Genomic DNA, 72,089 nt, shown 5'->3' with positions numbered 1-72,089 from the left:
AGTAAAGAAGGATTAGTGGATCGGAAGTGTGATTGTCGTATCGCAAAATAGCAGCCAGTCGTTTCCATAGAAACGATACTCGATTTAGAAGGAGAAGTCATAGAACCCACAGTATTTCATAGCGACGCAATTTCCGTGTGAATTCGTCAATGTGTGGGAGTAAGGGATGCAGTAAAGAAGGATTAGTGGATCGGAAATGTGATTGTCGTATCCCAAAAGAAAAACCTGTCGTTTCCATAGAAACGTTACTCGATTTTGAAGGAAATGTCTTAGAACACATAGTATTTCATAGCGACGCAATTTACGTGTGAATTCGTCAATGAGGGGAGTTAGGGATGCAGTAAAGAAGGATTCGTGGATCGGAAATGAGATTGTCGTATCCCAAAAGAAAATCCTGTCGTTTCAATAGAAACGTTACTCGATTTAGAAGGATAAGTCATAGAACCCATAGTATTTCATAGCGACGCAATTTCCGTGTGAATTCGTTACTGAGTGGGAGTGAGCGATGCAGTAAAGAAGGTTTAGTGGACCGGAAATGAGATTGTCGTATCCCAAAAGAAAATTATGTCGTTTCCATAGAAACGTTACTCGATTTAGAAGGAGAAGTCATAGAACCCATAGTATTTCATAGCGACGCAATTTCCGTGTGATTTCGTCAATGAGTGGGAGTGAGGGATGCAGTAAAAAAGGATTAGTGGATCGGAAATGAGATTGTCGTATCCCAAAAGAATATCTCGTCGTTTCCATAGAAACGTTACTCGATTTAGATGGAAATGTCTTAGAACACATAGTATTTCATAGCGACGCAATTTCCAAGTGAATTCGTCAATGTGTGGGAGTGAGGGATGCAGTAAAGAAGGATTAGTGGCTCGGAAATGTGATTGTCGTATCCCAAAAGAAAATCCCGTCGATTCCACAGAAACGTTACTCGATTTAGAAGGAAATGTCTTAGAACACATAGTATTTCATAGGGACGCAATTTCCGTGTGAATTCGACAATGAGTGGGAGTGAGGGATGCATTAAAGAAGGATTAGTGGATCGGAGATGAGATTGTCGTATCCCAAAAGAAAATCCTGTCGTTTCCATAGAAACGTTACTCGATTTAGAAGGAAATGTCTTAGAACACATAGTATTTCATAGCGACGTAATTTCTGTGTGAATTCGTTAATGTGTGGGGGTGAGGGATGCAGTAAAGAAGGATTAGTGGATCGGAAATGTGATTGTCGTATCCCAAAAGAAAATCTCGTCGTTTCCATAGAAACGTTACTCGATTTAGAAGGAAATGTCTTAGAACACATAGTATTTCATAGCGAGGCAATTTCCGTGTGAATTCGTCAACGAGTGGGAGTGAGGAATGCAGTAAAGAAGGATTAGTGGATCGGAAATGAGATTGTCGTATGCCAAAAGAAAATCCTGTCGTTAACATAGAAACGTTACTCGATTTAGAAGGAGAAGTCATAGAACCCATAGTATTTCATAGCGACGCAATTTCCGTGTGAATTCGTCAATGAGTGGGAGTGAGGGATGCAGTAAAGAAGGATTAGTGGATCCTAAATGTGATTGTCGTATCCCAAAAGAAAATCCTGTCGTTTCCATCGAAACGGTACTCGATTTAGAAGGAAATGTCTCAGAACACCTTGTATTTCATAGCGATGCAATTTCCGTGAGAATTCGTTAATGTGTGGGAGTGAGGGATGCAGTAAAGAAGGATTAGTGGATCATAAATGTGATTGTCGTATACCAAAAGAAAATCCTGTCGTTTCCATAGAAACGTTACTCGATTCAGAAGGAAATGTCTTAGAACACATAGTATTTAATAGCGACGCAATCTCCGTATGAATTCGTCAATGAGTGGGAGTGAGGAACGCAGTAAAGAAGGATTTGTGGATCGGAAATGAGTTTGTCGTATCCCAAAAGAAAATCCAGTCGTTTCCATAGAAACGTTACTCGATTTAGATGGAGAAGTCATAGAACCCATAGTATTTCATAGCGACGCAATTTCCGTGTGAATTCGTCAATGTGTGGGAGTGAGGGATGCAGTAAAGAAGGATTAGTGGATCGGAAATGTGATTGTCGTATCCCAAAAGAAAATCCTGTCGTTTCCATAGAAACGTATCTCGATTTAGAAGGAAATGTCTTAGAACACATAGTATTTCATAGCGACGCAATTTCCGTGTGAATTCGTCAATGAGTGGGAGTGAGGGATGCAGTAAAGAAGGATTAGTGGATCGGAAATGAGATTGTCGTATCCCAAAAGAAAATCCGGTCGTTTCCATAGAAACGTTACTCGATTTGGAAGGAAACGTCTTAGAACACATAGTATTTCATAGCGTCGCAATTTCCGTGTGAAATCGTCAATGAGTGGGAATGAGGGATGCAGTAAAGAAGGATTAGGCGATCGGAAATGAGATTGTCGTATCCCAAAGATAATCCTGTCGTTTCCATAGAAACGTTACTCGATTTAGAAGGAGAAGCCATAGAACCCACAGTATTTCATTGCGACGCAATTTCCGTGTGAATCGTCAATGAGTGGGAGTGAGGAATGCAGTAAAGAAGGATTAGTGGAACAGAAATGAGATTGTCGCATCGCAAAAGAAAAGCCAGTCGTTTCCATAGAAATGATACTCGATTTAGAAGGAGATGTCTTAGAACCCACAGTACTTCATAGCGACGCAATATTCCGTGTGAATTCGTCAATGTGTGGGAGTGAGGGATGCAGTAATGAAGGACTAGTGGATCGGAAATGAGATTGTCGTATCCCAAAAGAAAATGCTGTCGTTTCCATAGAAACGGTACTCGATTTAGAAGGAGAAGTCATAGAACCCATAGTGTTTCATTGCGACGCAGTTTCCGTGTGAATTCGTCAATGAGTGGGAGTGAGGGATGCAGTAAAGAAGGATTAGTGGATCGGAAGCGTGATTGTCGTATCGCAAAATAGCAGCCAGTCGTTTCCATAGAAACGATACTCGATTTAGAAGGAGAAGTCATAGAACCCACAGTATTTCATAGCGACGCAATTTCCGTGTGAATTCGTCAATGTGTGGGAGTGAGGGATGCAGTAAAGAAGGATTAGTGGATCGGAAATGTGATTGTCGTATCCCAAAAGAAAATCCTGTCGATTCCATAGAAACGTTACTCGATTTAGAAGGAAATGTCTTAGAACACATAGTATTTCATAGGGACGCAATTTGCGTGTGAATTCGACAATGAGTGGGAGTGAGGAATGCAGTAAAGAAGGATTAGTGGATCGGAAATGAGATTGTCGTATCCCAAAAGAAAATCCTGTCGTTTCCATAGAAACGTTACTCGATTTAGGAGGAGAAGTCATAGAACCCATAGTATTTCATAGCGACGCAATTTCCGTGTGAATTCGTCAATGAGTGGGAGTGAGGGATGCAGTAAAGAAGGATTAGTGGATCCTAAATGTGATTGTCGTATCCCAAAAGAAAATCCTGTCGTTTCCATCGAAACGGTACTCGATTTAGAATGAAATGTCTCCGAACACCTTGTATTTCATAGCGACGCAATTTCCGTGAGAATTCGTTAATGTGTGGGAGTGAGGGATGCAGTAAAGAAGGATTAGTGGATCATAAATGTGATTGTCGTATCCCAAAAGAAAATCCTGTGGTTTCCATAGAAACGTTACTCGATTTAGAAGGAAATGTCTTAGAACACATAGTATTTCATAGCGACGCAATCTCCGTGTGAATTCGTCAATGAGTGGGAGTGAGGAACGCAGTAAAGAAGGATTAGTGGATCGGAAATGAGTTTGTCGTATCCCAAAAGAAAATCCAGTCGTTTCCATAGAAACGTTACTCGATTTAGATGGAGAAGTCATAGAACCCATAATATTTCATAGCGACGCAATTTCCGTGTGAATTCGTCAATGAGTGGGAGTGAGGGATGCAGTAAAGAAGGATTAGTGGATCGGAAATGAGATTGTCGTATCCCAAAATAAAATCCTGTCGTTTCCATAGAAACGTTACACGATTTAGAAGGAGAAGTCATAGACCCAATAGTATTTCATTGCGACGCAATTTCCGTGTGAATTCGTCAATGAGTGGGAGTGAGGAATGCAGTAAAGAATGATTAGTGGATCGGAAATGAGATTGTCGTATCGCAAAAGAAAAGCCAGTCGTTTCCATAGAAACGATACTCGATTTAGAAGGAGAAGTCATAGAACCCATAGTATTTCGCAGAGACGCAATTTCCGTGTGAATTCGTCAATGAGTGGGAGTGAGGGATGCAGTAAAGAAGGATTAGTGGATCGGAAATGTGATTGTCGTATCCCAAAAGAAAATATTGTCGTTTCCATAGAAACGTTAGTCGATTTAGGAGGAAATGTCTTAGAACACATAGTATTTCATAGCGACGCAATTTCCGTGTGAATTCGTCAATGTGTGGGAGTGAGGGATGCAGTAAAGAAGGATTAGTGGATCGGAAATATGATTGCCGTATCGCAAAAGAAAATCCTGTCGTTTCCATAGAAACGTTACTCGATTTAGAAGGAAATGTCTTAGAACACATAGTATTTCATAGCGACGCAATTTCCGTGTGAATTCGTCAATGAGTGAGAGTGAGGGATGCAGTAAAGAAGGATTAGTGGATCGGAAATGAGATTGTCGTATCCCAAAAGAAAATCCTGTCGTTTCCATAGAAACGTTACTCGATTTAGAAGGAGAAGTCATAGAACACATAGTATTTCATAGCGACGCAATTTCCGTGTGAATTCGTCAATGAGTGGGAGTGAGGGACGCAGTAAAGAAGGATTAGTGGATCAGAAATGTGATTGTCGTATCCCAAAAGAAAATCCTGTCATTTCCATAGAAACGTTACTCGATTTAGAAGGAGAAGTCATAGAACACATAGTATTTCATAGTGACGCAATTTCCGTGTGAATTCGTCAATGAGTGGGAGTGAGGGATGCAGTAAAGAAGGATTAGGGGATCGGAAATGAGATTGTCGTATCCCAAAAGAAAATCCTGTCGTTTCCATAGAAACGTTTTTCGATTTAGAAGGAGAAGTCATACAACCCATAGTATTACATAGCGACGCAATTTCCGTGTGAATTCGTCAATGAGTGAGAGTGAGGGATGCAGTAAAGAAGGATTAGTGGATCGGAAATGAGATTGTCGTATCCCAAAAGAAAATCCTGTCGTTTCCATAGAAACGTTACTCGATTTAGAAGGAGAAGTCATACAACCCATAGTATTACATAGCGACGCAATTTCCGTGTGAATTCGTCAATGAGTGGGAGTGAGGGAAGCAGTAAAGAAGGATTAGTGGATCGGAAATGTGATTGTCGTATCGCAAAAGAGCAGCCAGTCGTATCCATAGAAACGACACTCGATTTAGAAGGAGAAGTCATAGAATGCATAGTATTTCATAGCGACGCAATTTCCGTGTGAATTCGTCAATGTGTGGGAGTGAGGGATGCAGTAAAGAAGGATTAGTGGATCGGAAATGTGATTGTCGTATCCCAAAAGAAAATCCTGTCGTTTCCATAGAAACGTATCTCGATTTAGAAGGAAATGTCTTAGAACACATAGTATTTCATAGCGACGCAATTTCCGTGTGAATTCGTCAATGAGTGGGAGTGAGGGATGCAGTAAAGAAGGATTAGTGGATCGGAAATGAGATTGTCGTATCCCAAAAGAAAATCCGGTCGTTTCCATAGAAACGTTACTCGATTTGGAAGGAAACGTCTTAGAACACATAGTATTTCATAGCGTCGCAATTTCCGTGTGAAATCGTCAATGAGTGGGAATGAGGGATGCAGTAAAGAAGGATTAGGCGATCGGAAATGAGATTGTCGTATCCCAAAAGAAAATCCTGTCGTTTCAGTAGAAACGTTACTCGATTTAGAAGGAGAAGTCATACAACCCATAGTATTACATAGCGACGCAATTTCCGTGTGAATTCGTCAATGTGTGGGAGTGAGGGATGCAGTAAAGAAGGATTAGTGGATCGGAAATGAGATTGTCGTATCCCAAATGAAAATCCTGTCGTTTCCATAGAAACGTTACTCGATTTAGAAGGAGAAGCCATAGAACCCATAGTATTTCATTGCGACGCAATTTCCGTGTGAATTCGTCAATGAGTGGGAGTGAGGAATGCAGTAAAGAAGGATTAGTGGAACAGAAATGAGATTGTCGCATCGCAAAAGAAAAGCCAGTCGTTTCCATAGAAATGATACTCGATTTAGAAGGAGATGTCATAGAACCCACAGTATTTCATAGCGACGCAATATTCCGTGTGAATTCGTCAATGTGTGTGAGTGAGGGATGCAGTAATGAAGGACTAGTGGATCGGAAATGAGATTGTCGTATCCCAAAAGAAAATCCTGTCGTTTCCATAGAAACGGTACTCCATTTAGAAGGAGAAGTCATAGAACCCATAGTATTTCATTGCGACGCAGTTTCCGTGTGAATTCGTCAATCAGTGGGAGTGAGGGATGCAGTAAGGAAGGATTAGTGGATCGGAAGTGTGATTGTCGTATCGCAAAATAGCAGCCAGTCGTTTCCATAGAAACGATACTCGATTTAGAAGGAGAAGTCATAGAACCCACAGTATTTCATAGCGACGCAATTTCCGTGTGAATTCGTCAATGTGTGGGAGTAAGGGATGCAGTAAAGAAGGATTAGTGGATCGGAAATGTGATTGTCGTATCCCAAAAGAAAAACCTGTCGTTTCCATAGAAACGTTACTCGATTTTGAAGGAAGTGTCTTAGAACACATAGTATTTCATAGCGACGCAATTTACGTGTGAATTCGTCAATGAGGGGAGTTAGGGATGCAGTAAAGAAGGATTAGTGGATCGGAAATGAGATTGTCGTATCCCAAAAGAAAATCCTGTCGTTTCAATAGAAACGTTACTCGATTTAGAAGGATAAGTCATAGAACCCATAGTATTTCATAGCGACGCAATTTCCGTGTGAATTCGTCACTGAGTGGGAGTGAGCGATGCAGTAAAGAAGGTTTAGTGGACCGGAAATGAGATTGTCGTATCCCAAAAGAAAATCCTGTCGTTTCCTTAGAAACGTTACTCGATTTAGAAGGAGAAGTCATAGAACCCATAGTATTTCATAGCGACGCAATTTCCGTGTGATTTCGTCAATGAGTGGGAGTGAGGGATGCAGTAAAAAAGGATTAGTGGATCGGAAATGAGATTGTCGTATCCCAAAAGAATATCTCGTCGTTTCCATAGAAACGTTACTCGATTTAGATGGAAATGTCTTAGAACACATAGTATTTCATAGCGACGCAATTTCCAAGTGAATTCGTCAATGTGTGGGAGTGAAGGATGCAGTAAAGAAGGATTAGTGGATCGGAAATGTGATTGTCGTATCCCAAAAGAAAATCCTGTCGATTCCATAGAAACGTTACTCGATTTAGAAGGAAATGTCTTAGAACGCATAGTATTTCATAGGGACGCAATTTCCGTGTGAATTCGACAATGAGTGGGAGTGAGGGATGCATTAAAGAAGGATTAGTGGATCGGAGATGAGATTGTCGTATCCCAAAAGAAAATCCTGTCGTTTCCATAGAAACGTTACTCGATTTAGAAGGAAATGTCTTAGAACACATAGTATTTCATAGCGACGTAATTTCTGTGTGAATTCGTTAATGTGTGGGGGTGAGGGATGCAGTAAAGAAGGATTAGTGGATCGGAAATGTGATTGTCGTATCCCAAAAGAAAATCTCGTCGTTTCCATAGAAACGTTACTCGATTTAGAAGGAAATGTCTTAGAACACATAGTATTTCATAGCGAGGAAATTTCCGTGTGAATTCGTCAACGAGTGGGAGTGAGGAATGCAGTAAAGAAGGATTAGTGGATCGGAAATGAGATTGTCGTATGCCAAAAGAAAATCCTGTCGTTTCCATAGAAACGTTACTCGATTTAGAAGGAGAAGTCATAGAACCCATAGTATTTCATAGCGACACAATTTCCGTGTGAATTCGTCAATGAGTGGGAGTGAGGGATGCAGTAAAGAAGGATTAGTGGATCCTAAATGTGAAACTCGTATCCCAAAAGAAAATCCTGTCGTTTCCATCGAAACGGAACTCGATTTAGAAGGAAATGTCTCAGAACACCTTGTATTTCATAGCGACGCAATTTCCGTGAGAATTCGTTAATGTGTGGGAGTGAGGGATGCAGTAAAGAAGGATTAGTGGATCATAAATGTGAATGTCGCATCCCAAAAGAAAATCCTGTCGTTTCCATAGAATCGTATCTCGATTTAGAAGGAAATGTCTTAGAACACATAGTATTTCATAGCGACGCAATCTCCGTATGAATTCGTCAATGAGTGGGAGTGAGGAACGCAGTAAAGAAGGATTAGTGGATCGGAAATGAGTTTGTCGTATCCCAAAAGAAAATCCAGTCGTTTCCATAGAAACGTTACTCGATTTAGATGGAGAAGTCATAGAACCCATAGTATTTCATAGCGACGCAATTTCCGTGTGAATTCGTCAATGAGTGGGAGTGAGGGATGCAGTAAAGAAGGATTAGTGGATCGGAAATGAGATTGTCGTATCCCAAAATAAAATCCTGTCGTTTCCATAGAAACGTTTTTCGATTTAGAAGGAGAAGTCATACAACCCATAGTATTACATAGCGACGCAATTTCCGTGTGAATTCGTCAATGTGTGGGAGTGAGGGATGCAGTAAAGAAGGATTAGTGGATCGGAAATGTGATTGTCGTATCCCAAAAGAAAATCCTGTCATTTCCATAGAAACGTAAGTCGATTTACAAGGAAATGTCTTAGAACACATCGTATTTCATAGCGACGTAATTTCCATGTGAATTCGTCAATGAGTGGGAGTGAGGGAAGCAGTAAAGAAGGATTAGTGGATCGGAAATGTGATTGTCGTATCGCAAAAGAGGAGCCAGTCGTATCCATAGAAACGACACTCGATTTAGAAGGAGAAGTCATAGAATGCATAGTATTTCATAGCGACGCAATTTCCGTGTGAATTCGTCAATGTGTGGGAGTGAGGGATGCAGTAAAGAAGGATTAGTGGATCGGAAATGTGATTGTCGTATCCCAAAAGAAAATCCTGTCGTTTCCATAGAATCGTATCTCGATTTAGAAGGAAATGTCTTAGAACACATAGTATTTCATAGCGACGCAATTTCCGTGTGAATTCGTCAATGAGTGGGAGTGAGGGATGCAGTAAAGAAGGATTAGTGGATCGGAAATGAGATTGTCGTATCCCAAAAGAAAATCCGGTCGTTTCCATAGAAACGTTACTCGATTTGGAAGGAAACGTCTTAGAACACATAGTATTTCATAGCGTCGCAATTTCCGTGTGAAATCGTCAATGAGTGGGAATGAGGGATGCAGTAAAGAAGGATTAGGCGATCGGAAATGAGATTGTCGTATCCCAAAAGAAAATCCTGTCGTTTCAGTAGAAACGTTACTCGATTTAGAAGGAGAAGTCATACAACCCATAGTATTACATAGCGACGCAATTTCCGTGTGAATTCGTCAATGTGTGGGAGTGAGGGATGCAGTAAAGAAGGATTAGTGGATCGGAAATGAGATTGTCCTATCCCAAAAGAAAATCCTGTCGTTTCCATAGAAACGTTACGCGATTTAGAAGGAGAAGCCATAGAACCAATAGTATTTCATTGCGACGCAATTTCCGTGTGAATTCGTCAATGAGTGGGAGTGAGGAATGCAGTAAAGAAGGATTAGTGGAACAGAAATGAGATTGTCGCATCGCAAAAGAAAAGCCAGTCGTTTCCATAGAAATGATACTCGATTTAGAAGGAGATGTCTTAGAACCCACAGTACTTCATAGCGACGCAATATTCCGTGTGAATTCGTCAATGTGTGGGAGTGAGGGATGCAGTAATGAAGGACTAGTGGATCGGAAATGAGATTGTCGTATCCCAAAAGAAAATGCTGTCGTTTCCATAGAAACGGTACTCGATTTAGAAGGAGAAGTCATAGAACCCATAGTGTTTCATTGCGACGCAGTTTCCGTGTGAATTCGTCAATGAGTGGGAGTGAGGGATGCAGTAAAGAAGGATTAGTGGATCGGAAGCGTGATTGTCGTATCGCAAAATAGCAGCCAGTCGTTTCCATAGAAACGATACTCGATTTAGAAGGAGAAGTCATAGAACCCACAGTATTTCATAGCGACGCAATTTCCGTGTGAATTCGTCAATGTGTGGGAGTGAGGGATGCAGTAAAGAAGGATTAGTGGATCGGAAATGTGATTGTCGTATCCGAAAAGAAAATCCTGTCGATTCCATAGAAACGTTACTCGATTTAGAAGGAAATGTCTTAGAACACATAGTATTTCATAGGGACGCAATTTCCGTGTGAATTCGACAATGAGTGGGAGTGAGGAATGCAGTAAAGAAGGATTAGTGGATCGGAAATGAGATTGTCGTATCCCAAAAGAAAATCCTGTCGTTTCCATAGAAACGTTACTCGATTTAGAAGGAGAAGTCATAGAACCCATAGTATTTCATAGCGACGCAATTTCCGTGTGAATTCGTCAATGAGTGGGAGTGAGGGATGCAGTAAAGAAGGATTAGTGGATCCTAAATGTGATTGTCGTATCCCAAAAGAAAATCCTGTCGTTTCCATCGAAACGGTACTCGATTTAGAATGAAATGTCTCAGAACACCTTGTATTTCATAGCGACGCAATTTCCGCGAGAATTCGTTAATGTGTGGGAGTGAGGGATGCAGTAAAGAAGGATTAGTGGATCATAAATGTGATTGTCGTATCCCAAAAGAAAATCCTGTGGTTTCCATAGAAACGTTACTCGATTTAGAAGGAAATGTCTCAGAACACATAGTATTTCATAGCGACGCAATCTCCGTGTGAATTCGTCAATGAGTGGGAGTGAGGAACGCAGTAAAGAAGGATTAGTGGATCGGAAATGAGTTTGTCGTATCCCAAAAGAAAATCCAGTCGTTTCCATAGAAACGTTACTCGATTTAGATGGAGAAGTCATAGAACCCATAATATTTCATAGCGACGCAATTTCCGTGTGAATTCGTCAATGAGTGGGAGTGAGGGATGTGGGAGTGAGGGATGCAGTAAAGAAGGATTAGTGGATCGGAAATGAGATTGTCGTATCCCAAAATAAAATCCTGTCGTTTCCATAGAAACGTTACACGATTTAGAAGGAGAAGTCATAGACCCAATAGTATTTCATTGCGACGCAATTTCCGTGTGAATTCGTCAATGAGTGGGAGTGAGGAATGCAGTAAAGAATGATTAGTGGATCGGAAATGAGATTGTCGTATCGCAAAAGAAAAGCCAGTCGTTTCCATAGAAACGATACTCGATTTAGAAGGAGAAGTCATAGAACCCATAGCATTTCGCAGAGACGCAATTTCCGTGTGAATTCGTCAATGAGTGGGAGTGAGGGATGCAGTAAAGAAGGATTAGTGGATCGGAAATGTGATTGTCGTATCCCAAAAGAAAATATTGTCGTTTCCATAGAAACGTTAGTCGATTTAGGAGGAAATGTCTTAGAACACATAGTATTTCATAGCGACGCAATTTCCGTGTGAATTCGTCAATGTGTGGGAGTGAGGGATGCAGTAAAGAAGGATTAGTGGATCGGAAATATGATTGCCGTATCGCAAAAGAAAATCCTGTCGTTTCCATAGAAACGTTACTCGATTTAGAAGGAAATGTCTTAGAACACATAGTATTTCATAGCGACGCAATTTCCGTGTGAATTCGTCAATGAGTGAGAGTGAGGGATGCAGTAAAGAAGGATTAGTGGATCGGAAATGAGATTGTCGTATCCCAAAAGAAAATCCTGTCGTTTCCATAGAAACGTTACTCGATTTAGAAGGAGAAGTCATAGAACACATAGTATTTCATAGCGACGCAATTTCCGTGTGAATTCGTCAATGAGTGGGAGTGAGGGACGCAGTAAAGAAGGATTAGTGGATCAGAAATGTGATTGTCGTATCCCAAAAGAAAATCCTGTCATTTCCATAGAAACGTTACTCGATTTAGAAGGAGAAGTCATAGAACACATAGTATTTCATAGCGTCGCAATTTCCGTGTGAATTCGTCAATGAGTGGGAGTGAGGGACGCAGTAAAGAAGGACTAGTGGATCAGAAATGTGATTGTCGTATCCCAAAAGAAAATCTGTCATTTCCATAGAAACGTTACTTGATTTAGAAGGAGAAGTCATAGAACACATAGTATTTCATAGTGACGCAATTTCCGTGTGAATTCGTCAATGAGTGGGAGTGAGGGATGCAGTAAAGAAGGATTAGGGGATCGGAAATGAGATTGTCGTATCCCAAAAGAAAATCCTGTCGTTTCCATAGAACGTTTTTCGATTTAGAAGGAGAAGTCATACAACCCATAGTATTACATAGCGACGCAATTTCCGTGTGAATTCGTCAATGAGTGAGAGTGAGGGATGCAGTAAAGAAGGATTAGTGGATCGGAAGTGTGATTGTAGTATCGCAAAATAGCAGCCAGTCGTTTCCATAGAAACGATACTCGATTTAGAAGGAGAAGTCATAGAACCCACAGTATTTCATAGCGACGCAATTTCCGTGTGATTCCGTCAATGTGTGGGAGTAAGGGATGCAGTAAAGAAGGATTAGTGGATCGGAAATGTGATTGTCGTATCCCAAAAGAAAACCTGTCGTTTCCATAGAAACGTTACTCGATTTTGAAGGAAATGTCTTAGAACACATAGTATTTCATAGCGACGCAATTTACGTGTGAATTCGTCAATGAGGGGAGTTAGGGATGCAGTAAAGAAGGATTAGTGGATCGGAAATGAGATTGTCGTATCCCAAAAGAAAATCCTGTCGTTTCAATAGAAACGTTACTCGATTTAGAAAGATAAGTCATAGAACCCATAGTATTTCATAGCGACGCAATTTCCGTGTGAATTCGTCACTGAGTGGGAGTGAGCGATGCAGTAAAGAAGGTTTAGTGGATCGGAAATGAGATTGTCGTATCCCAAAAGAAAATCCTGTCGTTTTCGTAGAAACGTTACTCGATGTAGAAGGAAATGTCTTAGAACACATAGTATTTCATAGCGACGCAATTTCCGTGTGATTTCGTCAATGTGTGGGAGTGAGGGATGCAGTAAAGAAGGATTAGTGGATCGGAAATGAGATTGTCGTATCCCAAAAGAAAATCCTGTCGTTTCCATAGAAACGGTACTCGATTTAGAAGGAGAAATCACAGAACACATAGTATTTCATAGCGACGCCATTTCCGTGTGAATTCGTCAATGAGTGGGAGTGAGGGATGCAGTAAAGAAGGATTAGTGGATCGGAAATGAGATTGTCGTATCCCAAAAGAAGATTACCTCGTTTCCATAGAAACGTTACGCGATTTAGAAGGATAAGTCATAGAACCCATAGTATTTCATAGCGACGCAATTTCCGTGTGAATTCGTCACTGAGTGGGAGTGAGCGATGCAGTAAAGAAGGATTAGTGGATCGGAAATGAGATTGTCGTATCCCAAAAGAAAATCCTGTCGTTTCCATAGAAACGTTACTCGATTTAGAAGGAAATGTCTTAGAACACATAGTATTTCATAGCGACGCAATTTCCGTGTGATTTCGTCAATGTGTGGGAGTGAGGGATGCAGTAAAGAAGGATTAGTGGATCGGAAATGTGATTGTCGTAACCCAAAAGATTATCCTGTCGTTTCTATAGAAACGATACTCGATTTAGAAGGAAATGTCTTAGAACACATAGTATTTCATAGCGACGCAATTTCCGTGTGAATTCGTCAATGAGTTAGAGTGAGGGATGCAGTAAAGAAGGGCTAGTGGATCGGAAATGAGATTGTCGTATCCCAAAAGAAAATCCTGTCGTTTCCATAGAAACGTTACTCGATTTAGAAGGAAATGTCTTAGAACACATAGTATTTCATAGCGACGCAATTTCCGTCTGAATTCGTCAATGTGTGGGAGTGAGGGATGCATTAAAGAAGGTTTAGGGGATCGGAAATGAGATTGTTGTATCCCAAAAGAAAATCCTGTCGTTTCCGTAGAAACGTTACTCGATTTAGAAGGAGAAGTCATACAACCCAGAGTATTACATAGCGACGCAATTTCCGTGTGAATTCGTCAATGTGTGGGAGTGAGGGATGCAGTAAAGAAGGATTAGTGGATCGGAAATGTGATTGTCGTATCCCAAAAGAAAATCCTGTCTTTTCCATAGAAACGTAAGTCGATTTAGAAGGAAATGTCTTAGAACACATAGTATTTCATAGCGACGCAATTTCCGTGTGAATTCATCAATGAGTGGGAGTGAGAGATGCAGTAAAGAAGGATTAGTGGATCGGAAATGAGATTGTCGTATCCCAAAAGAAAACCCTGTCGTTTCCATAGAAACGTTACTCGATTTAGAAGGAGAAGTCATAGAACCGATACATTTCATAGCGACGCAATATCCGTGTGAATTCGTCAATGAGTGGGAGTGAAGGATGCAGTAAAGAAGGATTAGTGGATCGGAAATGAGATTGTCGTATCCCAATAGAAAATCCTGTCGTTTCCATAGAAACGTTACTCGATTTAGAAGGAAATGTCTTAGAACACATAGTATTTCATAGCGACGCAATTTCCGTGTGAATTCGTCAATGAGTGGGAGTGAGGGATGCAGTAAAGAAGGATTAGTGGATCGGAAATGAGATTGTCGTATCCCAAAAGAAAACCCTGTCGTTTCCATAGAAACGTTACTCGATTTAGAAGGAGAAGTCATAGAACCGATACATTTCATAGCGACGCAATATCCGTGTGAATTCGTCAATGAGTGGGAGTGAAGGATGCAGTAAAGAAGGATTAGTGGATCGGAAATGAGATTGTCGTATCCCAATAGAAAATCCTATCGTTTCCATAGAAACGTTACTCGATTTAGAAGGAAATGTCGAGGAACACATAGTATTTCATAGCGACGCAATTTCCGTGTGAATTCGTCTTTGAGTGATAGTGAGGGATGCAGTAAAGAAGGATTAGTGGATGGGAAATGTGATTGTCGTATCCCAAAAGAAAATCCTGTCATTTCCATAGAAACGTTACTCGATTTAGAAGGAAATGTCTTAGAGCACATAGTATTTCATAGCGACGCAATATCCGTGTGAATTCGTCAATGTGTGGGAGTGAGGGATGCAGTAAAGAAGGATTAGTGGATCGGAAATGTGATTCTCGTATCCCAAAAGAAAACCCTGTCGTTTCCATAGAAACGTTACTCGATTTAGAAGGAGAAGTCATAGAACCCATAGTATATCATAGCGATGCAATTTCCGTGTGAATTCGTCAATGTGCTGGAGTGAGGGATGCAGTAAACAACGATTAGTGGATCGGAAATGAGATTGTCGTATCCCAAAAGAAAATCCTGTCGTATCCATAGAAACGTTACTCGATTTAGAAGGAAATGTCTTAGAACACATAGTATTTCATAGCGACGCAATTTCCGTCTGAATTCGTCAATGTGTGGGTGTGAGGGATGCAGTAAAGAAGGATTAGGGGATCGGAAATGAGATTGTCGTATCCCAAAAGAAAATCCTGTCGTTTCCGTAGAAACGTTACTCGATTTAGAAGGAGAAGTCATACAACCCATAGTATTACATAGCGACGCAATTTCCGTGTGAATTCGTCAATGTGTGGGAGTGAGGGATGCAGTAAAGAAGGATTAGTGGATCGGAAATGTGATTGTCGTATCCCAAAAGAAAATCCTGACTTTTCCATAGAAATAAAAGTCGATTTAGAAGGAAATGTCTTAGAACACATAGTATTTCATAGCGACGCAATTTCCGTGTGAATTCGTCAATGAGTGGGAGTGAGGGATGCAGTAAAGAAGGAGTAGTGGATCGGAAATGAGATTGTCGTATCCCAAAAGAAAATCCTGTCGTTTCCATAGAAACGTTACTCGATTTAGAAGGAAATGTCTTGGAAAACATAGTAATTCATAGCGACGCAATTTCCGTGTGAATTCGTCAATATGTGGGAGTGAGGGATGCAGTAAAGAAAAATTAGTGGAACGGAAATGTGATTGTCGTATCCCAAAAGAAAATCCTATCGTTTCCATAGAAACGTTACTCGATTTAGAAGGAAATGTCGAGGAACACATAGTATTTCATAGCGACGCAATTTCCGTGTGAATTCGTCTTTGAGTGATAGTGAGGGATGCAGTAAAGAAGGATTAGTGGATCGGATATGTGATTGTCGTATCCCAAAAGAAAATCCTGTCGTTTCAATAGAAACGTTACTCGATTTAGAAGGAAATGTCTTAGAGCACATAGTATTTCATAGCGACGCAATATCCGTGTGAATTCGTCAATGTGTGGGAGTGAGGGATGCAGTAAAAAAGGATTAGTGGATCGGAAATGTGATTCTCGTATCCAAAAGAAAACCCTGTCGTTTCCATAGAAACGTTACTCGATTTAGAAGGAGAAGTCATAGAACCCATAGTATATCATAGCGATGCAATTTCCGTGTGAATTCGTCAATGTGCTGGAGTGAGGGATGCAGTAAACAACGATTAGTGGATCGGAAATGAGATTGTCGTATCCCAAAAGAAAATCCTGTCGTTTCCATAGAAACGTTACTCGATTTAGAAGGAAATGTCTTAGAACACATAGGATTTCATAGCGACGCAATTTCCGTGTGAATTCGTCAATGTGTGGGAGTGAGGGATGCAGTAAAGAAGGATTAGTGGATCGGAACGAAGATTGTCGTATCCCAAAAGAACATCCTGTCGTTTCCATAGAAACGTTACTTGATTTAGAAGGAATGTCATAGAACCCATAGTATTTCATTGCGACGCAATTGCTGTGTTAATTCGTCAATATGTGGGAGTGAGTTATGCAGTAAAGAATGATTAGTGGATCGGAAATGTGATTGTCGTATCCCAAAAGAAAATCCTGTCGTTTCCATTGAAACGTTACTCGATTTAGAAGGAGAATTCATAGAACCCATAGTTTTTCATAGCGACGCAATTTCCGTGTGAATTCGTCAATGAGTGGGAGTTAGGGTTGCAGTAAAGAAGGATTAGTGCATCGAAAAGGAGATACTCGTATCGCAAAAGAAAAGCCAGTCGTTTCCATAGAAACGATACTCGATTTAGAAGGAGAATTCATAGAACCCATAGTATTTCATAGCGACGCAATTTCCGTGTGAATTCGTCAATGTGTGAGAGTGAGGGATGCAGTAAAGAAGGATTAGTGGATCGGAAATGTGATTGTCGTATCCCAAAAGAAAATCCTGTCGTTTCCATAGATACGTTACTCGATTTAGAAGGAAATGTCTTAGAACACATAGTATTTCATAGCGACGCAATTTCCGTGTGAATTCGTCAATGAGTGGGAGTGAGGGATGCAGTAAAGAAGGATTAGTGGATCGGAAAAGAGATTGTCGTATCCCAAAAGAAAATCCTGTCGTTTCCATAGAAACGTTACTCGTTTTAGAAGGAGGAGTCATAGAACCGATAGGTTTCATAGCGACGCAATTTCCGTGTGAATTCGTCAATGAGTGGGAGTGAGGGATGCAGTAAAGAAGGATTAGTGGATCGGAAATGAGATTGTCGTATCCCAATAGAAAATCCTGCCGTTTCCATAGAAACGTTACTCGATTTTGAAGGAAATGTCATAGAACACATAGTATTTCATAGCGACGCAATTTCTGTGTGAATTCGTCAATGAGTGGGAGTTAGGGATGCAGTAAAGAAGGATTAGTGGATCGGAAATGTGATTGTCGTATCTTAAAAGAAAATCCTATCGTTTCCATAGGAACGTTACTCGATTTAGAAGGAAATGTCTTAGAACACATAGGATTTCATAGCGACGCAACTTTCCGTGTGAATTCGACGATGTGTGGGAGTGAGGGATGCAGTAAAGAAGGATTAGTGGATCGGAAATGAGATTGTCGTATCCCAAAAGAAAATCCTGTCGTTTCCATAGAAACGTTACTCGATTTAGAAGGCGAAGTCATAGAACCCATAGTATTTCATAGCGACGCAATTTCCGTGTGAATTCGTCAATGAGTGGGAGTGAGGGATGCAGTAAAGAAGGATTAGTGGATCGGAAATGAGATTGTCGTATCCCAAAAGAAAATCCTGTCGTTTCCATAGAAACGTTACTCGATTTAGAAGGAAATGTCTTGGAAAACATAGTAATTCATAGCGACGCAATTTCCGTGTGAATTCGTCAATGTGTGGGAGTGAGGGATGCAGTAAAGAAAAATTAGTGGAACGGAAATGTGATTGTCGTATCCCAAAAGAAAATCCTATCGTTCCCATAGAAACGTTACTCGATTTAGAAGGAAATGTCTTAGAACACATAGTTTTTCATAGCGACGCAATTTCCGTGTGAATTCGTCAAAGAGTGGGAGTGAGGGATGCAGTAAAGAAGGATTAGTGGATCGGAAATGTGATTGTGTTATCCCAAAAGAAAATCCTGTCGTTTCCATAGAAACGTTACTCGATTTAGAAGGAAATGTCTTAGAACACATAGTATTTCATGTCTTAGAACACATAGTTTTTCATAGCGACGCAATTTCCGTGTGAATTCGTCAAAGAGTGGGAGTGAGGGATGCAGTAAAGAAGGATTAGTGGATCGGAAATGTGATTGTGTTATCCCAAAAGAAAATCCTGTCGTTTCCATAGAAACGTTACTCGATTTAGAAGGAAATGTCTTAGAACACATAGTATTTCATAGCGACGCAATTTCCGTGTGAATTCATCAATGAGTGGGAGTGAGGGATGCAGTAAAGAAGGATTAGTGGATCGGAAATGAGATTGTCGTATCCCAAAAGAAAATCCTGTTGTCTCCATAGAAACGTTACTCGATTTTGAAGGAAATCTCTTAGAACACATAGTATTTCATAGCGACGCAATTTCCGTGTGAATTCGTCAATGTGAGGGAGTGAGGGATGCAGTAAAGAAGGATTAGTGGATCGGAAATGAGATTGTCGTATCCCAAAAGAAAATCCTGTCGTTTCCATAGAAACGTTACTCAATTTAGAAGGAGAAGCCGTCGAACCCATAGTATTTCACAGCGTCGCAAATTCAGTGTGAATTCGTCAATGAGTGGGAATGAGGAATGCAGTAAAGAAGGATTAGTGGATCGGAAATGAGATTGTCGTACCCCAAAAGAAAATCCTGTTGTTTCCATAGAAACGTTACTCGATTTAGAAGGAGAAGTCATAGAAGCAATAGTATTTCATAGCGACGCTATTTCCGTGTGAATTCGTCAATGAGTGATAGTGAGGGATGCAGTAAAGAAGGATTAGTGGATCAAAAATGTGATTGTCGTATCCCAAAAGAAAATCCTGTCGTTTCCATAGAAACGTTACTCGATTTAGAAGAAAATGTCTTAGAACACATAGTATTTCATAGCGACGCAATTTCCGTGTGAATTCGTCAATGAGTGGGAGTGAGTTATGCGGTAAAGAAGGATTAGTGGATCGGAAATGTGATTGTCGTAACCCAAAAGAAAATCCTGTCGTTTCCATAGAAACGTTACTCGATTTAGAAGGAGAGGTCGTAGAACCCTTTGTATTTCATAGCGACGCAATTTCCGTGTGAATTCGTCAATGAGTGGGAGTTAGGGATGCAGTAAAGAAGGATTAGTGCATCGAAAAGGAGATACTCGTATCGCAAAAGAAAAGCCAGTCGTTTCCATAGAAAGGATACTCGATTTAGAAGGAGAAGTCATAGCACCCATAGTATTTCATAGCGACGCAATTTCCGTGTGAATTCGTCAATGTGTTGGAGTGAGGTATGCAGTAATGAAGGATTAGTGGATCGGAAATGTGATTGTCGTATCCCAAAAGAAAATCCTGTCATTTCCATAGAAACGTTACTCGATTGAAAAGGAGAAGTCATAGAACCCATAGTATTTCATAGCGACGCAATTTCCGTGTGAATTCGTCAATGTGTGGGAGTGAGGGATGCGGTAAAGAAGGATTAGTGGATCGGAAATGAGATTGTCGTATCCCAAAAGGAAATCCTGTCGTTTCAATAGAAACGTTACTCGATTTAGAAGGAGAAGTCTTAGAACACATAGTATTTCGTAGCGACGCAATTTCCGTGTGAATTCGTCAATGTGTGGGAGTGAGGGATGCAGTAAAGAAGGATTAGTGGATCGGAAATGAGATTGTCGTATCCCAAAAGAAAATCCTGTCGTTTCCATCGAAACGATACTCGATGAAGAAGGAGAAGTCATAGAACACATAGTATTTCATAGCGACGCAATTTCCGTTCGAATTCGTCAATGTGTGGGAGTGAGGGATGCAGTAAAGAAGGATTAGTGGATCGGAAATGTGATTGTCGTATCCCAAAAGAAAATCCTGTCGTTTCCATAGAAACGTTGCTCGATTTAGAAGGAGTAGTTATAGAACACATAGTATTTCATAGCGACGCAATTTCCGTGTGAATTCGTCAATGTGTGAGAGTGAGGGATGCAGTAAAGAAGGATTAGTGGATCGGAAATGTGATTGTCGTATCCCAAAAGAAAATCCTGTCGTTTCCATAGATACGTTACTCGATTTAGAAGGAAATGTCTTAGAACACATAGTATTTCATAGCGACGCAATTTCCGTGTGAATTCGTCAATGAGTGGGAGTGAGGGATGCAGTAAAGAAGGATTAGTGGATCGGAAATGAGATTGTCGTATCCCAAAAGAAAATCCTGTCGTTTCCATAGAAACGTCTCTCGATTTAGAAGGAGAAGTCTTAGAACCCATAGTATTTCATAGCGACGCAATTTCCGTGTGAATTCGTCAACGTGCGGGAGTGAGGGATGCAGTAAAGAAGGATTAGTGGATCGGAAATGAGATTGTCGTATCCCAAATCCTGTCGTTTCCATAGAAACGTCTCTCGATTTAGAAGGAGAAGTCTTAGAACCCATAGTATTTCATAGCGACGCAATTTCCGTGTGAATTCGTCAATGTGTGGGAGTGAGGGATGCAGTAAAGAAGGATTAGTGGATCGGAAATGAGATTGTCGTATCCCAAAAGAAAGTCCTGACGTTTCCATCGAAACGTTACTCGATTTAGAAGGAGAAGTCATAGAACACACAGTATTTCATAGCGACGCAAGTTCCTTGTGAATTCGTCTATGTGTGGGAGCGACGGATGCAGTAAAGAAGGATTAGTGGATCGAAAATGTGATTGTCGTATCACAAAAGAAAATCCAGTCGTTTCCATAGAAACGTTACTCGATTTAGAAGGAAATGTCTTAGAACACATAGTATTTCATAGCGACGCAATTTCCGTGTGAATTCGTCAATGTGTGGGAGTGAGGGATGCAGTAAAGAAGGATTAGTGGATCGGAAATGTGATTGTCGTATCCCAAAAGAAAATCCTGTCGTTACCATAGATTCGTTACTCGATTTAGAGGGAAATGTCTTAGAACACATAGTATTTCATAGCGACGCAATTTCCGTGTGAAGTCGTCAATGAGTGGGAGTGAGGGAAGCAGTAAAGAAGGATTAGTGGATCGGAAATGAGATTGTCGTATCCCAAAAGAAATGCCTGTCGTTTCCATAGAAACGTTACTCGATTTAGAAGGAAATGTCTTAGAACACATAGCATTGCATAGCGACGCAATTTCCGTGTAAATTCGTCAGTGTGTGGGAGTGAGGGATGCAGTAAAGAAAGATTAGTGGATCGGAAATGACATTGTCGTATCCCAAAAGAAAATCCTGTCGTTTCCATAGAAACGTTACTCGATTTAGAAGGAGAAGTCATAGAACCCATAGTATTTCATAGCGACGCAATTTCCGTGTGAATTCGTCGATAAGTGGGAGTGAAGGATGCAGTAAAGAAGGATTAGTACATCGAGAAGGAGATACTCGTATCGCAAAAGAAAAGCCAGTCGTTTCCATAGAAACGATACTCGATTTAGAAGGAGAAGTCATAGAACCCATAGTATTTCATAGCGACGCAATTTCCGTGGGAATTCGTCAATGTGTGGGAGTGAGGGATGCAGTAAAAAAGGATTAGTGGATCGGAAATGTGATTGTCGTATCCCAAAAGAAAATCCTGTCATTTCCATAGAAACGTTACTCGATTTAGAAGGAGAAGTCATAGAACCCATAGTATTTCATAGCGACGCAATTTCCGTGTGAATTCGTCAATGTGTGGGAGTGGGGGATGCAGTAAAGAAGGATTAGTGAATCGGAAATGAGATTGTCGTATCCCAAAAGAAAATCCTGTCGTTTCCATAGAAACGTTACTCGATTTAGAAGGAAATGTCTTAGAACACATAGTATTTCATAGCGACGCAATTTCCGTGTGACTTCGTCAATGAGTGGGAGTGAGGGATGCAGTAAAGAAGGATTAGTGGATCGGAAATGAGATTGTCGTATCCCAAAAGAAAATCCTGTCGTTTCCATAGCAACGTTACTCGATTTAGAAGGAAATGTCTTAGAACACATAGCATTGCATAGCGACGCAATTTCCGTGTGAATTCGTCAGTGTGTGGGAGTGAGGGATGCAGTAAAGAAGGATTAGTGGATCGGAAATAAGATTGTCGTATCCCAAAAGAAAATTATATCGTTTCCATAGAAACGTTACTCGATTTAGAAGGAAATGTCTTAGAACACATAGGATTTCATAGCGACGCAAATTTCCGTGTGAATTCGACGATGTGTGGAAGTGAGGGATGCAGTAAAGAAGGATTAGTGGATCGGAAATGAGATTGTCGTATCCCAAAAGAAAATCCTGTCGTTTCCATAGAAACGTTACTCGATTTAGAAGGCGAAGTCATAGAACCCATAGTATTTCATAGCGACACAATTTCCGTGTGAATTCGTCAATGAGTGGGAGTGAGGGTTGCAGTAAAGAAGGATTAGTGGATCGGAAATGAGATTGTCGTATCCCAAAAGAAAATCCTGTCGTTTCCATAGAAACGTTACTCGATTTAGAAGGAAATGTCTTGGAAAACATAGTAATTCATAGCGACGCAATTTCCGTGTGAATTCGTCAATGTGTGGGAGTGAGGGATGCAGTAAAGAAAAATTAGTGGAACGGAAATGTGATTGTCGTATCCCAAAAGAAAATCCTATCGTTTCCATAGAAACGTTACTCGATTTAGAAGGAAATGTCTTAGAACACATAGTTTTTCATAGCGACGCAATTTCCGTGTGAATTCGTCAAAGAGTGGGAGTGAGGGATGCAGTAAAGAAGGTTTAGTGGATCGGAACTGTGATTGTGTTATCCCAAAAGAAAATCCTGTCGTTTCCTTAGAAACGTTACTCGATTTAGAAGGAAATGTCTTAGAACACATAGTATTTCATAGCGACGCAATATCCGTGTGAATTCGTCAATGTGTGGGAGTGAGGGATGCAGTAAAGAAGGATTAGTGGATCGGAAATGTGATTCTCGTATCCCAAAAGAAAACCCTGTCGTTTCCATAGAAACGTTACTCGATTTAGAAGGAGAAGTCATAGAACCCATAGTATATCATAGCGATGCAATTTCCGTGTGAATTCGTCAATGTGCTGGAGTGAGGGATGCAGTAAACAAAGATTAGTGGATCGGAAATGAGATTGTCGTATCCCAAAAGAAAATCCTGTCGTTTCCATAGAAACGTTACTCGATTTAGAAGGAAATGTCTTAGAACACATAGGATTTCATAGCGACGCAATTTCCGTGTGAATTCGTCAATGTGTGGGAGTGAGGGATGCAGTAAAGAAGGATAAGTGGATCGGAAATGAGATTGTCGTATCCCAAAAGTAAATCCTGTCGTTTCCGTAGAAACGTTACTCGATTTAGAAATAGAAGTCATAGAACCCATAGTATTTCATAGCGACGCAATTTCCGTGTGAATTCGTCAATGAGTGGGAGTGAGGGATGCAGTAAAGAAGGATTAGTGGATCGGAAATGAGATTGTCGTATCCCAAAAGAAAATCCTGTCGTTTCAATAGAAACGTTACTCGAATTAGAAGGAAATGTCCTAGAACACATAGTATTTCATAGCAACGCAATTTCCGTGTGAATTCGTCAATGAGTTGGAGTGAGGGATGCAGTAAAGAAGGTTTAGTGGTTCGGAAATGTGATTGTCGTATCCCAAAAGAAAATCCTGTCGTTTCCATAGAAACGTTACTCGATATAGATGGTGAAGTCATAGAACCCATAGCATTTCATAGCGACGCAATTTCCGTGTGAATTCGTCAATGAGTGGGAGTGAGGGATGCAGTAAAGAAGGATTAGTGGATCGGAACGAAGATTGTCGTATCCCAAAAGAACATCCTCTCGTTTCCATAGAAACGTTACTCGATTTAGAAGGAATGTCATAGACCCCATAGTATTTCATTGCGACGCAATTTCCGTGTGAATTCGTCAATGAGTGGGAGTTAGGGATGCAGTAAAGAAGGATTAGTGCATCGAAAAGGAGATACTCGTATCGCAAAAGAAAAGCCAGTCGTTTCCCTAGAAACGATACTCGATTTAGAAGGAGAAGACATAGAACCCATAGTATTTCATAGCGACGCAATTTCCGTGTGAATTCGTCAATGTGTGGGAGTGAGGTATGCAGTAAAGAAGGATTAGTGGATCGGAAATGTGATTGTCGTATCCCAAAAGAAAATCCTGTCATTTCCATAGAAACGTTACTCGATTTAAAAGGAGAAGTCATAGAACCCATAGTATTTCATAGCGACGCAATTTCCGTGTGAATTCGTCAATGTGTTGGAGTGAGGGATGCGGTAAAGAAGGATTGGTGGATCGGAAATGAGATTGTCGTATCCCAAAAGGAAATCCTGTCGTTTCAATAGAAACGTTACTCGATTTAGATGGAGAAGTCTTAGAACACATAGTATTTCATAGCGACGCAATTTCCGTGTGAATTCGTCAATGTGTGGGAGTGAGGGATGCAGTAAAGAAGGATTAGTGGATCGGAAATGAGATTGTCGTATCCCAAAAGAAAATCCTGTCGTTTCCATCGAAACGATACTCGATGAAGAAGGAGAAGTCATAGAACACATAGTATTTCATAGCGACGCAATTTCGGTGCGAATTCGTCAATGTGTGGGAGTGAGGGATGCAGTAAAAACGGATTAGTAGATCAGAAATGTGATTGTCGTATCCCAAAAGAAAATCCTGTCGTTTCCATAGAAACGTCGCTCGATTTAGAAGGAGTAGTCATAGAACACATAGTATTTCATAGCGACGCAATTTCCGTGTGAATTCGTCAATGTGTGAGAGTGAGGGATGCAGTAAAGAAGGATTAGTGGATCGGAAATGTGATTGTCGTATCCCAAAAGAAAATCCTGTCGTTTCCATAGATACGTTACTCGATTTAGAAGGAAATGTCTTAGAACACATAGTATTTCATAGCGACGCAATTTCCGTGTGAACTCGTCAATGAGTGGGAGTGAGGGATGCAGTAAAGAAGGATTAGTGGATCGGAAATGTGATTGTCGTATCCCAAACGAAAATCCTGTCGTTTCCATAGAAACGTTACTCGATTTAGAAGGAAATGTCTTAGAACACATAGTATTTCATAGCGACGCAATTTCCGTGTGAATTCGTCAATGAGTGGGAGTGAGGGATGCAGTAAAGAAGGATTAGTGGATCGAAAATGTGATTGTCGTATCCCAAAAGAAAATCCTGTCGTTTCCATAGAAACGTTACTCGATTTAGAAGGAGAAGTCATAGAACCCATAGTATTTCATAGCGACGCAATTTCCGTGTAAATTCGTCAATGAGTGGGAGTTAGGGATGCAGTAAAGAAGGATTAGTGCATCGAAAAGGAGATACTCGTATCGCAAAAGAAAAGCCAGTCGTTTCCATAGAAACGATACTCGATTTAGAAGGAGAAGTCATAGAACCCATAGTATTTCATAGCGACGCAATTTCCGTGTGAATTCGTCAATGTGTGGGAGTGAGGTATGCAGTAAAGAAGGATTAGTGGATCGGAAATGTGATTGTCGTATCCCAAAAGAAAATCCTGTCATTTCCATAGAAACGTTACTCGATTTAAAAGGAGAAGTCATAGAACACATAGTGTTTCATAGCGACGCAATTTCCGTGTGAATTCGTCAATGTGTGGGAGTGAGGGATGCGGTAAAGAAGGATTAGTGGATCGGAAATGAGATTGTCGTATCCCAAAAGGAAATCCTGTCGTTTCAATAGAAACGTTACTCGATTTAGATGGAGAAGTCTTAGAACACATAGTATTTCATAGCGACGCAATTTCCGTGTGAATTCGTCAATGTGTGGGAGTGAGGGATGCAGTAAAGAAGGATTAGTGGATCGGAAATGAGATTGTCGTATCCCAAAAGAAAATCCTGTCGTTTCCATCGAAACGATACTCGATGAAGAAGGAGAAGTCATAGAACACATAGTATTTCATAGCGACGCAATTTCCGTGCGAATTCGTCAATGTGTGGGAGTGAGGGATGCAGTAAAGAAGGATTAGTGGATCAGAAATGTGATTGTCGTATCCCAAAAGAAAATCCTGTCGTTTCCATAGAAACGTTGCTCGATTTAGAAGGAGTAGTCATAGAACACATAGTATTTCATAGCGACGCAATTTCCGTGTGAATTCGTCAATGTGTGAGAGTGAGGGATGCAGTAAAGAAGGATTAGTGGATGGAAATGTGATTGTCGTATCCCAAAAGAAAATCCTGTCGTTTCCATAGATACGTTACTCGATTTAGAAGGAAATGTCTTAGAACACATAGTATTTCATAGCGACGCAATTTCCGTGTGAATTCGTCAATGAGTGGGAGTGAGGGATGCAGTAAAGAAGGATTAGTGGATCGGAAATGAGATTGTCGTATCCCAAAAGAAAATCCTGTCGTTTCCATAGAAACGTTACTCGATTTAGAAGGAGAAGTCATAGAACTCATAGTATTTCATAGCGACGCAATTTTCGTGTGAATTCGTCAATGAGTGGGAGTGAGGAATGCAGTAAAGAAGGATTAGTGCATCGAGAAGGAGATACTCGTATCGCAAAAGAAAAGCCAGTCGTTTCCATAGAAACGATACTCGATTTAGAAGAAGAAGTCATAGAACCCATAGTATTTCATAGCGACGCAATTTCCGTGTGAACTCGTCAATGTGTGGGAGTGAGGGATGCAGTAAAGAAGGATTAGTGGATCGGAAATGTGATTGTCGTATCCCAAAAGAAAATCCTGTCATTTCCATAGAAACGTTACTCGATTTAGAAGAAGAAGTCATAGAACCCATAGTATTTCATAGCGACGCAATTTCCGTGTGAATTCGGCAACGTGCGGGAGTGAGGGATGCAGTAAAGAAGGATTAGTGGATCGGAAATGAGATTGTCGTATCCCAAAAGAAAATCCTGTCGTTTCCATAGAAACGTTACTCGATTTAGAAGGAAATGTCTTAGAACACATAGCATTGCATAGCGACGCAATTTCCGTGTGAATTCGTCAATGTGTGGGAGTGAGGAATGCAGTAAAGAAGGATTAGTGGATCGGAAATGTGATTGTCGTATCCCAAAAGAAAATCCTGTCGTTACCATAGATTCGTTACTTGATTTAGAAAGAAATGTCTTAGAACACATAGTATTTCATAGCGACGCAAATTCCGTGTGAAGTCGTCAATGAGTGGGAGTGAGGGAAGCAGTAAAGAAGGATTAGTGGATCGGAAATGAGATTGTCGTATCCCAAAAGAAATGCCTGTCGTTTCCATAAAAACGTTACTCGATTTAGAAGGAAATGTCTTAGAACACATAGCATTGCATAGCGACGCAATTTCCGTGTAAATTCGTCAGTGTGTGGGAGTGAGGGATGCAGTAAAGAAGGATTAGTGGATCGGAAATGAGATTGTGTATCCCAAAAGAAAATCCTGTCGTTTCCATAGAAACGTTACTCGATTTAGAAGGAGAAGTCATAGAACCCATAGTATTTCATAGCGACGCAATTTCCGTGTGAATTCGTCAATAAGTGGGAGTGAGGGATGCAGTAAGGAAGGATTAGTACATCGAGAAGGAGATACTCGTATCGCAAAAGAAAAGCCAGTCGTTTCCATAGAAACGATACTCGATTTAGAAGGAGAAGTCATAGAACCCATAGTATTTCATAGCGACGCAATTTCCGTGTGAATTCGTCAATGTGTGGGAGTGAGGGATGCAGTAAAAAAGGATTAGTGGATCGGAAATGTGATTGTCGTATCCCAAAAGAAAATCCTGTCATTTCCATAGAAACGTTACTCGATTTAGAAGGAGAAGTCATAGAACCCATAGTATTTCATAGCGACGCAATTTCCGTGTGAATTCGCAACGTGTGGGAGTGTGGGATGCAGTAAAGAAGGATTAGTGAATCGGAAATGAGATTGCCGTATCCCAAAAGAAAATCCTGTCGTTTCCATAGAAACGTTACTCGATTTAGAAGGAAATGTCTTAGAACACATAGTATTTCATAGCGACGCAATTTCCGTGTGACTTCGTCAATGAGTGGGAGTGAGGGATGCAGTAAAGAAGGATTAGTGGATCGGAAATGAGATTGTCGTATCCCAAAAGAAAATCCTGTCGTCTCCATAACAACGTTACTCGATTTAGAAGGAAATGTCTTAGAACACATAGCATTGCATAGCGACGCAATTTCCGTGTGAATTCGTCAGTGTGTGGGAGTGAGGGATGCAGTAAAGAAGGATTAGTTGATCGGAAATGAGATTGTCGTATCCCAAAAGAATATTATATCGTTTCCATAGAAACGTTACTCGATTTAGAAGGAAATGTCTTAGAACACATATTATTTCATAGCAACGCAATTTCGGTGTGAATTCGTCAATGAGTGGGAGTGAGGGATGCAGTAAAGAAGGATTTGTGGATAGGAACGAAGATTATCGTATCCCAAAAGAACATCCTGTCGTTTCCATAGAAACGTTACTCGATTTAGAAGGAAATGTCATAGAACCCAGAGTGTTTCATTGCGACGGAATTGCTGTGTTAATTCGTCTTTGTGTGGGAGTGAGGGTTGCAGTAAAGAAGGATTAGAGGATCGGAAATGAGATTGTCGTACCCCAAAAGAAAATCCTGTCGTTTCCATAGAAACGTTACTCGATTTAGAAGGAGAAGTCATAGAACCCATAGTATTTCATAGCGACGCAATTTCCGTGTGAAGTCGTCAATGAGTGGGAGTGAGGGAAGCAGTAAAGAAGGATTAGTGGATCGGAAATGAGATTGTCGTATCCCAAAAGAAATGCCTATCGTTTCCATAGAAACGTTACTCGATTTAGAAGGAAATGTCTTAGAACACATAGCATTGCATAGCGACGCAATTTCCGTGTGAATTCGTCAGTGTGTGGGAGTGAGGGATGCAGTAAAGAAGGATTAGTTGATCGGAAATGTGATTGTCGTATCCCAAACGAAAATCCTGTCGTTTCCATAGAAACGTTACTCGATTTAGAAGGAAATGTCTTAGAACACATAGTATTTCATAGCGAGGCAATTTACGTGTGAATTCGTCAATGAGTGGGAGTGAGGGATGCAGTAAAGAAGGATTAGTGGATCGGAAATGTGAATGTCGTATCCCAAAAGAAAATCCTGTCGTTTCCATAGAAACGTTACTCGATTTACAAGGAGAAGTCATAGAAACCATAGTATTTCATAGCGACGCAATTTCCGTGTGAATTCGTCAATGAGTGGGAGTGAGGGATGCAGTAGAGAAGGATTAGTGCACCGAGAAGGAGATACTCGTATCGCAAAAGAAAAGCCAGTCGTTTCCATAGAAACGATACTCGATTTAGAAGGAGAAGTCATAGAACCCATAGTATTTCATAGCGACGCAATTTCCGTGTGAATTCGTCAATGTGTGGGAGTGAGGTATGCAGTAAAGAAGGATTAGTGGATCGGAAATGTGATTGTCGTATCCCAAAAGAAAATCCTGTCATTTCCATAGAAACGTTACTCGATTTAGATAGAGAAGTCATAGAACCCATAGTATTTCATAGCGACGCAATTTCCGTGTGAATTCGTCAATGTGTGGGAGTGAGGGATGCAGTAAAGAAGGATTAGTGGATCGGAAATGAGATTGTCGTATCCCAAAAGAAAATCCTGTCGTTTCAAAAGAAACGTTACTCGATTTAGAAGGAGAAGTCTTAGAACACATAGTATTTCATAGCTACGCAATTTCCGTGTGAATTCGTCAATGTGTGGGAGTGAGGGATGCAGTAAAGAAGGATTAGTGGATCGGAAATGAGATTGTCGTATCCCAAAAGAAAATCCTGTCGTTTCCATCGAAACGATACTCGATTTAGAAGGAGAAGTCATAGAACACATAGTATTTCATAGCGACGCAATTTCCGTGTGAATTCGTCAATGTGTGGGAGTGAGGGATGCAGTAAAGAAGGATTAGTGGATCGGAAATGTGATTGTCGTATCCCAAAAGAAAATCCTTTCGTTTCCATAGAAACGTTACTCGATATAGAATGAGAGGTCGTAGAACACATAGTATTTCATAGCGACGCAATTTCATTGTGAATTCGTCAATGTGTGAGAGTGAGGGTGCAGTAAAGAAGGATTAGTGGATCGGAAATGTATTTGTCGTATCCCAAAAGATAATCCTGTCGTTTCCATAGATACGTTACTCGATTTAGAGGGAAATGTCTTAGAACATATAGTATTTCATAGCGACGCAATTTCCGTGTGAATTCGTGAATGAGTGGGAGTGAGGGATGCAGCAAAGAAGGATTAGTGGATCGGAAATGAGATTGTCGTATCCCAAAAGAAAATCTCGTCGTTTCCATAGAAACGTTACTCGATTTAGAAGGAGAAGTCATAGAACCCATAGTATTTCATAGCGACGCAATTTCCTTGTGAATTCGTCAATAAGTGGGAGTGAGGGATGCAGTAAAGAAGGATTAGTACATCGAGAAGGAGATACTCGTATCGCAAAAGAAAAGCCAGTCGTTTCCATAGAAACGATACTCGATTTAGAAGGAGAAGTCATAGAACCCATAGTATTTCATAGCGACGCAATTTCCGTGGGAAATCGTCAATGTGTGGGAGTGCGTGATGCAGTAAAAAAGGATTAGTGGATCGGAAATGTGATTGTCGTATCCCAAAAGAAAATCCTGTCATTTCCATAGAAACGTTACTCGATTTAGAAGGAGAAGTCATAGAACCCATAGTATTTCGTAGCGACGCAATTTCCGTGTGAATTCGTCAATGAGTGGGAGTGAGGGATGCAGTAAAGAAGGATTAGTGCATCGAGAAGGAGATACTCGTATCGCAAAAGAAAAGCCAGTCGTTTCCATAGAAACGATACTCGATTTAGAAGAAGAAGTCATAGAACCCATAGTATTTCATAGCGACGCAATTTCCGTGTGAACTCGTCAATGTGTGGGAGTGAGGGATGCAGTAAAGAAGGATTAGTGGATCGGAAATGTGATTGTCGTATCCCAAAAGAAAATCCTGTCATTTCCATAGAAACGTTACTCGATTTAGAAGAAGAAGTCATAGAACCCATAGTATTTCATAGCGACGCAATTTCCGTGTGAATTCGGCAACGTGCGGGAGTGAGGGATGCAGTAAAGAAGGGTTAGTGGATCGGAAATGAGATTGTCGTATCCCAAAAGAGAATCCTGTCGTTTCCATAGAAACGTCTCTCGATTTAGAAGGAGAAGTCTTAGAACCCATAGTATTTCATAGCGACGCAATTTCCGTGTCAATTCGTCAATGTGTGGAAGTGAGGGATGCAGTAAAGAAGGATTAGTGGATCGGAAATGAGATTGTCGTATCCCAAAAGAAAGTCCTGTCGTTTCCATCGAAACGTTACTCGATTTAGAAGGAGAAGTCATAGAAGACACAGTATTTCATAGCGACGCAAGTTCCTTGTGAATTCGTCTATGTGTGGGAGCGACGGATGCAGTAAAGAAGGATTAGTGGATCGGAAATGTGATTGTCGTATCACAAAAGAAAATCCAGTCGTTTCCATAGAAACGTTACTCGTTTTAGAAGGAAATGTCTTAGAACACATAGTATTTCATAGCGACGCAATTTCCGTGTGAATTCGTCAATGTGTGGGAGTGAGGGATGCAGTAAAGAAGGATTAGTGGATCGGAAATGTGATTGTCGTAACCCAAAAGAAAATCCTGTCGTTACCATAGATTCGTTACTCGATTTAGAAGGAAATGTCTTAGAACACATAGTATTTCATAGCGACGCAATTTCCGTGTGAAGTCGTCAATGAGTGGGAGTGAGGGAAGCAGTAAAGAAGGATTAGTGGATCGGAAATGAGATTGTCGTATCCCAAAAGAAATGCCTATCGTTTCCATAGAAACGTTACTCGATTTAGAAGGAAATGTCTTAGAACACATAGCATTGCATAGCGACGCAATTTCCGTGTGAATTCGTCAGTGTGTGGGAGTGAGGGATGCAGTAAAGAAGGATTAGTTGATCGGAAATGTGATTGTCGTATCCCAAACGAAAATCCTGTCGTTTCCATAGAAACGTTACTCGATTTAGAAGGAAATGTCTTAGAACACATAGTATTTCATAGCGAGGCAATTTACGTGTGAATTCGTCAATGAGTGGGAGTGAGGGATGCAGTAAAGAAGGATTAGTGGATCGGAAATGTGAATGTCGTATCCCAAAAGAAAATCCTGTCGTTTCCATAGAAACGTTACTCGATTTACAAGGAGAAGTCATAGAAACCATAGTATTTGATAGCGACGCAATTTCCGTGTGAATTCGTCAATGAGTGGGAGTGAGGGATGCAGTAGAGAAGGATTAGTGCACCGAGAAGGAGATACTCGTATCGCAAAAGAAAAGCCAGTCGTTTCCATAGAAACGATACTCGATTTAGAAGGAGAAGTCATAGAACCCATAGTATTTCATAGCGACGCAATTTCCGTGTGAATTCGTCAATGTGTGGGAGTGAGGTATGCAGTAAAGAAGGATTAGTGGATCGGAAATGTGATTGTCGTATCCCAAAAGAAAATCCTGTCATTTCCATAGAAACGTTACTCGATTTAGATAGAGAAGTCATAGAACCCATAGTATTTCATAGCGACGCAATTTCCGTGTGAATTCGTCAATGTGTGGGAGTGAGGGATGCAGTAAAGAAGGATTAGTGGATCGGAAATGAGATTGTCGTATCCCAAAAGAAAATCCTGTCGTTTCAAAAGAAACGTTACTCGATTTAGAAGGAGAAGTCTTAGAACACATAGTATTTCATAGCTACGCAATTTCCGTGTGAATTCGTCAATGTGTGGGAGTGAGGGATGCAGTAAAGAAGGATTAGTGGATCGGAAATGAGATTGTCGTATCCCAAAAGAAAATCCTGTCGTTTCCATCGAAACGATACTCGATTTAGAAGGAGAAGTCATAGAACACATAGTATTTCATAGCGACGCAATTTCCGTGTGAATTCGTCAATGTGTGGGAGTGAGGGATGCAGTAAAGAAGGATTAGTGGATCGGAAATGTGATTGTCGTATCCCAAAAGAAAATCCTTTCGTTTCCATAGAAACGTTACTCGATATAGAATGAGAGGTCGTAGAACACATAGTATTTCATAGCGACGCAATTTCCGTGTGAATTCGTCAATGTGTGAGAGTGAGGGTGCAGTAAAGAAGGATTAGTGGATCGGAAATGTATTTGTCGTATCCCAAAAGATAATCCTGTCGTTTCCACAGATACGTTACTCGATTTAGAGGGAAATGTCTTAGAACATATAGTATTTCATAGCGACGCAATTTCCGTGTGAATTCGTGAATGAGTGGGAGTGAGGGATGCAGTAAAGAAGGATTAGTGGATCGGAAATGAGATTGTCGTATCCCAAAAGAAAATCTCGTCGTTTCCATAGAAACGTTACTCGATTTAGAAGGAGAAGTCATAGAACCCATAGTATTTCATAGCAACGCAATTTCCTTGTGAATTCGTCAATAAGTGGGAGTGAGGGATGCAGTAAAGAAGGATTAGTACATCGAGAAGGAGATACTCGTATCGCAAAAGAAAAGCCAGTCGTTTCCATAGAAACGATACTCGATTTAGAAGGAGAAGTCATGGAACCCATAGTATTTCATAGCGACGCAATTTCCGTGGGAATTCGTCAATGTGTGGGAGTGCGTGATGCAGTAAAAAAGGATTAGTGGATCGGAAATGTGATTGTCGTATCCCAAAAGAAAATCCTGTCATTTCCATAGAAACGTTACTCGATTTAGAAGGAGAACTCATAGAACCCATAGTATTTCGTAGCGACGCAATTTCCATGTGAATTCGTCAATGAGTGGGAGTGAGGGATGCAGTAAAGAAGGATTAGTGCATCGAGAAGGAGATACTCGTATCGCAAAAGAAAAGCCAGTCGTTTCCATAGAAACGATACTCGATTTAGAAGAAGAAGTCATAGAACCCATAGTATTTCATAGCGACGCAATTTCCGTGTGAACTCGTCAATGTGTGGGAGTGAGGGATGCAGTAAAGAAGGATTAGTGGATCGGAAATGTAATTGTCGTATCCCAAAAGAAAATCCTGTCATTTCCATAGAAACGTTACTCGATTTAGAAGAAGAAGTCATAGAACCCATAGTATTTCATAGCGACGCAATTTCCGTGTGAATTCGGCAACGTGCGGGAGTGAGGGATGCAGTAAAGAAGGGTTAGTGGATCGGAAATGAGATTGTCGTATCCCAAAAGAGAATCCTGTCGTTTCCATAGAAACGTCTCTCGATTTAGAAGGAGAAGTCTTAGAACCCATAGTATTTCATAGCGACGCAATTTCCGTGTCAATTCGTCAATGTGTGGGAGTGAGGGATGCAGTAAACAAGGATTAGTGGATCGGAAATGAGATTGTCGTATCCCAAAAGAAAGTCCTGTCGTTTCCATCGAAACGTTACTCGATTTAGAAGGAGAAGTCATAGAAGACACAGTATTTCATAGCGACGCAAGTTCCTTGTGAATTCGTCTATGTGTGGGAGCGACGGATGCAGTAAAGAAGGATTAGTGGATCGGAAATGTGATTGTCGTATCACAAAAGAAAATCCAGTCGTTTCCATAGAAACGTTACTCGATTTAGAAGGAAATGTCTTAGAACACATAGTATTTCATAGCGACGCAATTTCCGTGTGAATTCGTCAATGTGTGGGAGTGAGGGATGCAGTAAAGAAGGATAAGTGGATCGGAAATGTGATTGTCGTATCCCAAAAGAAAATCCTGTCGTTACCATAGATTCGTTACTCGATTTAGAAGGAAATGTCTTAGAACACATAGTATTTCATAGCGACGCAATTTCCGTGTGAAGTCGTCAATGAGTGGGAGTGAGGGAAGCAGTAAAGAAGGATTAGTGGATCGGAAATGAGATTGTCGTATCCCAAAAGAAATGCCTGTCGTTTCCATAGAAACGTTACTCGATTTAGAAGGAAATGTCTTAGAACACATAGCATTGCATAGCGACGCAATTTCCGTGTAAATTCGTCAGTGTGTGGGAGTGAGGGATGCAGTAAAGAAGGATTAGTGGATCGGAAATGAGATTGTCGTATCCCAAAAGAAAATCCTGTCGTTTCCATAGAAACGTTACTCGATTTAGAAGGAGAAGTCATAGAACCCATAGTATTTCATAGCGACGCAATTTCCGTGTGAATTCGTCAATAAGTGGGAGTGAGGGATGCAGTAAAGAAGGATTAGTACATCGAGAAGGAGATACTCGTATCGCAAAAGAAAAGCCAGTCGTTTCCATAGAAACGATACTCGATTTAGAAGGAGAAGTCATAGAACTCATAGTATTTCATAGCGACGCAATTTCCGTGTGAATTCGTCAATGTGTGGGAGTGAGGGATGCAGTAAAAAAGGATTAGTGGATCGGAAATGTGATTGTCGTATCCCAAAAGAAAATCCTGTCATTTCCATAGAAACGTTACTCGATTTAGAAGGAGAAGTCATAGAACCCATAGTAATTCATAGCGACGCAATTTCCGTGTGAATTCGTCAACGTGTGGGAGTGTGGGATGCAGTAAAGAAGGATTAGTGAATCGGAAATGAGATTGTCGTATCCCAAAAGAAAAACCTGTCGTTTCCATAGAAACGTTACTCGATTTAGAAGGAAATGTCTTAGAACACATAGTATTTCATAGCGACGCAATTTCCGTGTGACTTCGTCAATGAGTGGGAGTGAGGGATGCAGTAAAGAAGGATTAGTGGATCGGAAATGAGATTGTCGTCTCCCAAAAGAAAATCCTGTCGTTTCCATAGCAACGTTACTCGATTTAGAAGGAAATGTCTTAGAACACATAGCATTGCATAGCGACGCAATTTCCGTGTGAATTCGTCAGTGTGTGGGAGTGAGGGATGCGGTAAAGAAGGATTAGTGGATCGGAAATGAGATTGTCGTATCCCAAAAGAAAATTATATCGTTTCCATAGAAACGTTACTCGATTTAGAAGGAAATGTCTTAGAACACATATTATTTCATAGCAACGCAATTTCGGTGTGAATTCGTCAATGAGTGGGAGTGAGGGATGCAGTAAAGAAGGATTTGTGGATAGGGACGAAGATTATCGTATCCCAAAAGAACATCCTGTCGATTCCACAGAAACGTTACTCGATTTAGAAGGAAATGTCATAGAACCCAGAGTGTTTCATTGCGACGGAATTGCTGTGTTAATTCGTCAATGTGTGGGAGTGAGGGTTGCAGTAAAGAAGGATTAGAGGATCGGAAATGAGATTGTCGTACCCCGAAAGAAAATCCTGTCGTTTCCATAGAAACGTTACTCGATTTAGAAGGAGAAGTCATAGAACCCATAGTATTTCATAGCGACGCAATTTGCGTGTGAAGTCGTCAATGAGTGGGAGTGAGGGAAGCAGTAAAGAAGAATTAGTGGATCGGAAATGAGATTGTCGTATCCCAAAAGAAATGCCTGTCGTTTCCATAGAAACGTTACTCGATTTAGAAGGAAATGTCTTAGAACACATAGCATTGCATAGCGACGCAATTTCCGTGTGAATTCGTCAGTGTGTGGGAGTGAGGGATGCAGTAAAGAAGGATTAGTTGATCGGAAATGTGATTGTCGTATCCCAAACGAAAATCCTGTCGTTTCCATAGAAACGTTACTCGATTTAGAAGCAAATGTCTTAGAACACATAGTATTTCATAGCGACGAAATTTACGTGTGAATTCGTCAATGAGTGGGAGTGAGGGATGCAGTAAAGAAGGATTAGTGGATCGGAAATGTGAATGTCGTATCCCAAAAGAAAATCCTGTCGTTTCCATAGAAACGTTACTCGATCTACAAGGAGAAGTCATAGAAACCATAGTATTTCATAGCGACGCAATTTCCGTGTGAATTCGTCAATGAGTGGGAGTGAGGGATGCAGTATAGAAGGATTAGTGCACCGAGAAGGAGATACTCGTATCGCAAAAGAAAAGCCAGTCGTTTCCATAGAAACGATACTCGATTTAGAAGGAGAAGTCATAGAACCCATAGTATTTCATAGCGACGCAATTTCCGCGTGAATTCGTCAATGTGTGGGAGTGAGGTATGCAGTAAAGAAGGATTAGTGGATCGGAAATGTGATTGTCGTATCCCAAAAGAAAATCCAGTCATTTCCATAGAAACGTTAATCGATTTAGATAGAGAAGTCATAGAACCCATAGTATTTCATAGCGACGCAATTTCCGTGTGAATTCGTCAATGTGTGGGAGTGAGGGATGCAGTAAAGAAGGATTAGTGGATCGGAAATGAGATTGTCGTATCCCAAAAGAAAATCCTGTCGTTTCAAAAGAAACGTTACTCGATTTAGAAGGAGAAGTCTTAAAACACATAGTATTTCATAGCTACGCAATTTCCGTGTGAATTCGTCAATGTGTGGGAGTGAGGGATGCAGTAAAGAAGGATTAGTGGATCGGAAATGAGATTGTCGTATCCCAAAAGAAAATCCTGTCGTTTCCATCGAAACGATACTCGATTTAGAAGGAGAAGTCATAGAACACATAGTATTTCATAGCGACGCAATTTCCGTGTGAATTCGTCAATGTGTGGGAGTGAGGGATGCAGTAAAGAAGGATTAGTGGATCGGAAATGTGATTGTCGTATCCCAAAAGAAAATCCTTTCGTTTTCATAGAAACGTTACTCGATATAGAATGAGAGGTCGTAGAACACATAGTATTTCATAGCGACGCAATTTCCGTGTGAATTCGTCAATGTGTGAGAGTGAGGGTGCAGTAAAGAAGGATTAGTGGATCGGAAATGTATTTGTCGTATCCCAAAAGATAATCCTGTCGTTTCCATAGATACGTTACTCGATTTGGAAGGAAATGTCTTAGAACATATAGTATTTCATAGCGACGCAAATTCCGTGTGAATTCGTGAATGAGTGGGAGTGAGGGATGCAGTAAAGAAGGATTAGTGGATCGGAAATGAGATTGTCGTATCCCAAAAGAAAATCTCGTCGTTTCCATAGAAACGTTACTCGATTTAGAAGGAGAAGTCATAGAACCCATAGTATTTCATAGCGACGCAATTTCCGTGGGAATTCGTCAATGTGTGGGAGTGCGTGATGCAGTAAAAAAGGATTAGTGGATGGGAAATGTGATTGTCGTATCCCAAAAGAAAATCCTGTCATTTCCATAGAAACGTTACTCGATTTAGAAGGAGAAGTCATAGAACCCATAGTATTTCATAGCGACGCAATTTCCGAGTGAATTGGTCAATGAGTGGGAGTGAGGGATGCAGTAAAGAAGGATTAGTGGATCGGAAATGAGATTGTCGTATCCCAAAAGAACATCCTGTCGTTTCCATAGAAACGTTACTCGATTTAGAAGGAAATTTCATAGAACCCACAGTATTTCATAGCGACGGAATTGCTGTGTTAATTCATCAATGTGTGGGAGTGAGGGTTGCAGTAAAGAAGGATTAGAGGATCGGAAATGAGATTGTCGTACCCCAAAAGAAAATCCTGTAGTTTCCATAGAAACGTTACTCGATTTAGAAGGAGAAGTCATAGAACCCATAGTATTTCACAGCGACGCAATTTCCGTGTGAAGTCGTCAATGAGTGGGAGTGAGGGAAGCAGTAAAGAAGGATTAGTGGATCGGAAATGAGATTGTCGTATCCCAAAAGAAATGCCTGTCGTTTCCATAGAAACGTTACTCGATTTAGAAGGAAATGTCTTAGAACACATAGTATTTCATAGCGACGCAATTTCCGTGTGAATTCGTCAATGTGTGGGAGTGAGGGATGCAGTAAAGAAGGATTAGTGGATCGGAAATGTGATTGTCGTATCCCAAAAGAAAATCCTGTCGTTTCAATAGAAACGTTACTCGATTTAGAAGGAGAAGTCTTAGAACACATAGTATTTCATAGCTACGCAATTTCCGTGTGAATTCGTCAATGTGTGGGAGTGAGGGATGCAGTAAAGAAGGATTAGTGGATCGGAAATGAGATTGTCGTATCCCAAAAGAAAATCCTGTCGTTTCCATCGAAACGATACTCGATTTAGAAGGAGAAGTCATAGAACACATTGTATTTCATAGCGACGCAATTTCCGTGTGAATTCGTCAATGTGTGGGAGTGAGGGATGCAGTAAAGAAGGATTAGTGGATCGGAAATGTGATTGTCGTATCCCAAAAGAAAATCCTTTCGTTTCCATAGAAACGTTACACGATTTAGAAGGAGAAGTCGTAGAACACACAGTATTTCATAGCGACGCAATTTCCGTGTGAATTCGTGAATGAGTGGGAGTGAGGGATGCAGTGAAGAAGGATTAGTGGATCGGAAATGAGATTGTCGTATCCCAAAAGAAAATCCTGTCGTTTCCATAGAAACGTTACTCGATTTAGAAGGAGAAGTCATAGAACCCATAGTATTTCATAGCGACGCAATTTCCGTGTGAATTCGTCAATAAGTGGGAGTGAGGGATGCAGTAAAGAAGGATTAGTACATCGAGAAGGAGATACTCGTATCGCAAAAGAAAAGCCAGTCGTTTCCATAGAAACGATACTCGATTTAGAAGGAGAAGTCATAGAACCCATAGTATTTCATAGCGACGCAATTTCCGTGGGAATTCGTCAATGTGTGGGACTGAGGGATGCAGTAAAAAAGGATTAGTGGATCGGAAATGTGATTGTCGTATCCCAAAAGAAAATCCTGTCATTTCCATAGAAACGTTACTCGATTTAGAAGTAGAAGTCATAGAACCCATAGAATTTCATAGCGACGCAATTTCCGTGTGAATTCGTCAATGAGTGGGAGTGAATGATGCAGTAAAGAAGGATTAGTGGATCGGAAATGAGATAGTCGTATCCCAAACGAAAATCCTGTCGTTTCCATAGAAACGTTACTCGATTTAGAAGGAAATGTCTTAGAACACATAGTATTTCATAGCGACGCAATTTCCGTGTGAATTCGTCAATGAGTGGGAGTGAGGGATGCAGTAAAGAAGGATTAGTGGATCGGAAATGAGATTGTCGTATCCCAAAAGAAAATCCTGTCGTTTCCATAGAAACGTTACTCGATTTAGAAGGAAATGTCCTAGAACACATAGTATTTCATAGCGACGCAATTTCCGTGGGAATTCGTCAATGTGTGGGACTGAGGGATGCAGTAAAAATGGATTAGTGGATCGGAAATGTGATTGTCGTATCCCAAAAGAAAATCCTGTCATTTCCATAGAAACGTTACTCGATTTAGAAGTAGAAGTCATAGAACCCATAGAATTTCATAGCGACGCAATTTCCGTGTGAATTCGTCAATGAGTGGGAGTGAATGATGCAGTAAAGAAGGATTAGTGGATCGGAAATGAGATAGTCGTATCCCAAACGAAAATCCTGTCGTTTCCATAGAAACGTTACTCGATTTAGAAGGAAATGTCTTAGAACACATAGTATTTCATAGCGACGCAATTTCCGTGTGAATTCGTCAATGAGTGGGAGTGAGGGATGCAGTAAAGAAGGATTAGTGGATCGGAAATGAGATTGTCGTATCCCAAAAGAAAATCCTGTCGTTTCCATAGAAACGTTACTCGATTTAGAAGGAAATGTCCTAGAACACATAGTATTTCATAGCGACGCAATTTCCGTGTGAATTCGTCTATGAGTGGGAGTGAGGGATGCAGTAGAGAAGGATTAGTGGATCGGAAATGAGATTGTCGTATCCCAAAAGAAAATCCTGTAGTTTCCATAGAAACGTTACTCGATTTAGAAGTAGAAGTCATAGAACCCATAGAATTTCATAGCGACGCAATTTCCGTGTGAATTCGTCAATGAGTGGGAGTGAATGATGCATTAAAGATGGATTAGTGGATCGGAAATGAGATTGTCGTATCCCAAAAGAAAATACTGTCGTTTCCATAGAAACGTTACTCGATTTAGAAGGAAATGTCTTAGAACACATAGTATTTCATAGCGACGCAATTTCCGTGTGAATTCGTCAATGTGTGGGAGTGAGGGATGCAGTAAAGAAGGATTAGTGGATCGGAAATGTGATTGTCGTATCCCAAAAGAAAACTCTTTCGTTTTCATAGAAACGTTACTCGATATAGAATGAGAGGTCGTAGAACACATAGTATTTCATAGCGACGCAATTTCCGTGTGAATTCGTCAATGTGTGAGAGTGAGGGTGCAGTAAAGAAGGATTAGTGGATCGGAAATGTATTTGTCGTATCCCAAAAGATAATCCTGTCGTTTCCATAGATACGTTACTCGATTTAGAAGGAAATGTCTTAGAACATATAGTATTTCATAGCGACGCAAATTCCGTGTGAATTCGTGAATGAGTGGGAGTGAGGGATGCAGTAAAGAAGGATTAGTGGATCGGAAATGAGATTGTCGTATCCCAAAAGAAAATCTCGTCGTTTCCATAGAAACGTTACTCGATTTAGAAGGAGAAGTCATAGAACCCATAGTATTTCATAGCGACGCAATTTCCGTGTGAATTCGTCAATAAGTGGGAGTGAGGGATGCAGTAAAGAAGGATTAGTACATCGAGAAGGAGATACTCGTATCGCAAAAGAAAAGCCAGTCGTTTCCATAGAAACGATACTCGATTTAGAAGGAGAAGTCATAGAACCCATAGTATTTCATAGCGACGCAATTTCCGTGGGAATTCGTCAATGTGTGGAAGTGCGTGATGCAGTAAAAAAGGATTAGTGGATCGGAAATGTGATTGTCGTATCCCAAAAGAAAATCCTGTCATTTCCATAGAAACGTTACTCGATTTAGAAGTAGAAGTCATAGAACCCATAGAATTTCATAGCGACGCAATTTCCGTGTGAATTCGTCAATGAGTGGGAGTGAATGATGCAGTAAAGAAGGATTAGTGGATCGGAAATGAGATAGTCGTATCCCAAACGAAAATATTGTCGTTTCCATAGAAACGTTACTCGATTTAGAAGGAAATGTCTTAGAACACATAGTATTTCATAGCGACGCAATTTCCGTGTGAATTCGTCAATGAGTGGGAGTGAGGGATGCAGTAAAGAAGGATTAGTGGATCGGAAATGAGATTGTCGTATCCCAAAAGAAAATCCTGTCGTTTCCATAGAAACGTTACTCGATTTAGAAGGAAATGTCCTAGAACACATAGTATTTCATAGCGACGCAATATCCGTGTGAATTCGTCTATGAGTGGGAGTGAGGGATGCAGTAGAGAAGGATTAGTGGATCGGAAATGAGATTGTCGTATCCCAAAAGAAAATCCTGTAGTTTCCATAGAAACGTTACTCGATTTAGAAGTAGAAGTCATAGAACCCATAGAATTTCATAGCGACGCAATTTCCGTGTGAATTCGTCAATGAGTGGGAGTGAATGATGCATTAAAGATGGATTAGTGGATCGGAAATGAGATTGTCGTATCCCAAAAGAAAATACTGTCGTTTCCATAGAAACGTTACTCGATTTAGAAGGAAATGTCTTAGAACACATAGTATTTCATAGCGACGCAATTTCCGTGTGAATTCGTCAATGTGTGGGAGTGAGGGATGCAGTAAAGAAGGATTAGTGGATCGGAAATGTGATTGTCGTATCCCAAAAGAAAATCCTTTCGTTTTCATAGAAACGTTACTCGATATAGAATGAGAGGTCGTAGAACACATAGTATTTCATAGCGACGCAATTTCCGTGTGAATTCGTCAATGTGTGAGAGTGAGGGTGCAGTAAAGAAGGATTAGTGGATCGGAAATGTATTTGTCGTATCCCAAAAGATAATCCTGTCGTTTCCATAGATACGTTACTCGATTTAGAAGGAAATGTCTTAGAACATATAGTATTTCATAGCGACGCAAATTCCGTGTGAATTCGTGAATGAGTGGGAGTGAGGGATGCAGTAAAGAAGGATTAGTGGATCGGAAATGAGATTGTCGTATCCCAAAAGAAAATCTCGTCGTTTCCATAGAAACGTTACTCGATTTAGAAGGAGAAGTCATAGAACCCATAGTATTTCATAGCGACGCAATTTCCGTGTGAATTCGTCAATAAGTGGGAATGAGGGATGCAGTAAAGAAGGATTAGTACATCGAGAAGGAGATACTCGTATCGCAAAAGAAAAGCCAGTCGTTTCCATAGAAACGATACTCGATTTAGAAGGAGTAGTCATAGAACCCATAGTATTTCATAGCGACGCAATTTCCGTGGGAATTCGTCAATGTGTGGGAGTGCGTGATGCAGTAAAAAAGGATTAGTGGATCGGAAATGTGATTGTCGTATCCCAAAAGAAAATCCTGTCATTTCCATAGAAACGTTACTCGATTTAGAAGGAGAAGTCATAGAACCCATAGTATTTCATAGCGACGCAATTTCCGTGTGAATTCGTCAATGAGTGGGAGTGAGGGATGCAGTAAAGAAGGATTAGTGGATCGGAAATGAAATAGTCGTATCCCAAACGAAAATCCTGTCGTTTCCATAGAAACGTTACTCGATTTAGAAGGAAATGTCTTAGAACACATAGTATTTTATAGCGACGCAATTTCCGTGTGAATTCGTCAATGAGTGGGAGTGAGGGATGCAGTAAAGAAGGATTAGTGGATCGGAAATGAGATTGTCGTATCCCAAAAGAAAATCCTGTCGTTTCCATAGAAACGTTACGCGATTTAGAAGGAAATGTCCTAGAACACATAGTATTTCATAGCGACGCAATTTCCGTGTGAATTCGTCAATGAGTGGGAGTGAGGGATGCAGTAAAGAAGGATTAGTGGATCGGAAATGAGATTGTCGTATCCCAAAAGAAAATCCTGTAGTTTCCATAGAAACGTTACTCGATTTAGAAGTAGAAGTCATAGAACCCATAGAATTTCATAGCGACGCAATTTCCGTGTGAATTCGTCAATGAGTGAGAGTGAATGATGCAGTAAAGAAGGATTAGTGGATCGGAAATGAGATTGTCGCATCCCAAAAGAAAATACTGTCGTTTCCATCGAAACGTTACTCGATTTAGAAGGAAATGTCTTAGAACACATAGTATTTCATAGCGACGCAATTTCCGTGTGAATTCGTCAATGAGTGGGAGTGACGGATGCAGCAAAGAAGGATTCGTGGATCGGAAATGAAATTGTCGTATCCCAAAAGAGAATCCTGTTGTTTCCATTGAAACGTTACTCGATTTAGAAAGAGAAGTCATAGAACCCATAGTATTTCATAGCGACGCAATTTCCGTGTGAATTCGTCAATGTGTGGGAGTGAGGGATGCAGTAAAGAAGGATTAGTGGATCGGAAATGAGATTGTCGTATCCCAAAAGAACATCCTGTAGTTTCCATAGAAACGTTACTCGATTTAGAAGGAAATTTCATAGAACCCATAGTATTTCATAGCGACGGAATTGCTGTGTTAATTCGTCAATGTGTGGGAGTGAGGGTTGCAGTAAAGAAGGATTAGAGGATCGGAAATGAGATTGTCGTACCCCAAAAGAAAATCCTGTCGTTTCCATAGAAACGTTACTCGATTTAGAAGGAGAAGTCATAGAACCCATAGTATTTCACAGCGACGCAATTTCCGTGTGAAGTCGTCAATGAGTGGGAGTGAGGGAAGCAGTAAAGAAGGATTAGTGGATCGGAAATGAGATTGTCGTATCCCAAAAGAAATGCCTGTCGTTTCCATAGAAACGTTACTCGATTTAGAAGGAAATGTCTTAGAACACATAGTATTTCATAGCGACGCAATTTCCGTGTGAATTCGTCAATGTGTGGGAGTGAGGGATGCAGTAAAGAAGGATTAGTGGATCGGAAATGAGATTGTCGTATCCCAAAAGAAAATCCTGTCGTTTCAATAGAAACGTTACTCGATTTAGAAGGAGAAGTCTTAGAACACATAGTATTTCATAGCTACGCAATTTCCGTGTGAATTCGTCAATGTGTGGGAGTGAGGGATGCAGTAAAGAAGGATTAGTGGATCGGAAATGAGATTGTCGTATCCCAAAAGAAAATCCTGTCGTTTCCATCGAAACGATACTCGATTTAGAAGGAGAAGTCATAGAACACATAGTATTTCATAGCGACGCAATTTCCGTGTGGATTCGTCAATGTGTGGGAGTGAGGGATGCAGTAAAGAAGGATTAGTGGATCGGAAATGTGATTGTCGTATCCCAAAAGAAAATCCTTTCGTTTCCATAGAAACGTTACACGATTTAGAAGGAGAAGTCGTAGAACACACAGTATTTCATAGCGACGCAATTTCCGTGTGAATTCGTGAATGAGTGGGAGTGAGGGATGCAGTGAAGGAGGATTAGTGGATCGGAAATGAGATTGTCGTATCCCAAAAGAAAATCCTGTCGTTTCCATAGAAACGTTACTCGATTTAGAAGGAGAAGTCATAGAACCCATAGTATTTCATAGCGACGCAATTTCCGTGTGAATTCGTCAATAAGTGGGAGTTAGGGATGCAGTAAAGAAGGATTAGTACATCGAGAAGGAGATACTCGTATCGCAAAAGAAAAGCCAGTCGTTTCCATAGAAACAATACTCGATTTAGAAGGAGAAGTCATAGAACCCATAGTATCTCATAGCGACGCAATTTCCGTGGGAATTCGTCAATGTGTGGGACTGAGGGAAGCAGTAAAAAAGGATTAGTGGATCGGAAATGTGATTGTCGTATCCCAAAAGAAAATCCTGTCATTTCCATAGAAACGTTACTCGATTTAGAAGTAGAAGTCATAGAACCCATAGAATTTCATAGCGACGCAATTTCCGTGTGAATTCGTCAATGAGTGGGAGTGAATGATGCAGTAAAGAAGGATTAGTGGATCGGAAATGAGATAGTCGTATCCCAAACGAAAATCCTGTCGTTTCCATAGAAACGTCACTCGATTTAGAAGGAAATGTCTTAGAACACATAGTATTTCATAGCGACGCAATTTCCGTGTGAATTCGTCAATGAGTGGGAGTGAGGGATGCAGTAAAGAAGGATTAGTGGATCGGAAATGAGATTGTCGTATCCCAAAAGAAAATCCTGTCGTTTCCATAGAAACGTTACTCGATTTAGAAGGAAATGTCCTAGAACACATAGTATTTCATAGCGACGCAATTTCCGTGTGAATTCGCCTATGAGTGGGAGTGAGGGATGCAGTAGAGAAGGATTAGTGGATCGGAAATGAGATTGTCGTATCCCAAAAGAAAATCCTGTAGTTTCCATAGAAACGTTACTCGATTTAGAAGTAGAAGTCATAGAACCCATAGAATTTCATAGCGACGCAATTTCCGTGTGAATTCGTCAATGAGTGGGAGTGAATGATGCATTAAAGAAGGATTAGTGGATCGGAAATGAGATTGTCGTATCCCAAAAGAAAATACTGTCGTTTCCATAGAAACGTTACTCGATTTAGAAGGAAATGTCTTAGAACACATAGTATTTCATAGCGACGCAATTTCCGTGTGAATTCGTCAATGAGTGGGAGTGAGGGATGCAGTAAAGAAGGATTCGTGGATCGGAAATGAAATTGTCGTATCCCAAAAGAAAATCCTGTTGTTTCCATTGAAACGTTACTCGATTTGGAAAGAGAAGTCATAGAACCCATAGTATTTCATAGCGACGCAATTTCCGTGTGAATTCGTCAATGTGTGGGAGTGAGGGATGCAGTAAAGAAGGATTAGTGGATCGGAAATGAGATTGTCGTATCCCAAAAGAACATCCTGTCGTTTCCATAGAAACGTTACTCGATTTAGAAGGAAATTTCATAGAACCCATAGTATTTCATAGCGACGGAATTGCTGTGTTAATTCGTCAATGTGTGGGAGTGAGGGTTGCAGTAAAGAAGGATTAGAGGATCGGAAATGAGATTGTCGTACCCCAAAAGAAAATCCTGTCGTTTCCATAGAAACGCTACTCGATTTAGTAGGAGAAGTCATAGAACCCATAGTATTTCATAGCGACGCAATATCCGTGTGAAGTCGTCAATGAGTGGGAGTGAGGGAAGCAGTTAAGAAGGATTAGTGGATCGGAAATGAGATTGTCGTATCCCAAAAGAACATCCTGTCGTTTCCATAGAAACGTTACTCGATTTAGAAGGAAATGCCTTAGAACACATAGCATTGCATAGCGACGCAATTTCCGTGTGAATTCGTCAGTGTGTGGGAGTGAGGGATGCAGTAAAGAAGGATTAGTTGATCGGAAATGTGATTGTCGTATTCCAAACGAAAATCCTGTCGTTTCCATAGAAACGTTACTCGATTTAGAAGGAAATGTCTTAGAACCCATAGTATTTCATAGCGACGCAATTTCCGTGTGAATTCGTCAATGTGTGGGAGTGAGGGATGCAGTAAAGAAGGATTAGTGGATCGGAAATGAGATTGTCGTATCCCAAAAGAAAATCCTGTCGTTTCAATAGAAACGTTACTCGATTTAGAAGGAGAAGTCTTAGAACACATAGTATTTCATAGCTACGCAATTTCCGTGTGAATTCGTCAATGTGTGGGAGTGAGGGATGCAGTAAAGAAGTATTGGTGGATCGGAAATGAGATTGTCGTATCCCAAAAGAAAATCCTGTCGTTTCCATCGAAACGATACTCGATTTAGAAGGAGAAGTCATAGAAGACATAGTATTTCATAGCGACGCAATTTCCGTGTGAATTCGTCAATGTGTGGGAGTGAGGGATGCAGTAAAGAAGGATTAGTGGATCGGAAATGTGATTGTCGTATCCCAAAAGAAAATCCTTTCGTTTCCATAGAAACGTTACACGATTTAGAAGGAGAAGTCGTAGAACACACAGTATTTCATAGCGGCGCAATTTCCGTGTGAATTCGTCAATGTGTGAGAGTGAGGGTGCAGTAAAGAAGGATTAGTGGATCGGAAATGTATTTGTCGTATCCCAAAAGAAAATCCTGTCGTTTCCATAGATACGTTACTCGATTTAGAAGGAAATGTCTTAGAACACATAGTATTTCATAGCGACGCAATTTCCGTGTGAATTCGTGAATTAGTGGGAGTGAGGGATGCAGTAAAGAAGGATTAGTGGATCGGAAATGAGATTGTCGTATCCCAAAAGAAAATCCTGTCGTTTCCATAGAAACGTTACTCGATTTAGAAGGAGAAGTCATAGAACCCATAGTATTTCATAGCGACGCAATTTCCGTGTGAATTCGTCAATAAGTGGGAGTGAGGGATGCAGTAAAGAAGGATTAGTACATCGAGAAGGAGATACTCGTATCGCAAAAGAAAAGCCAGTCGTTTCCATAGAAACGATACTCGATTTAGAAGGAGAAGTCATAGAACCCATAGTATTTCATAGCGACGCAATTTCCGTGGGAATTCGTCAATGTGTGGGACTGAGGGATGCAGTAAAAAAGGATTAGTGGATCGGAAATGTGATTGTCGCATCCCAAAAGAAAATCCTGTCATTTCCATAGAAACGTTACTCGATTTAGAAGGAGAAGTCACAGAACCCATAGTATTTCATAGCGACGCAATTTCCGTGTGAATTCGTCAACGTGTGGGAGTGTGGGATGCAGTAAAGAAGAATTAGTGGATCGGAAATGAGATTCTCGTATCCCAAAAGAAAATCCTGTCGTTTCCATAGAAACGTTACTCGATTTAGAAGGAAATGTCTTAGAACACATAGTATTTCATAGCGACGCAATTTCCGTGTGAATTTGTCAATGAGTTTGAGTGAGGGAATCAGTAAAGAAGGATTAGTGGAACAGAAATGTGATTGTCGTATCCCAAAAGAAAATCCTGTCGTTTCCCTAGAAACGTTACTCGATTTAGAAGGAAATGTCTTAGAACACATAGTATTTCATAGCGACGCAATTTCCGTGTGAATTCGTCACGGAGTGGGAGTGAGGGATGCAGTAAAAAAGGATTAGTGGATCGGAAATGAGATTGTCGTATCCCAAAAGAAAATCCTGTCGTTTCCATAGAAACGTTACTCGATTTAGAAGGAAATGTCTTAGAACACATAGCATTTCATAGCGACGCAATTTCCGTGTGAATTCGTCAATGAGTGGGAGCGAGGGATGCAGTAAAGAAGGATTAGTGGATCGGAAATGAGATTGTCGTATCCCAAAAGAAAATCCTGTCGTTTCCATAGAAACGTTACTCGATTTAGAAGGAAATGTCTTAGAACACATAGTATTTCAAAGCGACGCAATTTCCGTGTGAATTTGTCAATGAGTGGGAGTGAGGGAATCAGTAAAGAAGGATTAGTGGATCGGAAATGTGATTGTCGTATCCCAAAAGAAAATCCTGTCGTTTCCATAGAAACGATACTCGATTTAGAAGGAAATGTCTTACAACACATAGTATTTCATAGCGACGCAATTTCCGTGTGAATTCGTCAATGAGTGGGAGTGAGGGATGCAGTAAAGAAGGATTAGTGGATCGGAAATGAGATTGTCGTATCCCAAAAGAAAATCCTGTCGTTTCCATAGAAACGTTACTCGATTTAGAAGGAAATGTCTTAGAACACATAGTATTTCATAGCGACGCAATTTCCGTGTGAACTCGTCAATGAGTGGGAGTGAGGGATGCAGTAAAGAAGGATTAGTGGATCGGAAATGAGATTGCCGTATCACAAAAGAAAATCCTGTCATTTCCATAGAAACGTTACTCGATTTAGAAGGAGGAGTCATAGAACCCATAGTATTTCATAGCGACTCAATTTCTGTGTTAATTCGTCAATGTGAGGGAGCTAGGGATGCAATAAAGAAGGAATAGTGCATCGAGAAGGAGATTCTCGTATCGCAAAAGAAAATTCTGTCGTTTCCATAGAAACGTTACTCGATTTAGAAGGAAATGTCTTAGAACACATAGTATTTCATAGCGACGCAATTTCCGTGTGAATTCGTCAATGAGTGGGAGTAAGGGATGCAGTAAAGAAGGATTAGTGGATCGGATATGTGATTGTCGTATCCCAAGAGAAAATCCTGTCGTTTCCATAGAAACGTTACTAGATTTAGAAGGAAATGTCTTAGAACTTATAGTATTTCATAGCGACGCAATTTCCGTGTGAATTCGTCAATGAGTGGGAGTGAGGGATGCAGTAAAGAGGGATTAGTTGATCGGAAATGAGATTGTCGTATCCCAAAAGAAAATCCTGTCGTTTCCATAGAAACGTTACTCGAATTTGAGGGAAATGTCTTAGAACTCATAGTATTTCATAGCGACGCAATTTCCGTGTGAATTCGTCAGTGTGTGGGAGTGAGGGATGCAGTAAAGAAGGATTAATTGATCGGAAATGTGATTGTCGTATCCCAAACGAAAATCCTGTCGTTTCCATAGAAACGTTACTCGATTTAGAAGGAAATGTCTTAGAACACATAGTATTTCATAGCGACGCAATTTACGTGTGAATTCGTCAATGAGTGGGAGTGAGGGATGCAGTAAAGAAGGATTAGTGGATCGGAAATGTGATTGTCGTATCCCAAAAGAAAATCCTGTCGTTTCCGTAGAAACGTTACTCGATTTAGAAGGAGAAGTCATAGAAACCATAGTATTTCATAGCGACGCAATTTCCGTGTGAATTCGTCAATGAGTGGGAGTGAGGGATGCAGTAGAGAAGGATTAGTGCATCGAGAAGGAGATACTCGTATCGCAAAAGGAAAGCCAGTCGTTTCCATAGAAACGATACTCGATTTAGAAGGAGAAGTCATAGAACCCATAGTATTTCATAGCGACGCAATTTCCGTGTGAATTCGTCAATGTGTGGGAGCGAGGTATGCAGTAAAGAAGGATTAGTGGATCGGTAATGTGATTGTCGTATCCCAAAAGAAAATCCTGTCATTTCCATAGAAACGTTACTCGATTTAGATAGAGAAGTCATAGAACCCATAGTATTACATAGCGACGCAATTTCCGCGTGAATTCGTCAATGTGTGGGAGTGAGGGATGCAGTAAAGAAGGATTAGTGGATCGGAAATGAGATTGTCGTATCCCAAAAAAAATCCTGTCGTTTCAATAGAAACGTTACTCGATTTAGAAGGAGAAGTCTTAGAACACATAGTATTTCATAGCTACGCAATTTCCGTGTGAATTCGTCAATGTGTGGGAGTGAGGGATGCAGTAAAGAAGGATTAGTGGATCGGAAATGAGATTGTCGTATCCCAAAAGAAAATCCTGTCGTTTCCATCGAAACGATACTCGATTGAGAAGGAGATGTCATAGAACACATAGTATTTCATAGCGACGCAATTTCCGTGTGAATTCGTCAATGTGTGGGAGTGAGGGATGCAGTAAAGAAGGATTAGTGGATCGGAAATGTGATTGTCGTATCCCAAAAGAAAATCCTTTCGTTTCCATAGAAACGTTTCTCGATTTAGAAGGAGAAGTCGTAGAACACATAGTATTTCATAGCGACGCAATTTCCGTGTGAATTCGTCAATGTGTGAGAGTGAGTGTGCTGTAAAGAAGGATTAGTGGATCGGAAATGTATTTGTCGTATCCCAAAAGGAAATCCTGTCGTTTCCATAGATACGTTACTCGATTTAGAAGAAAATGTCATAGAACCCACAGTATTTCATTGCGACGGAATTGCTGTGTTAATTCGTCAATGTGTGGGAGTGAGGGATGCAGTAAAGAAGGATTAGTGGATCGGAAATGAGATTGTCGTATCCCAAAAGAAAATTATGTCGTTTCCATTGAAACGTTACTCGATTTAGAAGGAAATGTCTTAGAACACATATTATTTCATAGCGACGCAATTTCGGTGTGAATTCGTCAATGAGTGGGAGTGAGGGATGCAGTAAAGAAGGATTTGTGGATCGGAACGAAGATTGTCGTATCCCAAAAGAACATCCTGTCGTTTCCATAAAAACGTTACTCGATTTAGAAGGATATGTCATAGAACCCACAGTGCTTCATTGCGACGGATTTGCTGTGTTAATTCGTCAATGTGTGGGAGTGAGGGTTGCAGTAAAGAAGGATTAGAGGATCGGAAATGAGATTGTCGTACCCCAAAAGAAAATCCTGTCGTTTCCATAGAAACGTTACTCGATTTAGAAGGAGAAGTCATAGAACACATAGTATTTCATAGCGACACAATTTCCGTGTGAAGTCGTCAATGAGTGGGAGTGAGGGAAGCAGTAAAGAAGGATTAGTGGATCGGAAATGAGATTGTCGTATCCCAAAAGAAATGCCTGTCGTTTCCATAGAAACGTTACTCGATTTAGAAGGAAATGTCTTAGAACACATAGCATTGCAAAGCGACGCAATTTCCGTGTGAATTCTTCAGTGTGTGGGAGTGAGGGATGCAGTAAAGAAGGATTAGTTGATCGGAAATGTGATTGTCGTATCCCAAACGAAAATCCTGTCGTTTCCATAGAAACGTTACTCGATTCAGAAGGAAATGTCTTAGAACACATAATATTTCATAGCGACGCAATTTACGTGTGAATTCGTCAATGAGTGGGAGTGAGGGATGCAGTAAAGAAGGATTAGTGGATCGGAAATGTGATTGTCGTATCCCAAAAGAAAATCCTGTCGTTTCCATAGAAACGTTATTCGATTTAGAAGGAGAAGTCATAGAAACCATAGTATTTCATAGCGACGCAATTTCCGTGTGAATTCGTCAATGAGTGGGAGTGAGGGATGCAGTAGAGAACGATTAGTGCATCGAGAAAGAGATACTCGTATCGCAAAAGAAAAGCCAGTCGTTTCCATAGAAACGATACTCGATTTAGAAGGAGAAGTCATAGTACCCATAGTAATTCATAGCGACGCAATATCCGTGTGAATTCGCCAATGTGTGGGAGTGAGGTATGCGGTAAAGAGGGATTAGTGGATCGGAAATGTGATTGTCGTATCGCAAAAGAAAATCCTGTCATTTCCATAGAAACGTTACTCGATTTAGATAGAGAAGTCATAGAAGCCATAGTATTACATAGCGACGCAATTTCCGTGTGAATTCGTCAATGTGTGGGAGTGAGGGATGCAGTAAAGAAGGATTAGTGGATCGGAAATGAGATTGTCGTATCGCAAAAGAAAATCCTGTCGTTTCAATAGAAACGTTACTCGATTTAGAAGGAGAAGTCTTAGAACACATAGTATTTCATAGCTACGCAATTTCCGTGTGAATTCGTCAGTGTGTGGGAGTGAGGGAAGCAGTAAAGAAGGATTAGTGGATCGGAAATGAGATTGTCGTATCCCAAAAGAAAATCCTGTCGTTTCCATCGAAACGATACTCGATTTAGAAGGAGAAGTCATAGAACACATAGTATTTCATAGCGACGCAATTTCCGTGTGAATTCGTCAATGTGTGGGAGTGAGGGATGCAGTAAAAAAGGATTAGTGGATCGGAAATGTATTTGTCGTATCCCAAAAGAAAATCCTGTCGTTTCCATAGATACGTTACTCGATTTAGAAGGAAATGTCTTAGGACATATAGTATGTCATAGCGACGCAATTTCCGTGTGAATTCGTGAATGAGTGGGAGTGAGGGATGCAGTAAAGAAGGATTAGTGGATCGGAAATGAGATTGTCGTATCCCAAAAGAACATCCTGTCGTTTCCATTGAAACGTTACTCGATTTAGAAGGAGAAGTCTTAGAACCCATAGTATTTCATAGCGACGCAATTTCCATGTGAATTCGTCAATAAGTGGGAGTGAGGGATGCAGTAAAGAAGGATTAGTACATCGAGGTGGAGATACTCGTATCGCAAAAGAAAAGCCAGTCGTTTACATAGAAACGATACTCGATTTAGAAGGAGAAGTCATAGAACCCATAGTATTTCATACCGACGCAATTTCCGTGGGAATTCGTCAATGTGTGGGAGTGAGGGATACAGTAAAAAAGGATTAGTTGATCGGAAATGTGATTGTCGTATCCCAAAAGAAAATCCTGTCATTTCCATAGAAACGTTACTCGATTTAGAAGGAGAAGTCATAGAACCCATAGTATTTCATAGCGACGCAATTTCCGTGTGAATTCGTCAACGTGTGGGAGTGTGGGATGCAGTAAAGAAGGATTAGTGGATCGGAAATGAGATTGTCGTATCCCAAAAGAAAATACTGTCGTTACCATAGAAATGTTACTCGATTTAGAAGGAAATGTCCTAGAACACATAGTATTTCATAGCGACGCAATTTCCGTGTGAATTCGTCAATGAGTGGGAGTGAGGGATGCAGTAAAGAAGGATTAGTGGATCGGAAATGAGATTGTCGTATCCCAAAAGAAAATACTGTCGTTACCATAGAAACGTTACTCGATTTAGAAGGAAATGTCCTAGAACACATAGTATTTCATAGCGACGCAATTTCCGTGTGAATTCGTCAATGAGTGGGAGTGAGGGATGCAGTAAAGAAGGATTAGAGGATCGGAAATGAGATTGTCGTATCCCAAAAGAAAATCCTGTAGTTTCCATAGAAACGTTACTCGATTTAGAAGTAGAAGTCATAGAACCCATAGAATTTCATAGCGACGCAATTTCCGTGTGAATTCGTCAATGAGTGGGAGTGAATGATGCAGTAAAGAAGGATTAGTGGATCGGAAATGAGATTGTCGTATCCCAAAAGAAAATCCTGTCGTTTCCATAGAAACGTTACTCGATTTAGAAGGAAATGTCTTAGAACACATAGTATTTCATAGCGACGCTATTTCCGTGTGAATTCGTCAATGAGTGGGAGTGAGGGATGCAATAAAGAAGGATTCGTGGATCGGAAATGAGTTTGTCGTATCCCAAAAGAAAATCCTGTTGTTTCCATTGAAACGTTACTCGATTTAGAAAGAGAAGTCATAGAACCCATAGTATTTCATAGCGACGCAATTTCCGTGTGAATTCGTCAATGAGTGGGAGTGAGGGATGCAGTAAAGAAGGATTAGTGGATCGGAAATGAGATTGTCGCATCCCAAAAGAAAATCCTGTCGTTTCCATAGAAACGTTACTCGATTTAGAAGGAGAAGTCATAGAACCCATAGTATTTCATAGCGACGCAATTTCCGTGTGAATTCGTCAATAAGTGGGAGTGAGGGATGCAGTAAAGAAGGATTAGTACATCGAGAAGGAGATACTTATATCGCAAAAGAAAAGCCAGTCGTTTCCATAGAAACGATATTCGATTTAGAAGGAGAAGTCATAGAACCCATAGTATTTCATAGGGACGCAATTTCCGTGTGAATTCGTCAATGTGTGGGAGTGAGGGATGCAGTAAAGAAGGATTAGTGGATCGGAAATGTGATTGTCGTATCCCAAAAGAAAGTCCTGTCGTTTCCATAGAAACGTTACTCGATTTAGAAGGAAAAGTCTTAGAGCACATAGTATTTCATAGCGACGCAATTTCAGTGTGAATTCGTCAATGTGTGGGAGTGAGGGATGCAGTAAAGAAGGATTAGTGGATCGGAAATGTGATTGTCGTATCCCAAAAGAAAATCTTGTTGTTACCATAGATACGTTACACGATTTAGAAGGAAATGTCTTAGAACACATAGTATTTCATAGCGACGCAATTTCCGTGTGAATTCGTCAATGAGTGGGAGTGAGGGATGCAGTAATGAAGGATTAGTGCATCGGAAATGAGATAGTCGTATCCTAAAAGAAAATCCTGTCGTTTCCATAGAAACGTAACTCGATTTAGAAGGAGAAGTCATAGAACCCATAGTATTTCATAGCGACGCAATTTCCGTGTGAATTCGTCAATGAGTGGGAGTGAGGGATGCAGTAAAGAAGGATTAGTGGATCGGAAATGAGATTGTCGTATCCCAAAAGAAAATCCTGTCGTTTCCATAGAAACGTTTCTCGATTTAGAAGGAAATGTCCTAGAACCCATAGTATTTCATAGCGACGCAATTTCCGTGTGAATTCGTCAATGAGTGGGAGTGAGGGATTCAGTAAAGAACGATTAGTGGATCGGAAATGAGATTGTCGTATCCCAAAAGAAAATCCTGTAGTTTCCATAGAAACGTTACTCGATTTAGAAGCAGAAGTCATAGAACCCATAGAATTTCATAGCGACGCAATTTCCGTGTGAATTCGTCAATGAGCGGGAGTGAATGATGCAGTAAAGAAGGATTAATGGATCGGAAATGAGATTGTCGTATCCCAAAAGAAAATCCTGTCGTTTCCATAGAAACGTTACTCGATTTAGAAGGAAATGTCTTAGAACACATAGTATTTCATAGCGACGCAATTTCCGTGTGAATTCGTCAATGAGTGGGAGTGAGGGATGCAGTAAAGAAGGATTCGTGGATCGGAAATGAAATTGTCGTATCCCAAAAGAAAATCCTGTTGTTTCCATTGAAACGTTACTCGATTTAGAAAGAGAAGTCATAGAACCCATAGTATTTCATAGCGACGCAATTTCCGTGTGAATTCGTCAATGAGTGGGAGTGAGGGATGCAGTAAAGAAGGATTAGTGGATCGGAAATGAGATTGTCGTATCCCAAAAGAACATCCTGTCGTTTCCATAGAAACGATACTCGATTTAGAAGGAGAAGTCATAGAACACATAGTATTTCATAGCGACGCAATTTCCGTGTGAATTCGTCAATGTGTGGGAGTGAGGGATGCAGTAAAGGAGGATTAGTGGATCGGAAATGAGATTGTCGTATCCCAAAAGAAAATCCTGTCGTTTCCATCGAAACGATACTCGATTTAGAAGGAGAAGTCATAGAACACATAGTATTTCATAGCGACGCAATTTCCGTGTGAATTCGTCAATGTGTGGGAGTGAGGGATACAGTAAAGAAGGATTAGTGGATCGAAAATGTGATTGTCGTACCCCAAAAGAAAATCCTTTCGTTTCCATAGAAACGTTACTCGATTTAGAATGAGAAGTCGTAGAACACATAGTATTTCATAGCGACGCAATTTCCGTGTGAATTCGTCAATGTGTGAGAGTGAGGGTGCAGTAAAGAAGGGTTAGTGGATCGGAAATGTATTTGTCGTTTCCCAAAAGAAAATCCTGTCGTTTCCATAGATACGTTACTCGATTGAGAAGGAAATGTCTTAGAACATATAGTATTTCATAGCGACGCAATTTCCGTGTGAAATCGTGAATGAGTGGGAGTGAGGGATGCAGTAAAGAAGGATTAGTGGATCGGAAATGAGATTGTCGTATCCCAAAAGAACATCCTGTCGTTTCCATAGAAACGATACTCGATTTAGAATGAGAAGTCGTAGAACACATAGTATTTCATAGCGACGCAATTTCCGTGTGAATTCGTCAACGTGTGGGAGGGTGGGATGCAGTAAAGAAGGATTAGTGGATCGGAAATGAGATAGTCGTATCCCAAACGAAAATACTGTCGTTTCCACAGAAACGTTACTCGATTTACAAGGAAATGTCTTAGAACACATAGTATTTCATAGCGACGCAATTTCCGTGTGAATTCGTCAATGAGTGGGAGTGAGGGATGCAGTACAGGAGGATTAGTGGATCGGAAATGAGATTGTCGTATCCCAAAAGAAAATCCTGTAGTTTCCATAGAAACGTTACTCGATTTAGAAGTAGAAGTCATAGAACCCATAGAATTTCATAGCGACGCAATTTCCGTGTGAATTCGTCAATGAGTGGGAGTGAATGATGCAGTAAAGAAGGATTAGTGGATCGGAAATGAGATTGTCGTATCCGAAAAGAAAATCCTGTCGTTTCCATAGAAACGTTACTCGATTTAGAAGGAAATGTCTTAGAACACATAGTATTTCATAGCGACGCAATTTCCGTGTGAATTCGTCAATAAGTGGGAGTGAGGGATGCAGTAAAGAAGGATTAGTACATCGAGAAGGAGATACTCGTATCGCAAAAGAAAAGCCAGTCGTTTCCATAGAAACGATATTCGATTTAGAAGGAGAAGTCATAGAACCCATAGTATTTCATAGGGACGCAATTTCCGTGTGAATTCGTCAATGTGTGGGAGTGAGGGATGCAGTAAAGAAGGATTAGTGGATCGGAAATGTGATTGTCGTATCCCAAAAGAAAGTCCTGTCGTTTCCATAGAAACGTTACTCGATTTAGAAGGAAATGTCCTAGAACACATAGTATTTCATAGCGACGCAATTTCCGTGTGAATTCGTCAATGAGTGGGAGTGAGGGATGCAGTAATGAAGGATTAGTGCTTCGGAAATGAGATTGTCGTATCCCAAAAGAAAATCCTGTCGTTTCCATAGAAACGTTACTCGATTTAGAAGGAAATGTCCTAGAACACATAGTATTTCATAGCGACGCAATTTCCGTGTGAATTCGTCAATGAGTGGGAGTGAGGGATTCAGTAAAGAAGGATTAGTGGATCGGAAATGAGATTGTCGTATCCCAAAAGAAAATCCTGTAGTTTCCATAGAAACGTTACTCGATTTAGAAGTAGAAGTCATAGAACCCATAGAATTTCATAGCGACGCAATTTCCGTGTGAATTCGTCAATGAGTGGGAGTGAATGATGCAGTAAAGAAGGATTAGTGGATCGGAAATGAGATTGTCAGAACCCAAAAGAAAATCCTGTCGTTTCCATAGAAACGTTACTCGATTTAGAAGGAAATGTCTTAGAACACATAGTATTTCATAGCGACGCAATTTCCGTGTGAATTCGTCAATGTGTGGGAGTGAGGGATGCAGTAAAGAAGGATTAGTGGATCGGAAATGAGATTGTTGTATCCCAAAAGAAAATCCTGTCGTTTCCATAGAAACGTTACTCGATTTAGAAGGAAATTTCATAGAACCCATAGTATTTCAATGCGACGCAATTGCTGTGTTAATTCGTCAATGAGTGGGAGTGAGGGATGCAGTAAAGAAGGATTAGTGGATCGGAAATGAGATTGTCGTATCCCAAAAGAAAATCCTGTCGTTTCCATAGAAACGTTACTCGATTTAGAAGGAGAAGTCATAGAACCCATAGTATTTCATAGCGACGCAATTTCCGTGTGAATTCGTCAATGAGTGGGAGTGAGGGATGCAGTAAAGAAGGATTAGTGGATCGGAAATGAGATTGTCGTATCCCAAAAGAAAATCCTGTCGTTTCCATAGAAACGTTTCTCGATTTAGAGGGAAATGTCCTAGAACCCATAGTATTTCATAGCGACGCAATTTCCGTGTGAATTCGTCAATGAGTGGGAGTGAGGGATTCAGTAAAGAACGATTAGTGGATCGGAAATGAGATTGTCGTATCCCAAAAGAAAATCCTGTAGTTTCCATAGAAACGTTACTCGATTTAGAAGTAGAAGTCATAGAACCCATAGAATTTCATAGCGACGCAATTTCCGTGTGAATTCGTCAATGAGCGGGAGTGAATGATGCAGTAAAGAAGGATTAATGGATCGGAAATGAGATTGTCGTATCCCAAAAGAAAATCCTGTCGTTTCCATAGAAACGTTACTCGATTTAGAAGGAAATGTCTTAGAACACATAGTATTTCATAGCGACGCAATTTCCGTGTGAATTCGTCAATGAGTGGGAGTGAGGGATGCAGTAAAGAATTATTCGTGGATCGGAAATGAAATTGACGTATCCCAAAAGAAAATCCTGTTGTTTCCATTGAAACGTTACTCGATTTAGAAAGAGAAGTCATAGAACCCATAATATTTCATAGCGACGCAATTTCCGTGTGAATTCGTCAATGAGTGGGAGTGAAGGATGCAGTAAAGAAGGATTAGTGGATCGGAAATGAGATTGTCGTATCCCAAAAGAACATCCTGTCGTTTCCATAGAAACGATACTCGATTTAGAAGGAGAAGTCATAGAACACATAGTATTTCATAGCGACGCAATTTCCGTGTGAATTCGTCAATGTGTGGGAGTGAGGGATGCAGTAAAGGAGGATTAGTGGATCGGAAATGAGATTGTCGTATCCCAAAAGAAAATCCTGTCGTTTCCATCGAAACGATACTCGATTTAGATGGAGAAGTCATAGAACACATAGTATTTCATAGCGACGCAATTTCCGTGTGAATTCGTCAATGTGTGGGAGTGAGGGTAGCAGTAAAGAAGGATTAGTGGATCGAAAATGTGATTGTCGTATCCCAAAAGAAAATCCTTTCGTTTCCATAGAAACGTTACTCGATTTAGAATGAGAAGTCGTAGAACACATAGTATTTCATAGCGACGCAATTTCCGTGTGAATTCGTCAATGTGTGAGAGTGAGGGTGCAGTAAAGAAGGATTAGTGGATCGGAAATGTATTTGTCGTTTCCCAAAAGAAAATCCTGTCGTTTCCATAGATACGTTACTCGATTGAGAAGGAAATGTCTTAGAACATATAGTATTTCATAGCGACGCAATTTCCGTGTGAAATCGTGAATGAGTGGGAGTGAGGGATGCAGTAAAGAAGGATTAGTGGATCGGAAATGAGATTGTCGTATCCCAAAAGAAAATCCTGTCGTTTCCATAGAAACGTTACTCGATTTAGAAGGAGAAGTCATAGAACACATAGTATTTCATAGCGACGCAATTTCCGTGTGAATTCGTCAATGTGTGGGAGTGAGGGATGCAGTAAAGAAGGATTAGTGGATCGAAAATGTGATTGTCGTATCCCAAAAGAAAATCTCTTCGTTTCCATAGAAACGTTACTCGATTTAGAATGAGAAGTCGTAGAACACATAGTATTTCATAGCGACGCAATTTCCGTGTGAATTCGTCAATGTGTGAGAGTGAGGGTGCAGTAAAGAAGGATTAGTGGATCGGAAATGTATTTGTCGTCTCCCAAAAGAAAATCCTGTCGTTTCCATAGATACGTTACTCGATTGAGAAGGAAATATCTTAGAACATATAGTATTTCATAGCGACGCAATTTCCGTGTGAAATCGTGAATGAGTGGGAGTGAGGGATGCAGTAAAGAAGGATTAGTGGATCGGAAATGAGATTGTCGTATCCCAAATGAAAATCCTGTCGTTTCCATAGAAACGTTACTCGATTTAGAAGGAGAAGTCATAGAACCCATAGTATTTCATAGCGACGCAATTTCCGTGTGAATTCGTCAATAAGTGGGAAGGAGGGATGCAGTAAAGAAGGATTAGTACATCGAGAAGGAGATACTCGTATCGCAAAAGAAAAGCCAGTCGTTTCCATAGAAACGATACTCGATTTAAAAGGAGAAGTCATAGAACCCATAGTATTTCATAGCGACGCAATTTCCGTGGGAATTCGTCAATGAGTGGGAGTTAGGGATGCAGTAAAGAAGGATCAGTGGATCGGAAATGAGATTGTCGTATCCCAAAGAAAATCCTGTCGTTTCCATAGAAACGTTACTCGATTTACAAGGAAATGTCCTAGAACACATAGTATTTCATAGCGACGCAATTTCCGTGTAAATTCGTCAATGAGTGGGAGTGAGGGATGCAGTACAGGAGGATTAGTGGATCGGAAATGAGATTGTCGTATCCCAAAAGAAAATCCTGTAGTTTCCATAGAAACGTTACTCGATTTAGAAGTAGAAGTCATAGAACCCATAGAATTTCGTAGCGACGCAATTTCCGTGTGAATTCGTCAATGAGTGGGAGTGAATGATGCAGTAAAGAAGGATTAGTGGATCGGAAATGAGATTGTCGTATCCGAAAAGAAAATCCTGTCGTTTCCATAGAAACGTTACTCGATTTAGAAGGAAATGTCTTAGAACACATAGTATTTCATAGCGACGCAATTTCCGTGTGAATTCGTCAATAAGTGGGAGTGAGGGATGCAGTAAAGAAGGATTAGTACATCGAGAAGGAGATACTCGTATCGCAAAAGAAAAGCCAGTCGTTTCCATAGAAACGATATTCGATTTAGAAGGAGAAGTCATAGAACCCATAGTATTTCACAGGGACGCAATTTCCGTGTGAATTCGTCAATGTGTGGGAGTGAGGGATGCAGTAAAGAAGGATTAGTGGATCGGAAATGTGATTGTCGTATCCCAAAAGAAATTCCTGTCGTTTCCATAGAAACGTTACTCGATTTAGAAGGAAATGTCCTAGAACACAAAGTATTTCATAGCGACGCAATTTCCAAGTGAATTCGTCAATGAGTGGGAGTGAGGGATGCAGTAATGAAGGATTAGTGCATCGGAAATGAGATTGTCGTATCCCAAAAGAAAATCCTGTCGTATCCATAGGAACGCTACTCGATTTAGAAGGAAATGTCCTAGAACACATAGTATTTCATAGCGTCGCAATTTCCGTGTGAATTCGTCAATGAGTGGGAGTGAGGGATTCAGTAAAGAAGGATTAGTGGATCGGAAATGAGATTGTCGTATCCCAAAAGAAAATCCTGTAGTTTCCATAGAAACGTTACTCGATTTAGAAGTAGAAGTCATAGAACCCATAGAATTTCATAGCGACGCAATTTCCGTGTGAATTCGTCAATGAGTGGGAGTGAATGATGCAGTAAAGAAGGATTAGTGGATCGGAAATGAGATTGTCAGAACCCAAAAGAAAATCCTGTCGTTTCCATAGAAACGTTACTCGATTTAGAAGGAAATGTCTTAGAACACATAGTATTTCATAGCGACGCAATTTCCGTGTGAATTCGTCAATGTGTGGGAGTGAGGGATGCAGTAAAGAAGGATTAGTGGATCGGAAATGAGATTGTCGTATCCCAAAAGAAAATCCTGTCGTTTCCATAGAAACGTTACTCGATTTAGAAGGAAATTTCATAGAACCCATAGTATTTCATTTCGACGCAATTGCTGTGTTAATTCGTCAATGAGTGGGAGTGAGGGATGCAGTAAAGAAGGATTAGTGGATCGGAAATGAGATTGTCGTATCCCAAAAGAAAATCCTGTCGTTTCCATAGAAACGTTACTCGATTTAGAAGGAGAAGTCATAGAACCCATAGTATTTCATAGCGACGCAATTTCCGTGTGTATTCGTCAATGTGTGGGAGTGAGGGATGCAGTAAAGAAGGAATAGTGGATCGGAAATAAGATTGTCGTATCCCAAAAGAACATCCTGTGGTTTCCATAGAAACGTTACTCGATTTAGAAGGAAATTTCATAGAACCCATAGTATTTCATTTCGACGCAATTGCTGTGTTAATTCGTCAATGAGTGGGAGTGAGGGATGCAGTAAAGAAGGATTAGTGGATCTAAAATGAGATTGTCGTATCCCAAAAGAAAATCCTGTTGTTTCCATAGAAACGTTACTCGATTTAGAAGGAGAAGTCATAGTACCCATAGTATTTCATGGCGACGCAATTTCCGTGTGAATTCGTCAATAAGTGGGAGTGAGGGATGAAGTAAAGAAGGATTAGTACAACGAGAACGAGATACTCGTATCGCAAAAGAAAAGCCAGTCGTTTCCATAGAAACGATACTCGATTTAGAAGGAGAAGTCATAGAACCCATAGTATTTCATAGCGACGCAATTTCCGTGGGAATTCGTCAATGTGTGGGAGTGAGGGATGCAGTAAAAAAGGATTAGTGGATCGGAAATGTGATTGTCGTATCCCAAAAGAAAATCCTGTCATTTCCATAGAAACGTTACTCGATTTAGAAGGAGAAGTCATAGAACCCATAGTATTTCATAGCGACGCAATTTCCGTGTGAATTCGTCAACGTGTGGGAGGGTGGGATGCAGTAAAGAAGGATTAGTGGATCGGAAATGAGATAGTCGTATCCCAAACGAAAATCCTGTCGTTTCCATAGAAACGTTACTCGATTTACAAGGAAATGTCTTAGAACACATAGTATTTCATAGCGACGCAATTTCCGTGTGAATTCGTCAATGAGTGGGAGTGAGGGATGCAGTAAAGAAGGATTAGTGGATCGGAAATGAGATTGTCGTATCCCAAAAGAAAATCCTGTCGTTTCCATAGAAACGTTACTCGATTTAGAAGGAAATGTCCTAGAACACATAGTATTTCATAGCGAGGCAATTTCTGTGTGAATTCGTCAATGAGTGGGAGTGAGGGATGCAGTAATGAAGGATTAGTGCATCGGAAATGAGATTGTCGTATCCCAAAAGAAAATCCTGTCGTTTCCATAGAAACGTTACTCGATTTAGAAGGAAATGTCCTAGAACACATAGTATTTCATAGCGACTCAATTTCCGTTTGAATTCGTAAATGAGTGGGAGTGAGGGATTCAGTAAAGAAGGATTAGTGGATCGGAAATGAGATTGTCGTATCCCAAAAGAAAATCCTGTAGTTTCCATAGAAACGTTACTCGATTTAGAAGGAGAAGTCATAGAACCCATAGAATTTCATAGCGACGCAATTTCCGTGTGAATTCGTCAATGAGTGGGAGTGAATGATGCAGTAAAGAAGGATTAGTGGATCGGAAATGAGATTGTCAGAACCCAAAAGAAAATCCTGTCGTTTCCATAGAAACGTTACTCGATTTGGAAGGAAATGTCTTAGAACACATAGTATTTCATAGCGACGCAATTTCCGTGTGAATTCGTCAATGTGTTTGAGTGAGGGATGCAGTAAAGAAGGATTAGTGGATCGGAAATGAGATTGTCGTATCCCAAAAGAAAATCCTGTAGTTTCCATGGAAACGTCACTCGATTTAGAAGGAGAAGTCATAGAACACATAGTATTTCATAGCGACGCAATTTCCGTGTGAATTCGTCAATGAGAGGGAGTGAGGGATGCAGTAAAGAAGGATTCGTGGATCGGAAATGAGATTGTCGTATCCCAAAAGAAAATCCTGTTGTTTGCATTGAAACGTTACTCGATTTAGAAAGAGAAGTCATAGAACCCATAGTATTTCATAGCGACGCAATTTCCGTGTGAATTCGTCAATGAGTGGGAGTGAGGGATGCAGTAAAGAAGGATTAGTGGATCGGAAATAAGATTGTCGTACCCCAAAAGAAAATCCTGTCGTTTCCATAGAAACGTTACTCGATTTAGAAGGAGAAGTCATAGAACCCATAGTATTTCATAGCGACGCAATTTCCGTGTGAATTCGTCAATAAGTGGGAGTGAGGGATGCAGTAAAGAAGGATTAGTACATCGAGAAGGAGATACTCGTATCGCAAAAGAAAAGCCAGTCGTTTCCATAGAAACGATATTCGATTTAGAAGGAGAAGTCATAGAACCCATAGTATTTCATAGGGACGCAATTTCCGCGTGAATTCGTCAATGTGTGGGAGTGAGGGATGCAGTAAAGAAGGATTAGTGGATCGGAAATGTGATTGTCGTATCCCAAAAGAAAGTCCTGTCGTTTCCATAGAGACGTAACTCGATTTAGAAGGAAAAGTCTTAGAGCACATAGTATTTCACAGCGACGCAATTTCGGTGTGAATTCGTCAATGTGTGGGAGTGGGGGATGCAGTAAAGAAGGATTAGTGGATCGGAAATACGATTGTCGTATCCCAAAAGAAAATCCTGTCGTTACCATAGATACGTTACTCGATTTAGAAGGAAATGTCTTAGAACACATAGTATTTCATAGCGACGCAATTTCCGTGTGAATTCGTCAATGAGTGGGAGTGAGGGATGCAGTAATGAAGGATTAGTGCATCGGAAATGAGATTGTCGTATCCCAAAAGAAAATCCTGTCGTTTCCATAGAATCGTTACTCGATTTAGAAGGAAATGTCCTAGAACACATAGTATTTCATAGCGACGCAATTTCCGTGTGAATTCGTCAATGAGTGGGAGTGAGGGATTCAGTAAAGAAGGATTAGTGGATCGGAAATGAGATTGTCGTATCCCAAAAGAAAATCCTGTAGTTTCCATAGAAACGTTACTCGATTTAGAAGTAGAAGTCATAGAACCCATAGAATTTCATAACGACGCAATTTCCGTGTGAATTCGTCAATGAGTGGGAGTGAATGATGCAGTAAAGAAGGATTAGTGGATCGGAAATGAGATTGTCGTAACCCGAAAGAAAATCCTGTCGTTTCCATAGAAACGTTACTCGATTTAGAATGAAATGTCTTAGAACACATAGTATTTCATAGCGACGCAATTTCCGTGTGAATTCGTCAATGAGTGGGAGTGAGGGATGCAGTAAAGAAGGATTCGTGGATCGGAAATGAAATTGTCGTATCCCAGAAGAAAATCCTGTTGTTTCCATTGAAACGTTATTCGATTTAGAAAGAGAAGTCATAGAACCCATAGTATTTCATAGCGACGCAATTTCCGTGTGAATTCGTCAATGAGTGGGAGTGAGGGATGCAGTAAAGAAGGATTAGTGGATCGGAATGAAGATTGTCGTATCCCAAAAGAACATCCTGTCGTTTCCATCGAAACGTTACTCGATTTAGAAGGAAATTTCATAGAACCCATAGTATTTCATTGCGACGCAATTGCTGTGTTAATTCGTCAATGAGTGGGAGTGAGGGATGCAGTAAAGAAGGATTAGTGGATCGGAAATGAGATTGTCGTATCCCAAAAGAAAATCCTGTCGTTTCCATGGAAACGTTACTCGATTTAGAAGGAGAAGTCATAGAACCCATAGTATTTCATAGCGACGCAATTTCCGTGTGTATTCGTCAATGTGTGGGAGTGAGGGATGCAGTAAAGAAGGATTAGTGGATCGGAAATGAGATTATCGTATCCCAAAAGAACATCCTGTCGTTTCCATAGAAACGTTACTCGATTTAGAAGGAAATTTCATAGAACCCATAGTATTTCATTGCGACGCAATTGCTGTGTTAATTCGTCAATGAGTGGGAGTGAGGGATGCAGTAAAGAAGGATTAGTGGATCGGAAATGAGATTGTCGTGTCCCAAAAGAAAATCCTGTTGTTTCCATAGAAACGTTACTCGATTTAGAAGGAGAAGTCATAGAACCCATAGTATTTCATAGCGACGCAATTTCCGTGTGAATTCGTCAATGAGTGGGAGTGAGGGATGCAGTAATAAAGGATTAGTGGATCGGAAATGAGATTGTCGTATCCCAAAATAAAATCCTGTCGTTTCCATAGAAACGTTACTCTATATAGAAGGAAATGTCTTAGAACACATAGTATTTCATAGCGACGCAATTTCCGTGTGAATTCGTCAGTGTGTGGGAGTGAGAGACGCAGTAAAGAAGGATTAGTGGATCAAAAATGTGATTGTCGTATCCCAAAAGAAAATCCTGTCGTTTCCATAGAAACGTTACTCAATTTAGAAGGAAATGTCTTAGATCACATAGTATTTCATAGCGACGCAATTTTCGTGTGAATTCGTCAATGAGTGGGAGTGAGGGATGCAGTAAAGAAGGATTAGTACATCGAGAAGGAGATACTCGTATCGCAAAAGAAAAGCCAGTCGTTTCCATAGAAACGATACTCGATTTAGAATGAGAAGTCATAGAACCCATAGTATTTCATAGCGACGCAATTTCCGTGTGAATTCGTCAATAAGTGGGAATGAGGGATGCAGTAAAGAAGGATTAGTACATCGAGAAGGAGATACTCGTATCGCAAAAGAAAAGCCAGTCGTTTCCATAGAAACGTTACTCGATTTAGAAGGAGAAGTCATAGAACCCATAGTATTTCATAGCGTCGCAATTTCCGTGGGAATTCGTCAATGTGTGGGAGTGAGGGATGCAGTAAAGAAGGATTAGTGGATCGGAAATGTGATTGTCGTATCCCAAAAGAAAATCTTGTCGTTTCCATAGAAACGTTACTCGATTTAGAAGGAGAAGTCGTAGAACACATAGTATTTCATAGCGACGAAATTTCCGTGTGAATTCGTCAATGTGTGAGAGTGAGGGATGCAGTAAAGAAAGATTCGTGGATCGGAAATGAGATTGTCGTATCCCAAAAGAAAATCCTGGTGTTTGCATTGAAACGTTACTCGATTTAGAAAGAGAAGTCATAGAACCCATAGTATTTCATAGCGACGCAATTTTCATGTGAATTCGTCAATGAGTGGGAGTGAGGGATGCAGTAAAGAAGGATTAGTGGATCGGAAATGAGATTGTCGTATCCCAAAAGAAAATCCTGTCGTTTCCATAGAAACGTTACTCGATTTAGAAGGAGAAGTCATAGAACCCATAGTATTTCATAGCGACGCAATTTCCGTGTGAATTCGTCAATAAGTGGGAGTGAGGGATGCAGTAAAGAAGGATTAGTACATCGAGAAGGAGATACTCGTATCGCAAAAGAAAAGCCAGTCGTTTCCATAGAAACGATATTCGATTTAGAAGGAGAAGTCATAGAACCCATAGTATTTCATAGGGACGCAATTTCCGTGTGAATTCGTCAATGTGTGGGAGTGAGGGATGCAGTAAAGAAGGATTAGTGGATCGGAAATGTGATTGTCGTATCCCAAAAGAAAGTCCTGTCGTTTCCATAGAAACGTAACTCGATTTAGAAGGAAAAGTCTTAGAGCACATAGTATATCATAGTGACGCAATTTCGGTGTGAATTCGTCAATGTGTGGGAGTGAGGGATGCAGTAAAGAAGGATTAGTGGATCGGAAACATGATTGTCGTATCCCAAAAGAAAATCCTGTCGTTACCTTAGATACGTTACTCGATTTAGAAGGAAATGTCTTAGAACACATAGTATTTCATAGCGACGCAATTTCCGTGTGAATTCGTCAATGAGTGGGAGTGAGGGATGCAGTAGTGAAGGATTAGTGCATCGGAAATGAGATTGTCGTATCCCAAAAGAAAATCCTGTCGTTTCCATAGAAACGTTACTCGATTTAGAAGGAAATGTCCTAGAACACATAGTATTTCATAGCGACGCAATTTCCGTGTGAATTCGTCAATGAGTGGGAGTGAGGGATTCAGTAAAGAAGGATTAGTGGATCGGAAATGAGATTGTCGTATCCCAAAAGAAAATCCTGTAGTTTCCATAGAAACGTTACTCGATTTAGAAGTAGAAGTCATAGAACCCATAGAATTTCATAACGACGCAATTTCCGTGTGAATTCGTCAATTAGTGGGAGTGAATGATGCAGTAAAGAAGGATTAGTGGATCGGAAATGAGATTGTCGTAACCCGAAAGAAAATCCTGTCGTTTCCACAGAAACGTTACTCGATTTAGAATGAAATGTCTTAGAACACATAGTATTTCATAGCGACGCAATTTCCGTGTGAATTCGTCATTGAGTGGGAGTGAGGGATGCAGTAAAGAAGGATTCGTGGATCGGAAATGAAATTGTCGTATCCCAAAAGAAAATCCTGTTGTTTCCATTGAAACGTTATTCGATTTAGAAAGAGAAGTCATAGAACCCATAGTATTTCATAGCGACGCAATTTCCGTGTGAATTCGTCAATGAGTGGGAGTGAGGGATGCAGTAAAGAAGGATTAGTGGATCGGAAATGAGATTGTCGTGTCCCAAAAGAAAATCCTGTTGTTTCCATAGAAACGTTACTCGATTTAGAAGGAGAAGTCATAGAACCCATAGTATTTCATAGCGACGCAATTTCCGTGTGAATTCGTCAATGAGTGGGAGTGAGGGATGCAGTAAAGAAGGATTAGTACGTCGAGAAGGAGATACTCGTATCGCAAAAGAAAAGCCAGTCGTTTCCATAGAAACGATACTCGATTTAGAAGGAGAAGTCATAGAACCCATAGTATTTCATAGCGACGCAATTTCCGTGTGAATTCGTCAATAAGTGGGAGTGAGGGATGCAGTAAAGAAGGATTAGTGGATCGGAAATGAGATTGTCGTGTCCCAAAAGAACATCCTGTCGTTTCCATAGAAACGTTACTCGATTTAGAAGGAAATTTCATAGAACCCATAGTATATCATTGCGACGCAATTGCTGTGTTAATTCGTCAATGAGTGGGAGTGAGGGATGCAGTAAAGAAGGATTAGTGGATCGGAAATGAGATTATCGTATCCCAAAAGAAAATCCTGTCGTTTCCATGGAAACGTTACTCGATTTAGAAGGAGAAGTCATAGAACCCATAGTATCTCATAGCGACGCAATTTCCGTGTGTATTCGTCAATGTGTGGGAGTGAGGGATGCAGTAAAGAAGGATTAGTGGATCGGAAATCAGATTGTCGTATCCCAAAAGAACATCCTGTCGTTTCCATAGAAACGTTACTCGATTTAGAAGGAAATTTCATAGAACCCATAGTATTTCATTGCGACGCAATTGCTGTGTTAATTCGTCAATGAGTGGGAGTGAGGGATGCAGTAAAGAAGGATTAGTGGATCGGAAATGAGATTGTCGTGTCCCAAAAGAAAATCCTGTTGTTTCCATAGAAACGTTACTCGATTTAGAAGGAGAAGTCATAGAACCCATAGTATTTCATAGCGACGCAATTTCCGTGTGAATTCGTCAATGAGTGGGAGTGAGGGATGCAGTAATAAAGGATTAGTGGATCGGAAATGAGATTGTCGTATCCCAAAATAAAATCCTGTCGTTTCCATAGAAACGTTACTCAATTTAGAAGGAAATGTCTTAGAACACATAGTGTTTCATAGCGACGCAATTTCCGTGTGAATTCGTCAGTGTGTGGGAGTGAGAGACGCAGTAAAGAAGGATTAGTGGATCAAAAATGTGATTGTCGTATCCCAAAAGAAAATCCTGTCGTTTCCATAGAAACGTTACTCAATTTAGAAGGAAATGTCTTAGATCACATAGTATTTCATAGCGACGCAATTTTCGTGTGAATTCGTCAATGAGTGGGAGTGAGGGATGCAGTAAAGAAGGATTAGTGGATCGGAAATGTGATTGTCGTATTCCAAAAGAAAATCCTGTCGTTTCCATAGAAACGTTACTCGATTTAGAAGGAGAAGTCATAGAACCCATAGTATTTCATAGCGACGCAATTTCCGTGTGAATTCGTCAATGAGTGGGAGTGAGGGATGCAGTAAAGAAGGATTAGTACGTCGAGAAGGAGATACTCGTATCGCAAAAGAAAAGCCAGTCGTTTCCATAGAAACGATACTCGATTTAGAAGGAGAAGTCATAGAACCCATAGTATTTCATAGCGACGCAATTTCCGTGTGAATTCGTCAATAAGTGGGAGTGAGGGATGCAGTAAAGAAGGATTAGTACATCGAGAAGGAGATACTCGTATCGCAAAAGAAAAGCCAGTCGTTTCCATAGAAACGTTACTCGGTTTAGAAGGAGAAGTCGTGGAACACGTAGTATTTCATAGCGACGAAATTTCCGTGTGAATTCGTCAATGTGTGAGAGTGAGGGATGCAGTAAAGAAGGATTAGTGGATCGGAAATGTATTTGTCGTATCCCAAAAGAAAATCCTGTGTTTCCATAGATACGTTACTCGATTTAGAAGGAAATGTCTTAGAACCCATAGTATTTCATAGCGACGCAATTTCCGTGGGAATTCGTCAATGTGTGGGAGTGAGGGATGCAGTAAAGAAGGATTAGTGGATCGGAAATGTGATTGTCGTATTCCAAATGAAAATCCTGTCGTTTCATAGAAACGTTACTCGATTTAGAAGGACAAGTCATAGAACCCATAGTATTTCATAGCGACGCAATTTCCGTGTGAATTCGTCAATGAGTGGGAGTGAGGGATGCAGTAAAGTAGGATTAGTACATCGAGTAGGAGATACTCGTATCGCAAAAGAAAAGCCAGTCGTTTCCATAGAAACGATACTCGATTTAGAAGGAGAAGTCATAGAACCCATAGTATTTCATAGCGACGCAATTTCCGTGGGAATTCGTCAATGTGTGGGAGTGAGGGATGCGGTAAAGAAGGATTAGTGGATCGGAAATGTGATTGTCGTATCCCAAAAGAAAATCTTGTCGTTTCCATAGAAACGTTATCGATTTAGAAGGAGAAGTCGTAGAACACATAGTATTTCATAGCGACGCAATTTCCGTGTGAATTCGTCAATGTGTGAGAGTGAGGGATGCAGTAAAGAAGGATTAGTGGATCGGAAATGTGATTGTCGTATCCCAAAAGAAAATCCTGTCACTTCCATAGAAACGTTACTCGATTTAGAAGGAGAAGTCATAGAACCCATAGTATTTCATAGCGACGCAATTTCCGTGTGAATTCGTCAACGTGTGGGAGTGAGGGATGCAGT

The sequence above is a fragment of the Schistocerca americana genome, chromosome 5 (assembly GCF_021461395.2).
Source record: "Schistocerca americana isolate TAMUIC-IGC-003095 chromosome 5, iqSchAmer2.1, whole genome shotgun sequence".
NCBI classification, from domain to species: Eukaryota; Metazoa; Arthropoda; class Insecta; order Orthoptera; family Acrididae; genus Schistocerca; species Schistocerca americana.
Note: the sequence above shows the minus strand (reverse complement) of the source record.